The sequence below is a fragment of the Tetrao urogallus genome (genome assembly GCF_951394365.1).
Source record: "Tetrao urogallus genome assembly, chromosome: 8".
Classification (NCBI taxonomy): Eukaryota; Metazoa; Chordata; class Aves; order Galliformes; family Phasianidae; genus Tetrao; species Tetrao urogallus.
The window spans coordinates 18,435,526-18,507,614 of record NC_136821.1 but is presented as its reverse complement, the minus strand read 5'-3'; the positions used below and the strand labels follow the sequence as shown (position 1 = coordinate 18,507,614).

Sequence of the window (72,089 nt, the reverse complement as noted above, 5' to 3'; positions counted from 1 at the left end):
TTTGCGAAGTATAAGAAAATACAGCTTACAAATACGGTAATGTGAATTAATCATAATGTTTCATTATGTATAATGTTACTGCATAGGGCTGCAACAAGTCAGGAGGAAATTCTTTCCTCAGAGGACAGTGAGGCCCTGGCACAGCTGCCCAGAGGAGCTGTGGGTGCCCCATCCCTGGGGTGCTCAAGGCCAGGTTGGATGGGGCCGTGGGCAGCCTGCAGCAGGGCATGGGACTGGGTGGGCTGCAAGGTCCCTTCCAACCCCAGCCATTTTGTGATTGATCTGTATGTTCAGTACAGCGAAGCCGAACACCAGAGCTTCACTGTTGAACATCAGACCAACGTGGGGTTTTTTTGGACAGAGATGATGTTCCCCCCCTCAAAGTACATTATATAAAAATAGTACTGATGTGACCTTGGAACTTTACAAATATCCATTTACTTTGCTTGGAAGGTCTGACCCTTCTCCCTGCTCCTGGCGTTTCCCAACAGCCACGGGGCCGTAGGTAGCATGGCAGGGATGAGCAGAGCACAGGGGCTCCATGTGAGCAAGGAGTACCGTCTGTGGCTTCAGTTACTGAAACCTCGCGAAAATGCCAATTGAGGCCTTCTCAAACGATGCTCTGCGGATGTAAGGATGCCTTACAAGTTGCAGACAAGGATGATTCTTCCATTTCCTTACTTAATCACGTTTTTCTCTGAGTTCAGCACCCCGCCGTTTCACCGGCGCTCCCTTAAGCCAGCGCTGAGCCGACCGTAGGCCGCGGGGCCGCCCCAGCTCCCCTGCACCGCCCCGGCCGCTCGGCTCGGCGGGCCGCCCTTCGGAGGCGCCACGTCCCCGCCCTCGTCTCGGCCCCCCTGCACCGCCCCCGCGGCTCTTCGGCGGCGGCAGCCGTACGTGCGGGTTGGCGGCGCCGGGCCGGGCTCCGCGCGTGGGAGGGCTGGGGGCGGCCTTCCCTCGGGCCCCGGGTAGAGGGAGGCGCCGCGGGGCTCAGGCCGATGCTGGGAGTCGGGCTTGGAGCTTCCCGCTGCCCTCCTTCCCCTTACACGCGGCCGCGGCCGAGGGAGCGCTGGGCTGCGGCTGCGCGGGGCCGCTCTCCGTGTTGCCGCACTATCGGCGTGTGTCCCAGTCTTCCTTGGTGAGCGGAGGGTTTCTGGGCTTTCTGTGGTTTGTAATGCAGTTTTGAGAATGCTTATTGAATTTCCACCTATATTAAATATCTTCTTGTGCTTTTAGTTTATATTCTGCACAGTAAACAGAAGACAGAAGTGGTTGTTGAGGGAGGTATACATTTCCCGGTTTGAATCTGTGTGTTTCTAATTTTCAAAACACTTGGCATTTTTCTTGGGTTTCTTTCTATAAGACGTTAAAACAAGTTACAGCTTAAGATCGTGTAGATTTGTGACAAATCCCTTGCATCTGCTGAATGCTTTCCAGAAAGAGTGCTGGGAACCGGCCTGCAGGTTGTTCTGCATTGCTGTCCCTACTCCCAGCTGCTAGCGCAGGGGAAGAAGACCATTCACTCATTCTGACAGCTCTGTATTGTAGCCTCTGTTTAAAAGCCATTGGTACAACCACTGATGATTGCTGCTTTTGGCTATCATCACTGGGCATGTTTGGTTCCGTGCATATGCATCTATGCAGCATTTGTTAATAACTTGAGAAATGTGGAGGATTGGCAAACAGTCTTGTAACAGTGACCAGCTTAGGACTTAAGATTTTATTGAAGATTGCTCAGTTGTGATTTAACAGTGGATTGATCGTCCTTTGGCCTGTGTTTCACTTTGTTTAATCCACTTTATGAAATCTTATAAGAGGTCCTCCCTACTTCTCACAGCGTGTATCTGTGTCATTAGGTGGAAAGATCAAACTTCTTATGGACACTGCATGGAATAAATAGCACCACATAAATTTTCCCGCATAAATTTGTTTCTAAGCACAAGGAGTGAAGCAGGCAGAAGCAATAAAAGCACTAAAAGAGGGAGTATGAAGCAAATTCATTATTAAAAAATTACTTACTGTGTAATAGCTGGAAAAATGTGTACTTTTTTGCATGCTTTCATTTTGCATAGGGAAGAAAGTCATGTTATGAGACATCATAAGTTAAAATTGTTCAGAGCTCAGGAGCTTGTGCTCACTCACTTCCTTTTATCACTAACAGTTGCATTTCCTTTGAGCCCCCTATTGGCATCATGGAGCAGCTTCCGTATGAAGGCAAGTCTCTGTGACTTGTGCTCTCCTTGCACATGAAAAAGCCCATCTTTGCCTTCTCAGTATTAGCATGGCAGCAGGTGCATTTTTGGGGTAGCTTTTTAAATATGGAAGTATTTTTTGAATTTATTTACTATTTCTTAACACTTCTGGGTGTTTTGATATTCTTTGTTCACTCTCAGAAGAATTCAAAGCATGGATTTTTCTTTTAAGCTTACATTAACTACTACATTAAAAGGCAGATACATCAATTTTTAGCTAGGATTTATGACTGTGTCTAACTGCTTTAATTCTGTCTCACTACAGGTACCTCAGAACTGAGTTACCAGTATAGTGACCATACAGGATGAAAAGAAAAGAAGTGCCCATTTTTCAGATGCCGAAGTTTGTTCTGTGAAACAGTATTTTGCTGTGAAAAATGAAAGAATCTTTCTAGACACTGTTAAAGGTAGCTGATGGAGTTAGAAAAATGCTTCGTTTGAGGCAAGTTTGCTTGTCTGCACTGAGACATTACCAAGCCCGAACTCTGAGCAACGATCTGCTTCTGAGCCAGATAAATAACTGTACCCATGAAGATGAAGTGTTCAGCCTTGTTGGCAAGAACGAGGCCAGGCTTTCTGAAAAGCATGTGGGAATTGCATTGAATGTGTTATGGCAGTTGCAGAAGAAGAAACCACTTCTCTTACGGACTTCTGACTATGTAAGAAATCACTCCCAGTTTCTAACTCTTTGCTTTTTAGCAGAAAACAAAGTAGAACACATGGATAATGAGGCAATAGTGGACGCTCTGTATAGTATACTGAGGTAAGCAGTATTATGTTGATATCCACATCTATACATTGTGCATCTGGTAATAAGAAGAGGGTGTTTTTGGAGTAACAGCTCAGCTGTAAGGAAATCTAACTTCCTGTGCCAGATCTGAGTTTTGTACTCCTGATAAATAGAATTATGATTATGAATGCATAAATGTTTATGATGTGTTTTTGGGTACATTTGTTTGATTGGAAGGAGCAATAGAAATGTAAAGCATGATAAATAATGGGAAGACATTTTTCTCTTTGATGTATTTCTTTTACTCTCTTAAGCAATCTTTCAAACTGCTGTGACATTTTTGACTTTTCTGAAGGCTCAGTGTGGAAAGCCATGATTCCTTGGCAGGAGCGCTCGTTACAGAGGCGTGGAAAAGATTGGAAAGGCAAGTACTGAACTAGTATGCTTTGTGAAAAGTGTAAGTTGTAGCTGTGGTTTGCTTCACACAGGGCTACCCTGGCTTCTAAAAGAGTATTGACTTCTGGATTGCGTAGGGTTTCGTACACACAATACGCTTCCTTATAAAATACCTGAGCATTTTGTCTGAGTTCAGGATATCACCGTGTCACAGGAAATGTGTAAATATTTTGTTCCCATTTTGTAATTTGAATGTTACTTACAATTTATACAGTTGTTGAATTAGATTTTTGCCTTCAGTTATTTACCTTTTATTTCTAGTGAATATTCTGTCTTTGTTTGATGTCTTCACAGCCTTAGTTTACCAGCTTTGTCTAAATTTGCACTGTGTTTACACAAGCAGCGCAGACATTTTAGTCCCCTAACTGGCAAAATAGCACATCTTGTGGACACGAAACTGGATTACGTACAGGATATAAGGTAAGTGTCAAAGAGAAACTGAGTAGTGTGGGAAACAATGTGTCACAATTACTGTTTTGGGTGAGGGTTTTTTTGGGTTTTTTTTTTTTGGTTAAACATTTTCAGTTTTTTTCAACTGAAGGTTAATTCAGTTTGGGGTTTGTGGAAAAGATGTGATTTGTGCATTGGTTTTCACTAGAAAGTCTACTCAGGTTAAAACAATATCCCAATTATTTTTTGAAGAATTTATTTGTGACCAATCTAAGTGCCTAACTAAAACTAATGTTTCACTTGAAGTGGAATAAAAGATATTCCTTCAATCTGATTCTAAATTTCTTCTGAACTTTTCTGAGAATATACAGGTCATTTCACCAGATGTCTGTTTTCCTTGAGGTTAGTAGTTTCTCTGTTATGACATGATGAATAGTGATGAGGAATCTTAAAACAAATCTATTTTTATTTATCTTCAGAGCATTTTTTATCAAGGTGAATCAATCAGTTCTTTTGGTAATGTGTCTGTTACATTATCCTGATGCTAAAATTGAGTTGAATTGTAGAATCACAAAGGTTGGAAAAGACCTCTAAGACCATCCAGTCCAACCATCCACCTACCACCAATATTTCCCCACTAGAACCATGTCTCTTAGTACAAAAGAAGAACCGTAGGCAAAAAGAAGTCCAAGCTTATTTTTCTTGCCTCTCTTCTCCCTGGGCCGTTACAGCAAATGCTGCTCTTTTTTCCCCCTGCCTTTTCCAGCACCATCAGTCTCCATTTATTTATTTATTTTTGGACACACAGAGCCAGCTTATGAAATTAATTGAATGAGTGAGACCGCATTTCTTTACAGAACTGACTCTTGTTTGTCTGAAGTTATCCTGTTAGGAAGGGATTTTTTTCTTTAGGATTGATGGTGACTCTTCTCCCTGTTCTGTCTTCTGGCAATTGTTTGGATTTCTTTAATTTTTCACCGAAGATTAAAGATCTTTTTGCAAATTTAAATGAGACATCACAGGAGTTTGCCTTAGTCAAGCGGTTTTACACAAACAACTTTGTAAGAGTTGAAAAATCCCAATCGTTTCAGTAATTCTCTAAAAGCACAATTTTTAAGTTATTTGAACAAATGCTTTTTGCTGAGCTATTTTTTGTAGATTAGATTCTGAACTCCTCGTGGCGCCGAAGCCAGCAACATCCTAACTAACATTCCTTTATTTGGCTAGTTTATTTGAGAAGTCTAAAATGTGTTGCTTAACTGTGTTCAATGTATAAGCTTAAAGTCTTTTGAATTTTTTAGGATCTTGTCAGTTTTGATGATCAGTGTATCTGGTGTCATCTCACGGAGTTTTCAGGACCGATTACTACAGAAGGTGGAACAACTACTGGGAGAAGAAGTCCATTTCAACTATGCCAAAAGAATTGTACAGTTTCTTCAACTGAGTAAACTGGCATATCCTTCTTTGCTAGAAAAATGCAACAAGGTTTTCTTAAAAAGCACCTCTCATCTTGATTTAGACAATATTAGTCTTATTTTTGGACTGTATGAGCAGCTGGGTTTTGACAGTGCGGAGTTCCGCCTCATTGCTAAACAGCTGCTGTCTGAATCAATAGATGATTACCATGATCCTGAATCTTTTGCAAAATTATTTTTTGTTCTTGGGCCTATGGCTGGGTCCGAGGTAAGAGAAAGGTAAGATTCTTAACAGGCGTTATTTTTACATAGTCTTTCATGGAAATTGAAAATCTGTTGGTGTTTTGGGGAATTTCTGAGCATATCTATGACATCTGATGATTAGGTTTTCTATTCCTAACTTTATAGCAATGAACTGTTTCATTACAGAAAGCAATTTGTTTTGAAACAGTTGTGTAGGAAGTTGTATCTAGTAACTAAGGTGCATGGGAATACTGTTACTCAAGACCATCTTGTTACTCTGTCTCCTATTATTTCCTTGCACTGTGGGTAGTGGTAACAAACTTTTTGCCTTTTTCCTGAGAAATATATGCAATAGTGTGTATTACATTTTTTCCTTTTAAGATCTGCAGTAGCTGAAACTACAAGATTGGAGTCTTGTCCTATCCCAGTGTGGTGTACAAAATCACAGAATTGTAGAGGTTGGAAGGGATCCCTAAGGTCATTGAGCCCAAACCCCAGATCACTGAGTCCAGCCCCTAAGCCCACCATATCCAGTATGAAAGGGTGGCAGCAGGGACTCCTCCAGCATTAATGTAGCGATTGGAGCCCTGTATTACATTGCAGATCTTGGTCTGCCTGCATTTTTGTGCCACAAAATCCTGGTATTGTTCATGGCTCTCTTGAAGTCTTAGGCAGAATTTATTGTATTAGTTATGATTAGCAATGTTTTCAGACTTTACTTCAGTAGCATTTCCTTCTCTTCAAATCTCTGGGTATTCTTTACCATAGCTTACACAATAAATTATTTTCCTTACAATAAGTTTAGCCAGTTTAACTGGCCAAAACCTTTTCCTAGATCTTTTTATCGTTTTCATGAAAGTGAAAATGAGGCAGCACAAGTTATTAGCCTTATTTGCTATTTAATTCATATTTGATTTTGCGATTTGTCGCTTGCTGGTTGGCGGTGAATTTTTATTTTTGACTACTTTCAGAAGTGTTGGACTCAGTATCCTGATTTAATACATTTGCATCTTTGTGTGTGCCATGCTGTTCAGAAGAATGGTTCACAGCATAGAACTGTCTAGTTGGGGAGAATCTGTTTTCCTGTATTTCCTGATGTAGTCTGTTGTTCTTTCCCTCTTTCAGACAAAGAATATTGTTATAATCTTTGCTGTGACTTTTCAGCAGGTTTTCTTTGGGAAATAAATTCTTTCTTCTCATTAGGTTGCTAACAACTGCAGCACTCATTGCAGAAGGATTTAGCAGTCATCAAGCATTAGTGATACTGAAGACAATGCTGAAAATGAAATGTAGACATTCTCACCTGCTTGAAAAGTAATTTTTTAAAGACTACAAAGTAATTGTGTTCTATAGTTATAGATGAACGTATTAAGAAAAAATATGTGGTATCCTTTGGGAGTGGAGACTGTGTCAGATACAAACACGTGCAGTCTGTGCATGTTACCTGTTACAGACTTTAGAATATCACAGGTTGACCCTGAAGTGATTGAGTAATTCAGGAATTTCACAGAAGGGCATTTCATTTCTAGCAAATTAGTGGAATATAGCTTTTAGCTTTTTTACTATTATGTGATCTCTTTTGTGTGAACTTAGCCTGTGAGAATCACTGTAAACTGCTGAGACAAATGAGAATATAGTAAGTTGCAGAGAGTGAACCCTGTCTAGCTGTCCTGTTACTAATGTGAGTTGTTTCTTCAAAAGTTATTGTGCCCTAACTTGAACTACTAAGTCTTTAAGAACTTAAGCCAGATACTCTGCAATTGTAAACTGAACAACAAAACTGAGGTGGAGAAGAGTGCAGATGTATATAATCGTCTGTTTAGTTACTGTGCAACATGGGGAACCCCTTCTTCATTTGAGGTGTTGTGTTCTGCAGTATCTTTTGCATTAGCATAATACCATGTCATCTTTTTCTGTTTGTATTCAGAATGGTTTCTGTTCTGCACAGACACTTGGATGGCTATCACGTATTGCAGTTGGTAAAGTTAACACAGTGCTTGGTGTTGTTGCATTGCCATGATCAGGAGTTGTTTGCCAAGCTGAAAATGTTGTTATTTGGGTAAGTGTTTGTTTTTGAGAATTCGGTTTCTTATTTAATTGAAGTATTACACAGTAGTCTAGTTAATATGTTAAATGACAAGCTAAAATGTTTTCCTCAAATATGATAAAGTAACAAGCTATTACAATGATTTAATTTGATTAAATACATAAATCAAAGGATATGAAATGGGTTTTATCTTGGCTGTAGATCTAGTAGTATCTACTAATAAAAGTGTTACCTTTTAAAACACTATTTTTCCCCCTCCATTGGCTACTGCAACACAGAGACATTGAATAGGAAATTTTGGCTGATATGATGTAGGAAGGGCATGTATTAATCTCTTTTTTTGATACTTGAAGATACTTGAAGCAGTCAATGAAAAGTAACTAAGGATGTCATGGTTGGAACAAGTGAAAGTACAAAGCAGAAATACTATTCTACAGAACAAAAACTTTCTAGTTAGTTCTCATTGTTGTGAAGAGATCTGCCACCACTGCTTTCACTTTTTGTGGAAATTATCCTTGACCTAGGAACCTACAAACTCAGTTAACAAAGAGCAGAACTTCCTTAGTAAGTGCTTCTGTGCTCTCAGTAACACTTCAAGCCTCACCAGCTAAGATGCTCACTGTCATCTTCCTCTTTTCGATTTGAATGTTAAAAGGAAGAAATTAATGTTGAAATGAAAAAAAACCACTTAAATAGTCACTGTCTGTGTGAATTTTGTGCCCCTGATTTTGTGTTTCTTTCATTCTTGAAACAATGTACTACTATTGCCTTTTCAAATAGAACTTAGATGCAACCCTGCCTGTGGCAGGGGCTTTGGAACTCGATGATCCTTGAGGTCCCTTCCCGCCCAGGCCATTCTATGGTTTTACGAGTTCATTTGCTGTCTGAAAAAAAAAAAAAAAAAAAAAAAAAAAAAAAAAAAAAAAAAAAAAGCAAATGTTTGCACTCTGTTGATATCAATGGTCTATTTTTCTTTTTGTCTCTTTTCAGTTTTCTAAAATCTAGTGTCATACCTGCTGATACTGCTGCAATAATTCGCACACTGGCCATGCTTCCATCCTCTCAAGTGGAGGAAATCATTATAAACAAAGCAACAGCAGTTCTACCTCAGTGCAGACTCCAGAACCTCAGTTGCATTGCTACAGCTCTTGTCAAATGGAATCATTATGACAAGTTGCAGTGGCAAAACACTTCTGAGCTACATGCAAAGCTTCTGCAAAAACTGAATGACTGTGGATTTCAGAGACTTCAGGAAGCCAGGAACTTAAATCTCCTGTTGGAAGAAATTACATATGTGAATGGAGAGTGGTTGCAGGAGGTCGTCAGTGAGGAGGCTGTGGCTGCATGTCGACGTTTGATAGATCAAGTAACATGGGCAAATGTGTTACAGTTGTCTGTTTTTCTCATAAAAACAAACCATCGCTGTCCTTCGTTACTTGACAGAATAGCATCTGTGACTGTTCAAAATATAAACAAGGTATTATAGTTTTTCTTTTGATCTACTGTATAAGTTCTTCATTTAGAAAAGGACAGGTTAGTAGCAAATAGGATAGAATTCAAGCCTGGAAATCTAGACTTTTATGATTTTACCTAATTGTTTGTTTCTCTTGAATTTTGATTAAACATACAACTTTTTTTTAAGTGAGTTTACACAATTCATCTTTTCGGTTCACTTGCAGCAGTTTTACATACAGCAGTTTTTTATTGGTGGAATGAAATTGCAATTACGCAGATTTGGGCTTGGCCACTGCTTTGGGAGTAGATGTTTAAATTACTGTAGCTGTCTCATCCTTTTCCATGATGCACACAGCTTGTAATGGCTCTTCCGTTGGACCAGAGGTCATTCTAGCTCGGAATCCAGGCTTTGACAAACGTGAGAATATTTGGTTTTGTAGCAAAGACAAATGAAGGTTTTGAGATCATCTCCCTGGAACAACCATTCACAGATGCTGAGATTTTCCAGGATAAAGATAATTTTCTTTAATAGCTGATTTTGGATCTGTCACATGCTTTTTTTTTTCTGGCATTTTTAGGGATTTTGAATCTCCTAATTTTTCAAGCTTTCAAAAAACAGTGCACTGTTAGTGTTTTTATTTATTTATTTATTTGTTTTATAATGTAAGAATGATTGTTTAAACACATTTCCTTTCATTCCTTAAAACTGTTTCCTGAAATTTTCACTACATGTCAATTTATATTAAGAACTGTGTTCAGCATCTCCATGGATATGTGCTAAAAACGGTTTGGTGTGGCTCTGCACAGAAAGGTACATTCCTAGAACTTTTTCTTGTTCTGCATCCTTCTTGAGTTGGCGGACTTGAATAGCGCAGTGCTAGGAGCACTGAGCACTTCTCCTGGGCATTGATTAATGTTTTTCAGAGAAAAATTCACAGTGCCTCAAAGATTTTTTTCACTCTAACTCTTTCAGCACTTGTCTTTCTCTTTGTCCACTGAAAGCTGTTTAATTTCCACATGTTACTTTGCACTTTCTTCTCTTTACTTTTCCTTTCTTACGTTCCTGTTCAGTCAGCATTAGGTCAACTGTAATCCTTTGTGTTCGGGTTTTCATTTGATCATATTAAACGTTCCTTTTACCTCTTTACAGTATAGTCACATCGCATGGCAAATATGTTTTTTGTTAACCGTTCTTGTGTGGATCTCCTCGATAATCCGTGTTTTGGGTCACAGTCACTGTTTCTCAATGTGTTGCCCTCCTTCTCCTCCCTCCCTCCCCCAAATTAGGAACTGATGTAAAAGACATTCTGTTTTGTCTTGCGACAGTGTAGTTTACAAAACAAACAAAAAGAAACCATTGGATGGGAAACCTTTTAAAAATCTTAAAGTCTAAGCACAGAGTAACACTTGGATCATCTTCATCTAATAGCTTTTGATTTTTAGCCATAGTTGCAATTTTAATGACTTGTGCATTTTATTATTTTTATGTTTTTGTCTACCCGAAAAAGTACTTCATCATTAGGTTTCCATATTCTAAATAATTTATAAAATCCTTTTTACTACAAAACAATTTTAGAATACTTTTCAACAGCTCAACTTAGGATCTGTTTTTTCCCCAGATCCACCCACTGGAAATGTATTTCATTCTCTATCTTTTCTCTGTTCTGAACTATGATCCTCCTGCCAATGAAGAGTTCTTTCAGAGTTGTATCCAACATCTGACTTCTAACATGAGTAAGTATATTAGAGGAACATGGGCTGAGTGCTGCTGAAACATTTTGTTTGTACTGGACAAAACTGTGTGTGTGATGGCATTTTTTAAGCCAAGTGAAAAAAACGTGTCTGTGTGCTCTGTGACATTAAAAGTATATTTCTGTGGGGTTTTCTGGCTTCATTTCACTCTTTACAAAGTGCTGTTTGTACAGGACCAGCAAACTATCTTGAGCATAGTATAACGAAGCTGAAAGGTCTGATTAATGTTCTGTGATGTTGTTGAAAATAATTGCTTTGGCATTCCCCAGAGAATCATTACTTGGGAGCAGGACATATTCTAGAGCTCACCAAAAATGCCTAAGTTGTAGGGAAAAATGTGTAGATCTAATTGTGGAGTTAGCTTTTTTTTTTTTTTTTTTTTTTTTTTTAATGTTAAGATAGACTTGGGAAGCAGAAAAGCATTACAAAAGTCCTTTCAATGCCCGTTAGTGTTAATATGGATTTCTGTTTCATTTCTAAAGGTTGTTTTGAAACTCATCACTTGGTGCTGCTGGGTTACATTTTGGCAGTGGCTGGGTATTTTCCTCCAGCTCTCATAAAGACAGTATTTGATGTTTCTTTCCTAAGCAGATTGGATGCTCAACTTGAAGGTAAATATCTAGCTCTGATGAATTATGTGACATTCGGTATAAAATGGAATTGTGGTCGTATGTAACTTGAGAAGTAGGCTGTACATCATTTGGTCTTCTGGAAAGACTGCTCTGTATGATCTAATTAGTATTTGAATGCTAAAAGGGAAGGAATAAACAAAATCTATGTGTTAGAAGTGCTAGCATATATTACAGATGATGTTGCCAGATAAGACAAGTTCACTCTAAAAAAAATTACAGTCAATTTATTGCACTTGGTATATTTAATTTTAATGGAAATAAAATTACCTGAATATAGTATTATTATAAGAAATTGTTGCAGTCCAAAGCTCAAGAAATAATGTGGAATTCTGGTCTGCAAAAAATGTGCGCCACCGGACTCTACTTCCAAAATAAGAGATCGAATGCTTGTTTGACTGTTCCTTGTCCTTTTTTGCTACTGATGTGCCGTTGCCATTTTGCCATCAAAAGATAAATGCTGAGAATTTAAATCACTGCTTTCTTTTGTCATGCTATTGCTCTTAATATTGAGCAATTTTTTTTTTTTTTCTGTAGGGGATTCAGTGAAGCCTTCTAAAATTGTGTAGCATGAATTTTATAAGTGCCATAGTATAAGGCTACTGTATTTTTAGTAAATGATTCAGAAGTATCCATCTACTTCATTATAATGGGTTTTTCACTTTACAGTTCACACTTTTTTCTATGTTGTTTAATTTAGTCCTGTCTGATACCTTGAGGCAGAGGGTCCGATCACGGCTTATGAAACTGAACAGAGCAGTCTGTCTGGAATGTCCGGAGTTTCACATCCCTTGGTTTCATGAGCACTATTTCCAGCGTGTCTTGGGTAAAGGTAAATCGTTGAGGAGAGCTGCCCTTGTTATTGTAATAGTCTGTTTTCAGCAGTCTGCTAGGCACTTGTTCTAAAACTGCTGGGCTGACACTAGCACACAATAGAAGCCCAGAAAAGCCATTATACACTGAAACGATGTTCTTCGAAAGTGTGAACACTTACTAGGTGTAAAACAGCAAGGCAGTTCTTCCCAGGAGAACCGATATACTGGAGAGGAGGTATTTATATGTAAGAAATATGATCTAAACAAAATACAGCTGGTGTATATGACATGGAGGATGGTGTAAGAATTGAGATAATCGAGATTGTCTACTGGAGGAGATGCTGTGTTTTCAGAATGGAACACTTTGATGACTTAGCCATTAGGAAGCTAAACTGCTGTCATCTTCAAAAGAGTTAAGGTTCATCAAGGATGTGAGATGGAGCGGTCAGGTGTTCAGCCTCATAGATATAGCAGCTGAGAACTTTCAGGACAGCAGTGATCTCAGGAAGTCTAGCTGATGCAAACAGAATGTCTCCTCCGTTAATTCTTATGGTATTAATTCTGCTTTGCTATCTGTCAGACTAATCTGCTTTCTAATCTGTGAGAATGAAGATTTTTAATGGAGCAAGGTATTAAGCAATCTGCAACGTGTGGAGAAATAACAACAGACTATGCCTGCAATGGATGCAAAATTATTAAATACTTATTTAACAGTCTAATCATAATTAAAAACAAAATTGAATTGATTAAACTTGCAACCAAAGTGCTTGTGGGAAAACAGGGATAGAAATTCTGGATTTGCAGTTTGTGCTTAGTAGGTACTGATCACTCTCTACCCAAAAGACGAAGATGTGACCTCTGAATTGTGATGGAATAATACCAACGATCACTGCTTTAATTCAGTAGGCTGGCTATCAAAAGTGCAATGTCACAAGGTACTGAAGTTTCAGAACTTCAGCTGTTGTATATTTTGACTTATTAATTCTTTATTTTGTCTTCGTAGGCATTAGCCAAATAAATCCACTGCGACAGCATGTTCACAGAATGCTGGCAGAGATCTTAGGAGGGAGCCATTATGCAAGAGTATCTGTTCTCACTCCATACTACTATGAAATAGGTGAGAAGTTCCACTTTCAAGGATTGTTTTGGAGACTGCTGATAGCACTGTTATCACCAAGGCTGGCAAGCCCCTGGGGGCTGTCTATTTGCAGGCCACAAGATACCACAAATAAGAAATACCTGTTTTGGCAGTTTGTGTAGAATACACTTTCTAACAGTTTTGCATAATTCAGGTACAAATGTTGGATACCTCTAATGATGGTTGTCACTTAGTTTTGTCTAGAAGCAAACACTATGCTGAACAAATTATTTTCCCTTTTTATGTCTGTTTTCATCTGTTATGTTTTCTCACAGATTTTGAATGCATTCTGGATAAAAATAAAAAGCCTCTTTCTTACATGGCTCAGAATATACTTCTGGATGATTTGAGGGGAATACACTTGAGACGTGACATCGAGGATGAAGAGAGAAAGGCATTGCCACAAGGGGCTCAGAGGTTAGTACATGGAATTCTTACACTCTTCAAGCTTTAGATGAAATTTAGACCAAATTTTTTTGTTTTTTATGTCTTAAATAGTGGATAGAACACTTGGGCTATTTATTTTTCTGTTCCTTTTTCTAGAAACTTTATTAGATTTAGCCTTTCTGTGTGTAGTGGTTTGACCCTAGCCAGCAGCTAAGCTTCCATCAACAGAATCTGGAGGGAAAAAAGAGAGGGGAAAAAGAAATATCTCTTAGGTTGAGATACAGACAGTTTGATTAGTGAAGAAGGTTTGTTTGTTTGTTAAATAAAAGAAAAATGAAGTGATGGAGATGCAACCACTTATCACCATCAGACCAAGTGCAGCCAGCTGCCAGACAATGACTAATTTGGAAAAAAAAAGCCCAGTTTATTGAGGAGCATGATGTTACACGGTATGGAATAGTGCTTTGGCCAGTTGAGGTCAGCTGTCTCAGCTGGTCCCTTCCTAACCTCTTGCCAAACCCAGCCTACATTCTGTGGGGGCAGAGTGAGACACAGAAGGTCTTGATTGCTGTGTAAGCAGCATGTAGGAACAGACAAAACACAGGTATGTTATCAACACTCTTTTGGTTACCCATCTAAAACGTAGCACCGTGTTAGATGTTACGAAGAAAATTAAATCCACCTCAACCAAATTCAGTACAATAGAGCAGATAGAGATTCTTGAAATATGTATTTTATTACACTGGAATACTCTGACCTCTTCTAACGTAACCTTTGGAAATGGTGGTTGCTACTTTTGCCATTTGAACAGAGCAGAAGAAAGAAAGAAGTGCTCTTCCTAAAGTTCAAGTATCTCCAAATAAATGTAAGAAAAACATTTTGTCTACTTTCAGGGAGTTGTTTAACTTTCTTCTGCTATGAACTGTTAGATTTATCTAGCAGAAGTCTTCCTGCAACTGTCAATGCTGAGCTAGAAATTTTACTTTATCTGAAAGTAAATAAATTTTTCTGTTGGTTTGTTTGCAGAATTGCTTTGGAATTTCTCGATTCGAAAGCTTTTAGTAAAGATTCACGCCACCTGAAAGGAGAACCTGCCTTGAAAAAACGACACCTGGAAATTCTGGGGTATCGGGTCATTCAGGTGAGTAGCCAACAATATTTTATGTCTTCTGTTGAGTTGTGTTGATAGTGCAGATTGATGGATTTTCCTTCCAACATCTTTAAAGACAGTTTTCATCTGATAGCTAAAAGCACCTACTGAGTGAGAGCAATTTTTGAATTTTGAGGAGTAATTTCTAGCAATTTGTAGACTTAGTAGAACTTAACATCTCTGACAGCAGCTGCAGAAAAACTGGAGTCGAGAAGTCTTAGTGTTACCTCAGTGCAGGCAAACTAGCAATCTGAACATAGCCTGAGTAAATGAGAAAATATGAAACAAGAGTTTCAGTTCAATTCAGCAAAGATTTTCATATGAGAAAAAATTGAATGCACACTCATTGCACACTCAGAGCCAGTTATGGCAGCTTAAAGAGGGTGGTGGAGGCTGGCTGGTTGTGGAGTGACAGTACTGTGACTGCAAAGCTAGTGACCAGTGTAAATTCCCACTCAGAAGCACAGACATATTAGGGGGCTCGTGATGAATACTGATTCTCCAGTATAGATATATCAATATTTATATCACCTACTCTGATTTTAACTGGGAGTCTTCTATAAGCTTAAGCTTTTTTTTAATTTGGGTTTTGTTTTTTGTTTGTTTGTTTTTTTATCCCAGAAAAAATAAACATCTTTTCTTGTGTTGCCCTGAGATTAAATGTTGGGCTACTGACACACCATTTCAGTTTGATACTTCAGCACTGCAAACTGTTGACCTTGGGTTTTTCTTTCTTAACGGGTTTCAAAATACCTCAGGTGAAAGATGGGGTAATGGAGTTGTCATAGCCTGTATTGTATGGGTATCTGCTTTTCATCTCTGCAACTACTACTTTGTGGAAGCAAACTGACAGAAGGGCATGTGTGATAAAATATTTTAATGTGGAGAACAGTAGATCCTTTCTGTGCTGTAAGACTGTTTGTGACTTGTGTCAGGCAACATTAGCACTAAGTTTGTGTGACTTTGTTCTACAGATTCCTCACTTTGAATGGAATTCTATGGCTCTGTCCACAAAACCTGAGCAGCTTGAGTATCTGAGAAAACGTCTGTACGAAGCTCAGTGATACCAAAGATGTAATTACAAGTAAATTTCTTTAATATACTTTGTATAATGTTAAACTTCTTGTAACCCAGGAATACATGCCAAAATTTCTCTGTGAGTTAGCTGGACTAAGTCTTGCCATAGGGTAGTGGCTGTCATGAGACTGGATCCTACATTTGTTAGGGGTTGTAAAAGGCTGGTCACAATATGCTACGAAGAAATGATTGAGATGCATAAAAGCTCCCATTTCTGGAAGCTATTATTTAAGTATATGGGTCCGTGACAGTTTTGCCATACAACTGCATTATTACCTACTGAGATTTGACCAGATATTAAACTGTCCAAAGAAAGAGTTGGAAATACTGACTACAGAAGAGGAGGTAGCAAATAGAGTGGAAACTATGTCTGTCCTCCAGCATGTGACAAAATGAGCAATAGGGATCAAACACAGTCTCTCTGTACTGTGAAACTAACAAAGTGAAATGTAGATTTACTAAGAATAGGACTGCTATTACAGCCATTCTGTTTTCATCTTCTAGAGCACAGAGAACGTGGGTGACAATGTCAGGGGAGGGTGTGGTCCAGTGAGGAACCTCCAGCTGCTTGCTTTTTCTACCCTGTGATACAGCATATACAAAAGAAGGCTTGAATCCTTTGGAATGCCTTCACAAACCTGAAAGGTAAAGTAGCTCGAGAGGTCTGGCAGTCACCCATTAACAGCTGCAGTCCAGTTCAACTTGGAAGGGATAACTGAGGGATGAGGAGGAAGTACTGTTTGTGTCAGACACAAGTACCTATCAGTGACTGGATAATTTGTGAAAATGTTTGTAATTATCAGTTGGACCACTCCTTTCTAATAGTAATAAAACAAAATTAATCTATGTAAGCTGCCCGTCCTGTAAATAAGAGTGCACAAAACAGCAAAATAAGGCAGAAAACTGAAACCAGAAATTGAGACTAAGAAAAGTTTTCAGAGAGTCATAAATACTACCTTGGTTACCAGTGGTGAAATTGCTTTATTTGTGGTGTTTCAAAACTATCAGCCAGTTACATTACCAGCTCCCTATGATCACGTGGAACTAGGGTTTTGTTGAGAGCTAGAAGATACCGGAACGTGGAAGGAAAAAGTGGAATAGCCAGGAGAACGTTAATTGCAAAGTAATAAACTGTAGGGTGGTTATACTATTGCAGATCAGCCTATTTTCAGAAGCAGCCATGTTTGGCTATAGTTCCTACTACCTCACAATGACTGCAAGTTATGCCCCTGTTTCACATATACAACACACCTGCATTTCTTGTATTTTTAGAGGAGCAATAAACATTCTTTTTACTATGTGCTTTGAAGCTTGGGCGAAGCAAGCATCTACATTTCTGAATTGACCATTGTGCATCTTGCTTTGTTTTTTTTTGGTTGAAAAACCTTGGTAAGAAGAGTATATTTTTTATTGTCTGAATCCAAATGAATGCAGTGATGAAAAGCCAGAAAAATAGAACTGACCAAAGCTGCACTGTTCTGCTGAGGCAATCCTCCTATGTGGAATGACTGAGAGCACCACTAGATTGCTTGTCTGCTTATGGTGATGGTGCTTCTGATCAAACTGAAAAGGGCTGTCGTAGAAGAGTGCTTGGGGGAAGTGCCACTGAATGCATAGTATATAGAAGGACTGTATGCACATGATATTTTGTGTAAAATGGAGAAGATAATTATACAAGTTAGGATAGTAGAAGGTGACCTCCAAGTCAGAGTGCTGTTCTGTGACCTTGCTTCTGTACAGGAGGGCATTGTGTAGCAGCTGAAGAATGTAAACGTGACAGTGGCTGTAGCTGAAGTGATCATGCAGGGATGGCCATGGGCTTGAGATGGACTTTGCAGTTCAGGTAGATTCAAGTTATGTATGGATAAAGTTATGGGTACTCACAATGTGGAGAGGATTAAAACTGACTAAAAGTGGATTCAGAAAGTGTATCTACACAAAATATGAGACACCATCATGTGATATTTTAACAGCATTAGAAACGAAGTTTAATCATTACTAGTTAGGAGTTTAAACATTAAAACGCATCAATCATTTCTTAGGTAGGTGCTTACTCGTGCAGTTGTTCTAGCATTTTTCCATGAATGCTTGTTAATGGCCTCAGATCTCTGAGAAAACTTACCATTAAATATTTGCTTTGGAAATAAATACAAAAGCATAAAAAAAAAAAAAGGAAATCCTTGTCATGAGAAACCAAAACATAATAGGCAAAGCTATTACCCCTATAAAATTCTCTTTTTTTCCCTCACAGCTGCCTACTCTGGCTAAGTGCTTCTGTTTTCAATATGCACTTCAATTCCAGGCTAAATTAATTACTTTTTAGAAGGCTCCACTGAAAACATTTTCAAAATGACTAAAGAATGCAGGAGTTGCTTACACTGTTGAAGGGAGAAATCAGACTGTACAAACAGCTGGTTAGAATAAAATCAGCACCTAGCAGTTGTATTTAACTTAATCCATTCATTTTTGAGCACTGTTTTCAGATCAACAGATTCAGATTTCTGGACTGAGAGTAAGGATATTTAACCAGTTCTATTTTCCATGGAGTAGAAGTCTTCATTTATTCTAATCAACATTAATTAGAATTCTTCAGGATTTTAAAGGTTAGCAAAAATTCGCTTCTTATTGATTAGCTGGTAAATACCTTAAGACTTGGATAGACAGATGAACTGTTTAACAGTTAACAGTATAACTAGTATGCCGCTACAAAACTCTGAACAATCTGGAGACGTTTTCATGCAACAAATTCAGAAGAGCCTATGAAAACTCCTGCATCATATCAAATTTTTCAGCATTTTGTTTACAGCTTCGACAGCTTGAAGAGATTTAAACGTGTAGCCAAGCAGGAAGCTCCAGTCGCATATCGGATCTCTTTCAGTATGCCAATCCATTCCTTCTTTTCATCATCATACCTGCATTTAAGAAAATAAGGTCAAAATGTAGCTTTGTCTAAGAAAAGGAGAATAATCCACAGGTTCCAAAGGCTTGTAGCAACCTTGTGCTGAGCATTGCTATGAAAAGCTGCTTTTGTTCTCTAGAACTGAAGAGAAAGACATTCTTGTCTAGGTGGGTTGACTTTTTCCTGAACCCTAAATCTCATTGTGGCCTGTTTCAAACTTCACTTCTCCTATAGAAGTCTCCCACTCCTGCAGATCCCTTCTAGATTTTTTTTCAAGTTTTACATATGGAAGTGGTTTTTATGGGCATTCTGTCTATGGTTTTGCCATTTAATACTCTTCAGTCTACCACAGTAATGGAAGAGTCACAGTAGAGACACAATGTTTCATCACTTCTACTGTGACATAAATAAATAAGTCTACAAGACTTCTGACTTTTCTCAGAACAATTACTCATCTGGCTTATTAATACATATGTACAAACCTTTCTGTACATGTAGACTTTATTGCATAAAAATGTCATAAACCAGAATGTTTTTATGGCACACCTAAAAGGCTAAACCTGCCAACACAGACAGCCACTTACTCTTTTACCATGCCACAGAATTGTTTAGTTGGAAGGGACCCTTAAAGGCCACCTAGCCCAACTCTTCTCCAATGAATAGGGACACCTACAGCTGTTGAGAGCTCCATCCAGCATGACCTTGAAGATCTGTAAAGATGGGGCTTCCACATATCTGGGCCACCTGTTACAATGCCCTTGCCAACATCATTGTTAAAAAAACTTCTAATGTCCAAGCTAAATGTCTGTCTCCATTCTCTCTCTCTCTTTTTTTTTTTTTTTTTTTTTTTTTTTTTTTTTTGTACAGCCCCTGCTTTAGATACTGAAAGGCTGCTCTCAGGTCTCCTCAGACTTCTCTTCTCCAGGCTGAACATTAGTAGATTGAAATAGTCATTATATCCAAATCTTGCATGTGTCACTTTCCGACAAACATTTTTATTTGTTAACAAGTCTTTCCAATCTGTGTTACAGTTCATTTCTGAAGGTAAACGTACTATTACTGTTACTCCCTATTGTCTACAAACATCACTGTTCAATAGAGCTTTCTATTAGGAAGTTATGATTAAAGTTAAGCTTACTTCCATATGTCAGTGACTTCACTGGGTGCAAATTCTTTAGATTCGAGCTGAATCATTGCAAAACCTCCAATAGCATACAAAGATCCGCTTAAGTTGACTAAACTGATAGAACTTCTCTCCTGGGGAAATTCAGGCACAATCTCCCACCTGAAGATGGATAAAAAGAAAAACATACATGTCAAATACAAGTGAAATTTACTAAATGGTTAGCACCAAAATACAGCTCCGGGTAACATAAATGATGTTTTTGAGGACTGCCTGAATGAAACTGATTAGTAAAAGGAAAAACTGCTGAGATCAGTCATCAGCGAGTTTGTTTCTCCATCCTTGCAGGAACTTCATGCAGGAATGCAAGTCTTGGTACGATGGAATTATATCTATCTCCATCCAGAGAGCAGTTCTTACAGGTCTCCTCTTCCCACCATCACTGATAAGCTTTGTGTAGTTGTTATGTCTCTTCCCCTATCGCTCATTTTTCACCCTGTAGTTTCCAAAATGAATTTTCATCTCAAGTGGCAGTAATTTGAGTAATAAGTGAATAAATTAATAGAGCTCGTTAAGATAATTTCAAATATTCTTCCAAGTCACAGATAGGAACATACAAAACATACAGAAATCTCACTTTGAGACAATGTTAACATCAAAACTAGTGAGCTGATTTGCTTCTTACACTCATGTGATTTGTCTATAACAGAACAGTAAACGAGGACAATAGCCTGCAGATGTTTTCTGACCACAGGTTGCACCTGTCTCAACAATGGAAGAGTGAGAACGCACCAAACATAATGATAACAAAATTACCTTTACTTTCAGTTGATTTCTATACAATATATAGAGTCCAAAGTTAACTTAAAGAATTACTTGCACAATTCATTTTTCTATTGTCAAATGCTGTTAGTAGGTTTTTTTGGTCTTTTTAAAGTAGGTCTTGAAATTTAGTTTGTGTTGTGAGGTTGATGTATGCAATGCCACGCATCACTGTAGATATCACAGCCAACTGTGTTTATTTACTACTTAAGTACTTACATTAATAAGTACATTGAGGACCTCTGAAAAGTTAAAAGGTATCATAATGAAGTTTTGATAATTTTATTCTAATATCAGCTTCTGAACACCTTTGTGACCATCTCAAGATTTTTAATGATGATTTTAGATGATAAAACATTTGCTTAGAAACAGCTTGCGCATTGTACTCACTTATTTGTGGTCAGATCAAAAGCTTCAACAGATGAAGTAAGGCCTTCTTCAGTGACACCACCGGCAATGAAAATCTTGCCTTTATGGATGGCTGTTCCAAACATTGAGCGAGCCACTTTCATTGGAGCCAGGTCTCTCCAGTCTCCTTTCTTTGGATTGTATACAAATACTCTATTAGTACATTTCCTGGGGAGAAAAAGGAAAACTGTAATCTTTTTAATGAACTTTGGCTTCTTCCAAGTGAGACCTAGTTGAGGCAGTTTGTGCGTGCTTATGTTTTGTGCCTCTCTTCCTCTCCCTGAGGTCCTCTCTCATATCCGACCTGGGGATAGACAGGACAGGTCTAAAAAGCACTTGTCACATCATGTTCTACTTAAAATATTCACTTTCTCGAAGAAAATAACCACCACACCCTGAGTAGCAGTAAAAGCATTGTTTTTTTTGTTTTGTTTTTGTCACACACATTTAGGTATAAAAGGCACTACAGATGAGGAAAAAAAAACCCAAGAGCTGATAGAGTAGTTCTTTGGTATTTAAGCATTTCTATCTGGAAGGAAATATAAAGAGGATTCTCATAACCGTGATGAAGATGTTTGCTATTTCCCTTGGAAGTAACTAAAATGGCTAAAACAACTATTTGAGATTACAACTTACATGCAGTTTTACCTTACTGAGAAAAAGCCTGTAGACTATAACGTGCTGCCTTCTGCCAAACTGCTGGTAAATTTAATGTGGAGATGTAAAAGTGGACAGTCTAATTTCTGAGTGGGGACATAAAATCTATAAAGGACCAACCAAATAATGTTCTAAATAATCATGAAAAGACTTATAGGCTTACTTATCATCAGTTTTTCCACCAAGACAATATATCAATCCATTGTTTGAGATGGTAGCATGGCCATATACTTTGATGGGTAGTTTTTTGATCTCACCCCATTTCATTGCCCTGGAACAAAGAATACTGCTGTTAGGCTCCTTCAGCTAACAATGGGCTGCATATATGTCCTCGTTGGGCAGAATTAAATTTTAAACATACACAGGGTCATAGCACAAAACTGAATCTAGAGACTCCTCATTGCGAAGGTCCTTGCCTGCAATTACATAGATCTTGTCATCTGACTCTCCCAGCCCGAAGAGGCACCTGGCTGACGGCAGTGGAGGAAGGGCAACCCACTCTCCAGCAACGCTATCCAGCTGAAACAGCACCACAACAGAAGTGTTATCAGAGGCAAGTAGTAAAAATTCACATGACAAAACTGTTCCACATATCTCACTCGGTATCTCAACAGCTCGGCTGCTCACCTGAACAAGCTATCCCTCCCTTGGTGCAGCTATTGAATGGTAATTTTTACCCACCCATGCATCATGACACTAGCACCCAGTAAATGCTACACAGCCCTCTTTGCACCTGCTCACCCTCATTCCTCACAGAGTTTCTTCGCTTTTTTAAGTTCTTCTTTGTTTAAAGTTCCACACTCTGTGTTGGAAAGAATGTTTAATTCTTCCTCTCTGAAGGAAGCAAACGCCTCTGCCATTCCACAACTCCACACTGAGCAGGTTGTGCTAATTACTACAGTGAGAGATGCCAGACATTATTAACAATCTCAAAGCATTATGCAGCAAATGGTACAGATGTTTCTTGTGCAATCCCCAGAGCAAAAGAGGTGATGTTTCATCACAGATAGCTGCAAAAGTTCCTGAGACATCTTGATAAGCATTGTCACTACTGAAATACTTCTAAGATATATTGAGATGAAAACACCAAAAGAAAAGCCGCAGGAGGGAAAAAGAAAAGAAAACAAAACAGCAGAACATTATTTTCATAGAACTGGAGTACTTTTTTTTTTTAATATCTAAGAATATTTTTTAATATTATTTTTAATATCTAAGAATTTAACATTCAACCTGAATGTTCCCTAGCATGTGGTATTTTTTCTTTTCTACTGCATATAGATTTGGTTGATAATGCACAGGCAGGAAAGGTAAAATCTGAGTTGGCATGAGTGTAAGTGCATTTGATGTAAAGTGAGAAAAAGTTCAGTCAAAGCAATCAGATCTGGCTTTAGCTCAGTGACATTCTTTTTCTAGAAGTGTGTTCCACAGTCAATATAAAATGCATCTCCCAGATTTGATGGACCAGTCCTATTGAACTAGTTCTGCCCCAGGAGCTAGATTCGGGTGAAGAGGTCAAAACATGCAGGTCATGCAGGCTGCAGATGGCAGCCTGCTTTCTGTATCAGTCTTGAAGATAACATCTGCACAGATGATAGAGCAATGAACAATTAGTCCTGCATTTTTGAGCCATTGGCAGCCTGGTTTTGTCCTAGGTTACCAGCTACAAAAACAAATGGTAACAGGTTGTAGTAACAGAGTAACAGGTGCATTACTAGCAGAGAAAGGACCATTAGGAAGTCAATGTGGTATGGCACCATATTAACATTTTTCAGGGAGCAGCCAGATGAGTAACGCAGAAAAGTATTTTAACTATATGCAGTAATGGCAATGAGGAACCTGGAAGATGACAAGTGAGGAAGCAGGATTTCAGGCTATTAATTTAGACATATAAAGTAGCATTCTGAACATTTAATCAATTTTTAGTATCCCTCTTGAAGTTTAGTTTTTCAGAGGCCCCTATCTAGTAGCCTCATTATTCAGCTCTGGATTACATACAAAAATACATCAATGTGGTATAGCTACTGGAAGAATATAGCTGCAACAAGTTCTGCACTTCACTGATTAGCATTTTCATAAAGGAACATGAAATAGTGCTAATCCCCCTCTAGCGAAATGACTTTCCTCTCACAGCTATAAGAAATTTTTGGAACAAGCTCTTTCATGGTCTGCGAAATCAGTAACCATAGTGCTATAAACACTCGGTATTTTCATTTTTAGATATCTGAAGGCTTTAGAATCCTATTACTATTGCTCTGTTTTGCTTCATATTGTCAGAGGATCTACTTCTACATTCAGGTCAATGTGCCTAAAAACAGATCATGGCCAGTAGCACGCTGTATAAGATCATTTAAACATTAAAAGACAGCATGTAGACAGATAACTAAATATACAACAGAATTCGTTTCCAATGTATGCATGCCAAATTGCTATTTTGCTGCTTTTCTGAAATATGGCATGGAATTTAGTTTGTATTAAGTGGCTTTAAATTTATAAAGATTTATACACATTAAAACTTTGCACTCAGTTGAAACATGGTAGTTAGTATACTGAGATTGACAGTTTGCCAGGAGAATAACCTTCTACCAATAAATTATGTTTTAGAATGCCCTTAGATTTTCAGATCTAAATGTGACAAAAGGACTTGTGAAATTTTAGTGAAAAAGTGACTTTTAAAATAAAGATATTAATGTGTCATAAAGATATTTCATACACAAGACAAACATTATATCTATATACAAGTTACTCTTTCTTGAGATCTCACCCTGGGTTTGATCTTGTAAGAGAAGATACAAGTCCCTTTGTTTAATTTATCTCTATGAGACAGGAAGAACTATTGGAACTATTCTCCACTGACCATACAGAGACTTGACAACTCGCACAGATTCTAATAACCTTAATAATAACTCTTATAAAGCACTTACCACACCAATAATTACAAAGCTTATACCTGGAAGAAGTAGGATTGGAAAGGCTGATCTTTGTTCTCCTCTTCCACATACAGTCCTCCAACAACGTAGACCTGATTTTGTTTGGTGACTATACTGGAATGGTTTCTGGGAATCTGTTCTGCCAGGGCTGCCAGATAGCATTCATTTTCGAGAGGATCATAAGCTACCGCAGCAGTGTCATTAACCAGAAGAATTAGGTCTTTGACAAACATGCCGTGCCTGGGAAGGTCATTTAGGTAGCCCGGCAGTAAATCTTCATCTCCCACATCACCATTTACTTCCCCTTTGTTTGACTTTTCTTTATTTGTGCTAGAGTCAGGCAGTTTTCCAGCAAAAGCATCCTTAATAATCTTTACTTTTTTCTGAATATCTGAGTTGCTTTTAATTATATCGTCCTTCTCAACATGTTCTTTGAAATATTTTTCTGGCATAAGACGAAAACGTATGCAGTCAAAAACTTCTCCTAGGCTCTTTACTCTGTTCTCCTTGTCTGACCGAACCCATCTCATTACTGCTTCAAATACCAGTTCTTCCTTCTCTACGTTTAAGCTGTCAGGTGAAATAACTGAGATAAGTTCATTTGGTGCAAGCTGCAGGAAGTCCTCTTCTTTGCAGATCTGCACAAAATGATCTGAGACAAAATCACGGGCAGAAAATGCAAGTCTTGGGCAATCAAGCAAAACACCTAATCGAAGGATAGCCAGACAGTTACCGACAGCAAGCCTCTTCTGAAGATAGGAGACACACACGGTGAATACAGAAGGGATCTGGAAGCGACTGGCCAAGGCAAAAATATCTTGCACGTTAGAATCATTAAGATCAATAGTTGCTGAATAAAGGTATTTGACAATCATATCCAGGATATTGGGATCTACATTATCTAGAACTACCTCCTTCTTTTTCTCTTCATTTTGCTCAGATAAGAAATACTCACGAAAATAAGGGCTACATGCTGACAGAATCAATCTGTGGCAAGGCAGACTTCTGTCACCAGCTTTTAGGGAGCAATCTACAAATTTTTTCTCTTCCAGGAGTTCTTTGAGACCATCCTGAAGAAGGGTGGATTGGTAGAGTCTGAGTTCTTCAGTGAGTTCTCTTTGGGAATCCATTTTGCAAATACTTGGGGAAGGGAGGGAGCAGAAAGCTTTAGCTGTTGTCTGCCCAAATGTCTGTCTGTAAAAAAGACAGACCAATGTGCTTTGCCCTGCCTGAAGCCTCTGCAACTTAATCTCAGTAGCTAAATATAGGTACCTAGTCTTACAGGTTGGAATTTAGGATGCATGGTTTGGAAAAAAATAAAGAGTTGTTCTCACAGCTGTCAAAGACTGAAAGAAGCAACTGTTGCTTTTAGTCACTATGGTCAGGTTTTGCCATCACTCTCCATATTTAATCAGAGAGATTACTTGCAATGTAAGAAATTACATGACATGAGCAAGGATGGCAGAATCTGACTCTCAGTAAGACAGCTATGAGCAAGATCATAAACATACACTTTATCAGTATTCCCAAATACAAGTATTGCTAATCAACTTGTCAGATGCAATTACTGTTTTCATTGTCAGAAAGCTGCTTAATACATGGCCTTGCTACAGATTTTTAATGAGGTATTAGTCACAGAAATATTAAAAAACTCCTGACGTTACTATGTAAATTATCCCTATTCCAAAATAATTTTTATTACATACCTCACATCAGCATTTTTTAAGACATAGATTTAAAAAAAATGAATTCTGAGCTGCTTCTTAGCACTGATTTGGTTGTATTTATTTAGAAATAAACAATTCTTAAAGAATAAGTTATTCAGGTAAAGTACAGTTTTTAACAATAATTTAAAATTAGGTCTACCTCCCACTTCCAAACAATCATTCTGCATTTCAGATAATCTATAAACATCACCAATCGCTTCACATCTGATTATTTTACAAACCATTAACTGCTGTAAAACTAAACTGAAAACAGTACCTAATAAGGAAAACAGACAAGAAAAAAAAAACCAAACATAATACAGCACACGTACATTATTTAATAGATCTTAACAAAAACAAATTTTTAAATCTCAATTTAAGGTAAAATATCCAAATTAATCAAGTAGTTTAAGAACCATGAACTTAGAAAAATTATGCATATAGTGAAAATTCAAAGTGTAGACTGGGAGCATATATGGTGGTAATACAAAGGAAATTTGAAGCTATTTAATGCACCTTGATGAAAGACTGTACTTTGCTCAGAGTATACTTTTTACCCATACAGTACATATTTTTCTTTGAATGACAGACAACTATTTGAATGAAAGTCAACCATTTGAATGCAAGATATGCACCCAATTACAACATCACTCAAGTTTATTAAAATCATGGTTTATTTTCAACCATAGGTAGTGTTTCCTTGAAATATATATCTTGAAAGATTTACTACAATCAGCACAATTATATTTTATGCCTTACTATAACAGTCAGCTGCTGAACAACAGCTGAATGACAGCTCATTTGACTTTTTCCACTTACAGAAAATACTACAGAGGTCTTATCTCCCTAGAAAACATAACAGCTGCATCTTCCTTTCAACAATAAATGACTCATTTCTAACACATAACACCATAAAGGTCTAATGACTCAGACACAGAATCTATTTATGCGCGTGCGTTATCGTCCCTTAAAAAAAAAAAAAAAAAAAAAAAAAAAGGGCACTGACAAAAAAAAAAAAAGAAAAAGAGAGAGAGAGGAAAGATAGCCAGATTACAATAAAGTACCTGGAATGGTAAGTGAAAAACTTCATAAATGATGAGACATGAAAACTAGTATTTGATATTGCTTTTTGTCCAAAAGCTGTCAGTAACATAACACTGGCTCAGTGACACAACCAACACAAATACAGAGGGTTGTACATTTTGTACATCCATGCTGCTCAGAATGAAACAAATTATGGAAATTTGAATCAATTATATTGGGAAAGTACTTCACTGTGTAAAAATATGTGAATACTTTAAGTTGAGCATAAAACTGCTATTTACTGCATTATCAAAATGATAGAGGTTTTCTTTTCTGACATGCTTCTAGGTAAAACAACGTGGTGGGGCTGTTCCTGGCAGCTGGTCACAGGGCAGTGTGTAGGCATGTGGGGCACAAAATTGCAGCTAACTGATAGAAACTGATGGCTGAAACAAGAGGACGGACCCTGTGCTTTTACAGGAAGAGGCTCACTGCTCTGGTTCCAAAAAAAAAAAAAAAAAAAAAAATCATAAAACCATGACACATGCTAAGAACCACCTGGGGTGTTGGTGTGCCAGCAGCAGCCAGGCAATCACAAAGCAGAACTAAAACATGTACTGCACAGCATTTTAGCATAGTAGTGGTTGTGAGCCATAAAATGGTAGCTGAAATAAAATGGCAGCCATCATTCCTGTAGTAACTTTTATACCTTCATGCGTTTTGAATGATCTTTCTCCTATGACATACCCTTAGTTCATATTCTATAACATTTGCCTGTTTGGTTTTGTTTTTTTAAACTTTGGCATGATCTTTTGCTGCCACTCTTGTATTGTTCAATAATCCACAGATCTCACTGAATCAGTAAAGAGTCTTTCATTGGATGGGAAACAAGATGTAACCATCTAAATTAGGTCATTACTTCCCAGAGCCCTTGAAGTGTGAATCCATCCTTTAGCTTCTCTACTGCAAGTCCTAGTTCTTCTGAAAACACAGGCTCCCGATCATGTTGCTTTTGAATGTGCAAGACATTAAACAGAAAAGTAAAAGAGTATACTTTTAATTATCCAATTTGTAACAACACAAATCTAACAGTATGGAAAAAAAAAAAAAGATGTTCTTACCTTGTTTTCATCAGCAAAGTAAGCCTATAAAAAAAAAAAAAAAGAAACAACTCACAACCTTGAGAAAAACAACAAAATTTAAATACAAGTTTGCTAGTAATTCTTTGGGTGAAAATTGGTAAGTTTTCTTGAAGAAAACAGATTATATGTTTTTTATTTTTGTTTTATAAACAAGATCAAAGTAATTCCTATGTTCAAATCAATTACAAAAGAGTTACAACAGAATTTAGGGACTGTTTTCTTTAAATAACATCAATCTCTGAATTTTCCAACATAATAAACAAAGATTTTATAATCAAAGTTTTCACATTGCATTTGTTACGCTAACAAATACTTTGGAGGGGATAAAATTTTAGTCAGCAAGCAAGCTAACAGCAATTTAATATTTTCTGCTTCATATGCATCAGCATTATTCAATTTTTTAAAAAAATGAGACATAAAATGTGTAAATAGTATTAAAATGCAATCAACATCACCTCAGTATAAGAACTGGACGCAGAGTAACTGCACAGTTTATCAGTTTTCTACTCTTTCACGTAGGCCTGTGAAAATTATACTGTCTTTCCAATTCTGTGTGGAAAAATTAAGATTCTAACTCTGAAAATACCTGCAGTTCTGTAAGTCGTTGGACCAGCACACTACAGATTTTTGCATTTGTGAAGAAGAACCTGAGCTTTAATTCAGGTGACAAAGCCATCAAGAAAACAAGCAAAATCTTCCTTCAAGGAAAAGGTGTTCAACCACACTGAAGACACGGTTATGTTTAGCATGTGAACACCTTCTACCTGTGAAATCAAATGAATCAGGTCTTTCTGGGTTGCAAGTAAATTTGGAAATTCCCAGAAGGAAGATCATTAAGTTCCTGGACAGCCTAATACATTTAAATTTATTTTTATTGTATTCATTTCTGAAATAAAGTGAGGGGTACTAATATCATTTTCTAAGCTGGTAGAAACAGGTGTGCAACGCTTGGCAGGACTGGCTCAAAATTATTGTTGCTTTTCTAAAAATCTTCTGAATTTGAATCTCAGGTGAATGTACAGATGTCAACTCTTATTAATCTGTTCCAAAAGAAGAAAGACTTTTTTTATATGATGTATTTGATTGTACTGTGTGGCTAATCATCATCTTAATATGTGGAGAAACTACATACAAGTAGTACTACTACCTACTCCTGTTTGTTTCAAATAATAGTTTGTGCTAAGATTAAAAAAAAAAAACCACGCCCAAAATAAATGCACATAGCAATCAAGATTTTGATTAAAAAGCACGTAAGTGTGCTTAAGTACAGAAAGTTTAGTTGCAGCTAATTAAAACTGTATGCCACTTATATTTGAATACAAGCTTCTTTCCCACCCCTCCTCCCCCTCTGCGAAGAAGCTTACCACAAAAGCATCTGTCTGTTCACCAGGTTCTATTTCCACATCATCCTGAACCTGCTCCACTGTTAGGTCTTCAAGAGATTGAGGCTAAAAGTTAAAACGCTGAATAAATTCATATATCCAATACACATTTAATGTATTCTTGTTACTGCTTGCTAACACAATATTGCATCTAATTTACAACAGATGAGTAGACTACCTTTTCTTCCATTTCATAATCCACTCCAAATATAGGGTTAGCTGAATAAACTTTGTGAAGTGAATTAATTTCTTTCACTGCCTCCTGTAGTTTCTCCACAGGGTCTATTTTAAAGCCAAGTACATATCCTCCACTCTGCATAACAGAGAAAAAAAGACATTTATTATTCTTTTTATTTAAACAACTGCCTATCATTCCTCTCCCAATGAGGATTTGTAGTTTAATGACAGTAAATTTAATTCTGAAGATAAAAACATTACCTGTATTTTAGTATCTTAGCCTGCCACTTAAACCAGGAGTGAAACAAGAAACAATGATAACGTTTCTTTATGAGATAACTAAGCTTTAAACTGTTAGCCCATTAGATAATGGAAAACAAATATCTTATGTAGAGAAACAAGATCTAAGAAAGGTGGGAGAAGTTACAAAGTGATACAGTGATTTATTCCTAGCTACTCAGCAAATGTTTAATCCTTGAGATCATTACTAAGTAAGATGTTAAATTAACTTTATATACAAGCTTATCAATCTATTAAATCACCACTAAAAACATTTCTGATTGAAGTCAAATTGAAGAAAAGTGATTTTGTTTCTTAGAGCAAAGCATACGTAGTTGAGAAAGATTGAAAATAGTGGTCTTGCTTAATTACAGAATTAGGTTTCAAAGACAATCTGTCAGAAGACACAGTCTCTAACAGCTAAATACTTTAAAGTGTTCAGGCTGGTTTATTGTTGCTCTCCTTAGAGACACTGTAACTCACAACAGCCATATTTACCTGAACATACATTTTCAGAGGTGTGAATAATTGAATTTTTGAATTTTTTTAAAGCTGTCTTTTAATGGTCACACAGAAGGAAATCTATAAATGGCTTAAAAGTAGTACTGTAACATATTATATACACAGCTATCTAATTCTGAAAACTGCTATTTAAGGGCTATTAAAGCTTCTTACCTGCTGAGAACTCTCTATCACAAGAGCCAAGCCAAACTTTGAGTCTCTTACTTTTATTGAACGCTAGTGGTAAAGAGGTTAAACAAACAAACAAACAAACAACATTATAAACTGTTTTGGAAACACCTGACAACATTTAAAAAAAATATATATATATATATATTTTTATATATATATTTTTTATATTTATATATATATATTTATATATATATATTTATATATATAATATATATTATATATATATTATTATATATTATATATTTTTTTATTTTTTATATATTTTTATTAAAATATATATATATATGTATATATATATATATATATTTTTTTTTTTTTTTAAACACTGTTGTAATTACTGTTATACCTCTTGGAACCTTGGCTACTAGCATTCTCTCTATTTCAATTCTGAAACAGTAAAGCCTCAGGAAAAGTGTTTTATCAAAAATATTAATAGTTCACTCCCGAACATTAGATTTGCAGCTCAGGGCATGCAGCTGACACGGAGCACAAGAGTAAATAGTTTGGAAATTAAAAATAACAAGTCATTCCTCAACATCAATGGAAGCTTCCAATTCATCTGGACAGAAAAGAAATCCACCTTGTAGTTAATGCTGGCAAGACCAGATTTCTCCTTGACGTGGGGACATGAAATACTAAGTCAGTGTGAGATGGGAGCGTTAACTGAATACCAGAAGTTATCCCATTTCATTTTGAAAATGGCTGCTTTAAAATACTTACAATTTGTAGATACGGTATGCTGACATTAAAGCTGTCATTCATATTTGCATGCCAAACTATTCTCACATTAGTAATAAAAAATGTTCCCAGATTTCCCTATTAAAGAAAAGGTATACGTTAGAGCTGCTTTGAAATACTGAGCCTTTCCCCCCCTTGACATTACGATTACTGATACCTGTTTATCACTAGTAGGGTATAGCTTTTCAATTAATTCAATAAAGGCGTGATCCTTTCCCACAGAAACCAGTGGAAATGGTATTAATGTCTGTTAGGAAGCAAGATCCAATCTTTAAAGGATACAACACCCAAGTTGAAAATCACTTGAGAGTTCCTATGGCTGCAGCAAAGCAGTATCAAATCACAGCACAGCAGACCTGGTGAGAGTGCATGGAGTGTCTGAGAGTGTGCTTAACTGTACAGATCTGGAATTGGCATACAGAGTAAGTATAATGGCATGTGGGTTAAACTTAGGCAATTGTGTAGATGTGTGCCAAGGAAACGAAGGGGAAAGAACTTTTTAACTTGTCAGGATAAATCCCGTTTCCATTCTGGACTAAAGCTACACAGACAAAAATAACAGCTCCCATTTTGTTTCCCAGCTCTGGATAATACTTGTAAGTAGTTCCATGTGTAATAATGGAAATAGTTTCAGTTTTCTCCTTAAAGTCTTTATCAGTGCACATTTCAAGACCTAGATCCCCATTCCTATATTTTCAATTTCCAGTAATCTAAAGACAACATAGTCTTACAAAGTAGTCAAGACTGCAAGTAAACATACAAACATGCAGCAGAGCACTTTGTAAAGAGCAAGATTGTCTTTCAGGATGATACAGAGCTTCACACTCATAAATATCTTTTATTAACAGAAGCTGCGTATCTAGTTCCTTGCACATTAGCTGAGTCACGTAGACTTTGGTCTGCCAAGAAGAGAACTTCATTGTGCTGAATGGTAAATATATGAAGTCAGCTTTTCTGCATGCAATAGCTAATGAGCTGAACTAGGGATTGCCTCTGATTACAAAACTGTAGTACAGTTGTTACATGAAAGCCAAAACATTTTAACTTCGCTGCAGTCAAACACAGTCTCACTTTTAACTTTACCTGGTCACTTGATAAATTCCACACTCCGTTGATTTTATCATATATTTGTTCTTGAGGCAATAACCTCAGTTGCTTGTTCTGAATCAATGCACTTCTCAGCTTCAGATCGCGATACATTTTCGAAGTTTCATAAGCTCTGAAAAAGTAAAAAACACCATGTTAAAATTTCAGTATTTATTCTCTATTACCTTTCAGTGCTTCTTTTAGCCACAATGTGAAATGTTACATTTTCAACTTTTCTTGTTGTACAGAAACAAGAGTGCTATTAAATCATCAACGTAAACGGTTGTGTTTCAGTTCTCCTTAATCAAATTAAACTTAGAAGAGGTTTTTTTTGTTACTGTTTTGGTTTCTTGTATCATCCATTTGAACTCCTATATTGTTCATGTTAAGATATCTCTTTTCCTTAAGATTGTCATATCCAAGCCTGTACTGCAAAGCATAAATTGCTCTCATGTTATACATAGTATGGATACCAAAAATGGCATTGCTAGTTAAGTCAAAAACATCTAATTATATGTACTTACAACACCAACATCTAATAACATGTACTATTATCTGTACTTCATAGCTCTTCAATAGAAAGCAACACTAGTGTACTATGCAGACAGTCGTTCAGGTGGTTTACCTTTAGGTATGAAAGAAACATCCATCTCAAGTCAGAGTTTTAGTCAGAGTTAAATTACCTTTGAACTCCCATTTCCACTACATGGTCAACAATCACAGATATGGGTTATAGACATAAATGACCAATCAAAAATGCATGATTAGTTTTTGGGGTTTTTTTTGTAATTTAATTTATTCAATTGATATTCAAAGGGTGAATGCTTTAATCCATGACCACTACTGGCATACATTAATTCTCTTTATGTACAGTTATCTAGTAGAATCTGTGAGCATTCTCTCTCCTCTTTCTAAAGATTGTGTTGTCCTCTTTTGGAAAGGTTTTGTCAATGTTAAATATGGATAATCCACCAATAGTAGTAACCCCATGTATTTAATCCACTGAATTTCGTAAATGAACAAACACTATTTTAAGCATGATACCTGTGCACAGCAATAACTGAAGTGAAGAGTCTGGGACTCCCAGGAACAACATTGGTAAATATGAACTCAAATCGTGTATTATTACATTTAGTCAATATATACAGAGCTTCTGTCTGTCCCCGTAATTTCTGTAAGGAAAATTTGAAATTTAATATTTTGACAGCATTGTAGCTCACACATCCAGTGGTTTAATCCTGATTCTACCACTTACCTACTGCTGACTAGCGATTTACTGTTGTCTTTCATTCCTTTCTTTTGCCACCTCCACTGGGAGCTAGCATTTCCATCAGCAGAACTAATGAAGCCTGGCTGCCGTACATTTGTAGTATTTGCTTCTTATCATCCAGAGTCACCATCCTTCTTTTTGCTCCCAAAATGCCCTGGCTCTGCATGCAGTCTGTTACCTACCTCAGTAGCTGCGCCAGGGGAATGGGAGAGTTGTGCCAGCCAAGGGTGATGAGTGTGCTGAGCAGCTAAGCCATACACAGACCAGTTGGTGAGCTGGCATCTACCATGTGGCTGCCTGAGGAACCTACAAAATCTCCCTGCTACTTCTTTGCTGCTGCCCAACAAATGACTTCACAGTCACATGCAATCAGGCTACACATTTGAGAGCTTTCTTGCGCAAAGTTACTGTTTCTACATCTTTGTTAGTAGTAGACACAACAAGCCAACAGGCACTTCACTTATCAAGAACAGAGAAAAATCACCAGACAGTGTGATTACGTGAGTTTTACTACTTTGGGAACCAAGTATATAAATATGTAAAACTCTCCCAAACTAAATTTCTGTATTGCTTTTTCTGCAAGTAAACACACTGCAATAAATAAAAATAACTAATAACACCTTTTTTCAATATTTTAAAAAGTATTTTTTGAAACTTACTGAGTTGGCAGTTCTTGTAGTTATATTTATAATGCAGTTGTAACCAACAGCTAAATGGGAAGAAAAAAAATAGTTTTGAAAAAAAACGTAGTCAAAATTATGAAGCACAATACTGAATTTTGTAGCTTTGGGTGCTGTTCTCAAGAATTCCATACTGTGGTTAATCATCTGGGCTCTCATCATAAAGTCAAAGACCTCAGGAGGTCATCTGCTCCAATGCTCTTCTCAAAGCAGAACTAATTCCATCCGGATGCTCAAGGTAGTGTTCAGCTCAGTTTTGAGTATCTCCAAAGAAGTAAAGAGGTATTTCCAAATCTGAATATTTCCAGTCACTCTGGAAGCTTATACCACTGTCAGTCTGCCACTGTGGTGAATATTTTTCTCCCAATATCTAATCAGTTTCTCTTGTTTCAACTGTTTATTGCTGCCTCTCATCCTGTCAGTCATACGCTACAAGGCAGCCCATTTCATCATTAAGTCACACCCTTAAGTTTTACCCTTAGAAATAAACATTTAAATAAACAGCAATATAATACTTTGTGGGAAAAAAAAAAAAGAATTAAGGAGGTGACAAAGAAAAAACAGCAGCAAACTAGAAAGTGTAAGAGAATAAATAAGAAGAGAGAAAACAAGGTATAAATTTCATTTTGCATCTTCTACAGCAGTGTTCTGATACAAAACAGGAATAAAGAACTCATCCTTGACATTCAACATAAAATTGAAGCCATAAAGTGGTGCTGGGCTAAATCTATAGATACCAATTATTACAATTTACCACAAATTTGCCCAGCCAGATTCTGAAAAAAAAGAGAGAAAGAAACGGGATTTGCTTCTGCAAGATTTTGCATCTCTAAAAGCTCAGTTCTGGCAGCATGTTTGTGCGCACTTGTACATGTGCACATCTATGAGAGAGCACATACAGAAGAACAAGCAGTCAGAGCCATAATTCGCACTGCTTAGGAGCAGAACAGATTTCATTACTGACTGGCTTTCAGGAACTGAGCCCTGGAAATGATCTGGGTACTGAGTAAGGGCATCTTGGCCCTACTTCAGCAAACTAAATTCCAGTAAACTAGCTGGCTACTCACACAGTTAAAATTAGAAGCTTATTCACATCTCACAATAGTAGATTTGGAAAGGTAGGTACTTCTGGGGAATAAAAACTGTATGTGAATTAAACAGGCGGCGATGTGAGGTTTAAGTGATGCAAATGATGAATAAATTCAAACTTATGTTTCTTTTTAGGAAAAAAAAAGTTACAGACAGGTTAAACAAAAGATACGTCTAAAATACTCTTCAATTTCTGTCCTTATAAATTGCCATTGAATATTAACATTTCGCTATGAATTAGAGTAACGGTTTCCATACTACAGATTCATCATAACAGTTTATTTCAGACTGTATAGAAACAGCAGGCCAAGCTTTTACTACTCTGTAGTGCAATCTATGGTAATGTGAACACGTAGCATGCCGCTACAAAGGAAACAGCGTATTTTCAATCGTTTAATAGAAAATAATACTTACAGAGATTAACTCTGGGCAGTGACAATGAGCGCCAAATAATCCTCAAATTTGTCACGAGCAGCCTACCTGGAAATAAAGGGTGTAAATAGTTTTAATCTGAATAGCTACCATTAGAGTAAACATTCAATTCTGTGGTAAATATTTACCTCTAGTTTTGCAACACCATAATATTCCTTCCTCTTGACAGGAAGAAGAAAAAGAGGATATATCCCTGCAGGACAATCTCTATTTGTCTTCCTTCCACTGCCCTAATTTTTTTTAATACCAGGAGAAGAAATCCAGCAAGAAGGAACAAATGAAAGAACCTCTATGTATACCAGCATTCCTCACAACCAAACACCAAACAGTAATTGATTCCATATCCACCTGACTGGTAAAAAAGCAGAGACACAATTAGCACACAGCTGCTCTGGGAGGGGAGACAGTGCATTAAGAGCCCAGCTGACTTCATGAATAACCTTGCCTCTTTATGTCACATGCAAACTTCTTCAATTCAGCAGCACATCCAGCCACTGGAAGGGTCGCTGAGCACGGTGGCAGCCCTACACACTTACACCCCCCGTAACCGAACAAGATACTATTTGAAAATACTCCCAGCAGAAACAGACCTGTGAAACAGGAGGGTTCATTTTCTGAAACAGATGTAGATTAACTATCAGGAAGGTTACAGTTTCTCTGAGCAAGTAGGTACCTCTGTCTCCATTGTTTCCTTTGGTATCTTCAATGGACTCCAGGCAGTCTATAAGGACTTCTCCAGATCTCATTTTCATTTGCCTAAAAAAGGAAAGTAAAAATTAAAAAAAAACATGCACAAAAAACAAAAACACAAAAAACAAAAACAAAACCTAATGAAAGACTGCATTTATCCTCCCAGGGAGGGCCATTTATATTTCCTCACTCACTTCCCTTACAGCAAATGCACACCTACACACACACACAAATCAACCACATATACCTGAAGTCGTCATTGCCACATAGAACACGTGGAAAATACCAATGTCTTTATTCTTAAATTGTAACAGTAAATAACTGTGTAGGAAGCATGATAAGCAAACTGCACCCAAACACTAGGAGGAGGCACGTGAGGACAAGGCAGAAAAGCTAAGAACTCTCGTGGATCTCAATGTCTCCTTCCGTACCTTTGGCCCCACCACACAGACGTTGCAAAAAAACAAAAGCATTCCCGGGACGTGAATTCCCTTTTTATTTTGACTTCCCAACTCCAGAAAACAAACTCCCCCTCCCCCCCCCCCATAGCTGCATTTGGGGGTGTGTGTGTGTGTGTGTTTTAAACAGACAATAGCGCCACCTAGCGACGCCTCAGCGGCACGGCACAGCCCACCCCGCCGCCTCTTCCTGCCCCTCCGCGTCACGTGACAGGGCAGCCATCACGGCGAGGGCGTCCCGGCACGCACCGCGCCGCTCAGAGCGGCCTCAACCCAGTTCACCGACAGGCAGCGATAACTGCGACCGTCCGGTCGAGTCCCCACAGCCCCGCTGTAAGGGCGGGGCAGGCAAGCAGGCAGGCACTCACTGCGGGGAGATGTCGAAGCGGACATCTCTGTCCTCCCACAGCACGTCAAGCACGGCGCTCATGGCTGTCCGCTGCTTCGCTTCCCTCCGGCAAGACCTCGCGCCGCCCTGGCAACGGGGGTGCTACCGCGCGCTCCCTCAGCGCTTGGGATTGGCTGCCGCCCTGGGGGGGGCGGTGCCCGTTCTCCCGCCCCGCCCCGAGCCCCGTGAGGCGGCGTCCGGAAGTGCGCACGGGCTTTTTGGCGGGAACGGCGCGCGTGGGCGATGTGTGAAGGACGGCCGGGCCCCTTGGGTCGCTGGGTGTGGCTTTTCCTCGTGCCTTAGATGTGTCTGATACAAGGTAACGGTCACACTGTGAATGAACGTTAGATCAAGCAGAAAGGACCCTGTGAAGCTGGTAGATGTAAAATGTACTTCTAATTTAGAATATCTCAAAAAAGCGTACCCGGATGATTGTACTTCAGTTGTATGAGGGTACTTCTTACCATTCACTCCTCCCCCTCACAAATAAATAAACTGCTTCCAAAACCATGTTGTGCATCAGGGCTGGCCTGCCAAATGGCAGCTCTGTGGAGAAGGACCTGGGGCTGGTCCTGTGCTATGGCCTTCTGCTCCTGTGTGTGAAGGAGACCCGGAGCTCCTGGAGCACAGCCAGCAGAGGGCTAAAAATGATAAAGGGACCTGAGCACCTCTTCTGTGGGGAAAGTGGGAGAGCCAGGCCTGTTCAGCCTGCAGAAGAGAAGGCCCAGGAGGGAATGTGATCAGTGTGTGTATGTTGGAAGGGACAGCATTAAGAGAATGGGGCAACGGTGCCATATGAGAGGCAGTAGGCACAAATTGTGTAAACGATGTTTGACTGTGGTGAACACAAGAAAAAACTTTTTTATTGCAAGTGCTGGCTCAGGTTGCCCAGAGAGGTTGTAGAGTCAAAAGCAATCCAGACTCAGTCCTGGGCAATGTGGGTTAGGGGACCCTAAATGTGCTTTAGGGGTTGGAGATATAGCCATTTCTTGGATGTGCCTTAAAATTTTTATGGAAGTTTTTGAGCAACTAGATGTCATTCTTGAGGCCTAATTCAAATTTGCAATTTCTGTTAGTTCAGGAAAAGAAAAAAAAACATTATGGCTTCATATGCAGGAGTGCCTAATCCATGGCAATTCCATAACAAGACTGTGGTAGAAATCCAGATGTATAATCAGGAACACATCTAGCTGTAACTCAGTAGTGAGATCAGTTTTCAGTTCTGTAAAGGTACTGCTTATCCACACTCTATTCTAGCAGTAAAACCAGATACAGTTTATTAAAAACAAGCTTTTAAGTATACAATTCAAATAAAAAGAGACAGATCAAGTAAAAAGCCATAGGGCAGTGACAGGCAACAAAGAATAAACTCTGCTTAGTCTGATGTTTCAAGATAAGTTAAAGGGTTTTTAAGAAACAGTAAAATAATAAAATGCATTTAAAAGTCAGGGCTTTTAGAATAGAAACATATGACAAGAACCATTTTAGGCATGAATTAGCCTAACTTGTTGATGTCAGCTACTGGTGTAGTCACTTATATGCATTTGTGGAAGTGTTTAATTTCATTTGTCATGTACCTTGATAGTTATTGGAAACTGAGGAGAGCTGCTAGATTAAAGGTCTGCATCTAAGAAGGATGTCATTGAGAGAGGTGCGTAGCTCAGCTACCTCCCTGTCTTGTGACCTGGATAGCATGTAGGGAACAAGCTGTTGCATTTGCTGTGTTTATCTGGTAACCCCTGAATAGCAGTTGCATGCAATTCGGAAGTTGATATTCTGTGCTTGAAATATTAAAGTAGGATTTGTGGGAACACTTTTCCTTAAAGGAAATGAAGACTTCATCACAGAATCTATGACAACTGTCAGGTTTCTGTAACAGAGAGGAAAGAAGTTATGTGACTTTTATGACCAAAGATTGCTTTCCAAAGCTGTATGTATAATTTAAAATGAAGTCAGTGATTGTGTAACAGTATTATTTAGAAGAAACTATGATTGCTACAAGAGCTATGCTGGTCTTTATGGAAGGAAGTTATGAATTCCTGATACTGCTAGAAATGTGTTGCTTTGTTACATAGGGACTAAATCATAAAATATGCACAAAAGAAATTAAAGCATGCTTGCACAGGTAGATGTTTTTAAAATTAATGAATGTATGACTTCACAATGTTAACGTTCTTTAAGTGGGTTCAGTTTTACATACCATACTTGATACTTCATGACTAACCTGAACAAGCAAGATCTTCATCTTGCTAGTTATTTATGTAGAGATAGATGCGAATTCTTACCTCCAGAAGAAAATACACAAGTCTCTCTACATTCCTCTTCATTCTCAAAACGATTTGCATTTCCATCACAGCCACCATACCAAAACTGAGCACATGCATTGGCTTGTTGATCATAATACCATTTTATGATATAAACACGGCACGGCCCTTGATCCAGCCTTAACTTGCATCGGAGGTCCAGAACACTTCCTTAAACACACACACAAAAAAAAAAACAAAAAGAAAAAGGAGTGGACGCAATTATGTGCAAAAATCAATCATGACATGCTAGTTTCACTAACTCTAATGATACGGTAAGATAGAAAATACTTTCTCTTAAAGTTTAACATTGTGACATCGATATTCTACATGTATCATTGGCAACTAGTAATTGGAAACTTAACATAATAGAGTATTAGGCAGCTATCTTAGTCATGTCCATGTTCCCAGGAGGCATGCTCTTTATATGTTGTTGTTCCATCACAGTTTGTTGCTACTGGAATCCACGAGTGTGAAATTATGAAAAGAACACATTCAGATTTTTCATATGAAAAGAATGAATCGTTTCAACAGTCAGCTTATTACAATACTTTCCTTCAAATGACTAAACACTTTTCTCCTGTTTCTCTTCTGAAGGAGAAGTCTGTCCAATTTCTGAAATCACTACGTATTCTCCTCTCCTTAATGAGGTCTCCCATCTCCTGATGGGAGACTGACCCTTTCTGGCCAAAGAATTCTCTGCTCACTGCCCACCTCACCTGGCACTGCATTCTCTCTTTGGTGCCATTTATCAGCTCTGCCTCAAGTTATAGCTGACCTTGTTCTGCTCTGAGATGAGCAGTGGGATTTGGAACTTGCAAAGAAAATAACTGGTTAATAGTCTGGCCAAGAAGTAGATTTATCAGGTAGATTTTATAAAATCCTGAAATGTTGTCTTTCCCACAGCATGGGCTCATGAAATCTTCAGAAATGGATGGATTCAACAGATTGACTCTGATTTAAAGCATTATAAAAGTCAGTATTAAGGCAAGAGAGAAGAAAATGACACCCTGGGTGTTATCTATTACCTGGCCTTGGTGTGAGCCTTACAGTTGAAAGCACTTTGTCTGAAGATGATAGTGGCAACGATGATGTCACAGCTGTGGGTAAAAACAACAGAATGAAGCAGTGATTTATTATCAGCCAAAAAAAACTAAAAGTTGAAAAAAATAATGGTGACAAAAATACCTCTAGTGTCCACTGTTACCAACGGTGACTGTTCCTTTTCCTCTAGATTATCTTCATAGGCTTCGTTAACTACCACAGTAGGTACATCAGTCTGAAATAAGCATTTTATTTTCTTTTCAAATATTGTTAAGTGTCTCAAACTGAACAAGCCTATTAACATTGACAGGTTTCCTAACACTTTTCCTTCCCATCTACCTTGACTGCATTGCTAACAATCAAGATTTTAACCTCACCAGATTAGTTTACCAGGAGGGTTGTCAATCCCAAACCCGCTGTATTAAACCCAGTATCAGTAACAGTATCAAGACTAAACTGTGGCCATTAAAGAATTGCATGCACGCAATACGTGAACTTTTATTCAGAACACCAGCACTGAGCATAGCAAATTAAAGGACCTATTGCAGTACCTGCCTGCAGAAATGAAGTTAGATGTTGCTTCAGGCAACAGGGAAGAAAATAGGTAAAAAACAACCTTCATTCATAAAACATGCTGAATTTTCATACCAGAACCAACGGCTGAGGAAGATCACCAAGATCCAGAGGACTTTCTATTGTAGATACCCCAGGTGTCTGTGCTGACAGTGCTTGCCCATTAATACTGTTGTTCTGAAGCATGCGATATGAAGGACTTGAAGATACTGAATGGAAAGATGGTCCACTTATGCTTGCAACATTTCCGTTACGATTGTAAATGAAAGTACCATGCTCATCTTCACAAAATTGGTTGACTAATTTGGACTCCAGAGCTGTTCAAAAGAAGTTAAAATTCATCATATTGAGAAATTCAATGGATTTTTCAAATTTGGATTATTTACACACATGAATAATACACACATAATCCAGTACGCCTTTAGAATATTTACACATATCTGAGATCATTCCAGGCTCTCTGAACTATTTTTTATCATCACAGATTTACCCGCCTATAGGTCCTCCAGATGATACACATTTCCACTCCAGCAGTTCTGCAGTGAGTGAGCACTCCCTCTGCTTAGGAAGCCAGTTTAAACGACTGCTTTCATAGCCTGTAGCTGACATCCTTGGTTGGCACAATGTGCTCTCTTTTGTGTCATGGCTTATACCACGACTCCTTAAAAGAAGGCAATTTTATCTCTAGGTTCTCAAAATTTCGCACCTTGTAGATAAACCTGATCATATCAAAACGTAATTTACACAAACATAATGCATTCTTTCCTCTATTCTGAGAATCATCAGATATAACACAGAATAAAACCGCAGCAAACGCACCTGGGAGAGTATTAAAGTCATCGATAAGATACATATGCTCTCTGTCTGGGTCCGAAGCGATCAGATTGAGTTCATGCACAAACTCAGCCTGCGCTGGATCGGAAGTATTTACGATTCCTATTGCATACATCTCGATGTTTGCTGCATGAGCCTCTCGAACGACAACATCCAGTTTCACCGCTTCTCTCTTGTCCGCTTGGCCATCGGTGAGCACAATGGCTACTTTGCGCACTCCTGCTCGAGCACCTAAAAACCCTTCCTGGGTTGCTTTACGGATAGCAGTTCCTGTGTAAGTGCCTTCTCCCATGTACTGCATTTTTCTAATTGCTCGTTTAACATCCTGTTGAGTTGTATGCTTGTTGAGACCAAATTCTAGCTGAACTTCTAGACTGTACAGTACAAGGCCAATTCTGGTAGCATTTCTGCCTACAGTTACTCTGTCTACTAATGCAGTTACAAAGTCTTTGATAATCTCAAAATTCTCCGGTCCCACGCTCTCAGAGCTGTCAATCACAAATACAAGCTCCATAGGAATTTCCTTGCATTTAATACCACAACCTGCAAAGGAAAAATGAAAAAAAAAAAAAAAAAAGAACCCAAACAGATCACAATGACTACTGGATGTTCTTTTGGAAAGGAGGAAAACACAAATTTTATGAAGAAAAGCAGAATCTGAAATAAAAAAAAAATCCTAAATACTTACCACATATCTCTTTGATTAATTTAATTATATCTTCTCTCTGGATATGAAAAAAATAAAAATATTTTACCATTTGTCTCTTTCAAATGATGTATAAACTTGACACTATCAAAGTTTTTGTTTAGTGACTGTAAAAGAAGATGTAGAAGAGGAATATGTCAAATCATCAGGAATTTTAAGTTCCTTGTCAGCATGAAATAGATGAGAATAAGCCTTTAAGGTTTCTTTCTATATTATTACTGCCAGAAAACTCTCTCCAGAATAACTTACATAGGATTTAAAATGATAGTACCTTGGATTTTGTTTATAATCACATTTTAATGAGTTTTAAATAATGGAACTTGCTTACTGTTAAGCCTTGCTCTCCCTTTGGTCCAGTTTTGCCCTGCAACAATGATCATTAATTAATCTATGCAATTAGTAACTCTGTAATTCAGAATATGACTTCATCAGTACCATTATTAAAATAATACTTAACTAATAAGAACTTTTGCTAGAAGAAATAGTTTTCCTGTGATACTAGCTTGTACCCACCATATCTGCAACTTTTTAAGGTGGCAAGGCTTGTACGGGTAGTGGATGACCTCAAGTCTCCTGCTGAATCACTGATTTTCAGTTTTCATGTACTGAATAGCAAGTCAATGCCAGAACAGAACAGTGCATTTTGTTTTCTAGCTTTTGGAAACCAGCAGGAATTACAAGTTTTCCTCCCTAAGTCATTCATTAGCATTGATGTTAAGTCTGATCTACCACTACTTGGCAGCCATGTAATAGGACTGCACAGCCCTATCTTCTTACAACCTGACTGTTGGCTTTCACTGCCCTGACAAGGACCCACATCTGTGTTTTGTAATTGAGGTACTTAACACAGAAATGTCTTCCTTTTAAATACCTTCATATTTTCAATTTCTTAAGCATTTCAGATTACGAGTAGTTAAATAGCAACAAAAACACACACCAGCTTTAGTGTTAAGCAGTGTAAAAAACCAGATGTGATAAAACTGAATTACTCACAGGTTCTCCAGATAAACCAGGATCACCCACATTGCCCTTTTCTCCTTTTTTCCCTTTTTCCCCTGTTGCTCCTCGATCTCCCTTTGTAGTTGCGTAGATAAGCAGACAGAAAGCATAAGTCAATTTTTATTTTTGACATTTGTTTCTAGCTGCCTTTGTTGAAATCATCTTCAGCTTCTGACAAGAGTTAGAAATGTTCATTAGAGATCATTTAAATGAATTAGTACCCGTGAATTTTTGTGAATAATTTGTACTATTAAGTATTTCTATGGAGAAAAACAGCTCAAGCAGTTTGAAAAATGAACTGTCCCAAACAAGTACGTGGAGACAGGGGTGTTTCTTAGGATACTGCATGATGGAAGTGAATGTGTTTGAGGAAAATAAGATAACAGTAGGGAAACTGAGAAGGGAGCGGGTGGATTTGGATTGGGTGATGGAAACGTTCTGAGAAACCTTTTGGCCTAGGAAAGGTATTCAGAATAGCAAACAAAGCAAGTAGTGCCTTCTGATTTGATTTCCATTAGGGTGTGGGAATTTGCATCTTCATTATGAACCGATGCGAGCGCATCCAGAAAACTGATTTCAACACACCTTTCTTTTAGTACTGATGTACTCCTGAAATTTTGCTTAACTGTGGGTAAATGAAAGGCAACAATGTTAAAAACAATATCTGTATTCCTTCTAACTGACTAGAAGATAAGCCTCGTGTGACACTAAAATATGCAATGCAGAGAGATGCTGCTGTAAAACATTAAGAGGACCATGCGAAAGGCTGAAGTTTTACTCAATCCTGATTCCCTTTTCAAAAAATTCACATCCTCAGTGAGAGCTGAGCAGACTGAGCATTTTCAGTATGTTGGCTTGGGTCTCAGGCATTCTGTCCAATTTCGATATCATACCTTCTGTCCCAAAAGCCCTTCTCCAGGGGGCCCTCGTGGTCCTGGCATTCCTTGAATTCCTGGTTCCCCCTAATGATAATCCAGGTAGTGATGTTAACCCTTTGTAGTCATTCATTATGCATTAATTTTGAATGGTTAAGCAAAGTGTTTCAGCTGTATTTTAACAACTGTCTTGATACACTTGAGGCACTGTAATGGCTTGCTTATATTTCTCAAATACTTCAGTAGTACATTTACTCTAAGATGATATTTGAAAACTGCTTTTTACCTAATTCTCCTGTTCTCTCTTAACAACCTACTTTGCTCCTTCTCATCCCTCCTTTCTTTCTTCCATCTCTTGCATCTCTTTAATATGTTTAATGTAGAAGTATAAAGTAAGGGGAAAATGGGGTATTACACCCGAGTCCAGGATAAAGAATATTCTTCTATCGTAAGTGGTAATTCATGTAACTATTTCAAGGTGTTTATATGGGCACGAGAGACTGAGAAAGAGGGAATGCTGTTTTCCATTTTGGCTCATTCTGGGAGTCTATCTTTCTCTGAAAATTCTTCCTCCCTCAGTCCATACACCCTTGGGCTTTTTGTTGTTAACAGCAGCAGACAGAGAACAATTTGTAGATGCTCATATTAAATTTCTCATTGTCCAGCCTCTGGCTCTCTTATCATAAGAGAACATTAAGAGCACATATCATAAGAAACAACAATGTGAGGTTTTTTTAATTCCTAAATACCGTGATGGTCAGGTTGAACACTCAGAGTCCTCTTACCTTAATTCCTTGAATGCCTTCACCAGGAGGTCCCAAAGGGCCAGGCAGCCCTGGGCGCCCTGCAGCTCCCTGGAAAGAAACCCAGCATGTGTTAAATTCACTTCTTGCAATGCAAATGCACAGCATATTGTTGTATGACTGCGTGATTTCCTGTCAGTCCTCTGCCACATTCAGTATCTTTTTGAAAGTAATGAGGATAAGATTTCTCTGGCTGACAACTTTTTATCCTTTATCATAATATTCAAATCCAGTTGATTCTTCGAAACAAGTCACTCAGGACTTTACAGCCGGTGACCTTAAATCACTTTGGTGACAGAGATGACTGTTGTCTGAAGGATGGATTGTGTTGGTGGGACATTGGACATTGAATTAAGATTTAAGAGAGGCTTATTATTTCCTAAATGCTATGCTATCCTTCATCACTGCTGAGCTTACACAGTAAGACTTGTAAAGACACACAAGAATGTGGCGCAGTAAATAATCCCTTGCTGCTAATGTACAAGCTGGTTTTTAAAAGAACTCTAGAGAAAATATAACAGTTTAAGTTTTCCATAAGAAGTAATCAAAACATAGACAGTACAATACTAATTTTATACCTATATTGCTATTCTAGTATCCTTGCGTGAAACTCTCAGTTCCTTCCATTCGTAAAGATCATTTGTATAGTGAAACAGGTGGGATTAGTGCTTCCCCACTGCTTAGCCATGCACCTAGCCACATGGGTGGGGAATAAAGTCACACTACATGTTTGATACATTATGATGTTGCAAAATCCTCACTTTCATCATGTTTTAGTTCTTTTATGTTAACGTTCACATTCAGAAACAGTACTTTTGTATTGATAGACTTCTGAAGTTGAGCTGTAGAAGCAAAAAAATTCCATTTTGTAAGGAAAATTGTTCATTTTCAGGTATTTTTCATGGTGTATATTCTGATTATGTTTACATTGGAATATTATTGATTTACTTTATTGAGTGGGGAAAAAAAAGGGGGTGGGAATTCCAGAATAGCTCAGCAGTTTGCCCGTGGCTTTAAAAATAGGATAGGCACTGATAAGTGCTTGCCAGACCAGTAATCCTAGGTCAGGACAAACGCTAGAAGAAGTGTTTGCTACCAAATTGGAGCTACACTGTCTGCAGGACCTAATGTTTTGTTGCTGATCTTTGTGCAAGATTATCACTCTGTAATTCCTCACCTGCTGTAGGAAAAATGCCATGGTTTAGGGCTGGTTAGCAGAAATGTTTCTGATCTTCTACAAAATGAAGACACTGTATTTCTCAGTTACCTGTCAGATTACTTGTTTCTAGTGTAGTGTGAAGACAAAACATACGTGTCTATATGCATGATCACACATTTTTATACTGTATTTTTCTTTTCTAGAAAATAGAAGATAAAAGATGTGTTTAAATGGCTTACTTTTGGTCCTGGCAGACCTTCTCCTGGGGGACCTGGGAGACCGACTAGTCCTCTACTACCAGGAACACCCTGAAAACAGATACTTTAAAAAATAAGTAGTGAATACAAAGTTTGATTTGTCTCTAGAATTTGCTGTACTCAAACAGGACAAGGCAAGGAAAATTGTTGAACAGATCATTGTAAATATAAACAGTGCTAAACCGTGAATAGTGCAGGCAGAATAAGGATATTAGGGTTTATCAGTGACTAGTGTTCTAAACATATCAAGACATGCACAGTCAGTTATGCAATAGTTAGAGAGGCATTACAATTCCCATATCACAAAATAAACTCCAGTTCCTGCAAGTCAACAAAAATCTTTTTGCTTTCCTGCCTGTCAGACTGTGTTCACACTGGCATATCTCTAGCATATTTTTCTTGTTAGTGCCTTCAGACAGTTAGCAGATTGATGAGAGTGAAAAAAAGATGCACATTCTTTTAAGAGACATTAGGTGTGCTTAAATAGCTGTAGTCAATCTATCAATTACTTGTATTCATGTAAGCCTGCAGTCAGCATCAAGATGAGTTCTGAACTGAAGCTTGAAGATCCTCTATGGAATCTACCTTTTATTTACTGACAAGTAAATTAAAGCTGTATGAAAAAGATAATCTGCCTGTGATCTATGGGTAGGAACTATATGTACATGGAGTATATGCATGCATTTACTTTTCTTGCAGTTAAGATCTGTACCTTAGGTCCCGGTAATCCAACTCCCTCAGGGCCTTGCTCACCAGGAAGCCCAGGAAGGCCTGGCAAGCCCTGAAAATTTGTGCAGAGATAGAATATTAATTTTATTTCAAGCTGTGTTGACTACATGCATTTGTTAACAATATGGCTCATAGCTTGAATATGTTGACTCTTTGTGAGGTCACTTGTGGTCTGTGGTTAAATTCTACTCAGATAAGCTAGAAGTTGTGTCAGTAGTGGTTGTATGGGTGTTCTACCTCAAGCAAGAGACCTGCATGTGTCAGGAGTCTGATCCAGAGTAGTTGGTACAAAAGCAGGTATAGGATTGGATTGCACCAAAATGTCAAGAAGTATTGTAAATGCTTCAGCTTCAAATTTCCTCTGTGATGTTCATTAATTTTTACTCCTAATGTTTGTATACATTTATATAGATGTCTTTTGCACAAATGAATGCTAGCATGTAACTAAAGTCCCCTGACTCCAGCCAGCATGACAAACCAGGACTGGTGGAACTGGCTATGTGGGGCCACTGCTGCATATGCATGCTCTCTTGAGGGGGAAACAGTGAGCATTTTCTCTTTGTATCCTTTTTTGCAGATGTTTTTTCTGTCTAGCAGTACTGATTTCTGGCTGTGAAGTAGGTCAGCCAGTTCCTCAGCAGCCCTATGAATAGAACTGCTCTTCTGACTCTGGACAGTAGTTGCTTTTTCAGTAGTTCTGGAAGATTAACAGGTCACCCAGAGTTCATACCTGTGTATGTGGACACAGCTGTTCAGCTGGGTTATGTTCCTCTGTTTGGGCTTAAAATTCTGTGTGGCTGGGCAGAAGACAGTAACCCACGTTAAGATTTTGAAGTAACTGACTGAAACCTCAGTACTACTGTAAAAAATTCTCCTACTGGAATATGTTGCATTGTGTAATAAGAGGAGTCAGGGACTTGTAAGGTCTTGCACTAATACAGAGGAAGATTTCTTTTCTCCTTCCATGCTAGAATGCATTACCACAGTTGAAGAGCCTAAAATACAAGCAAATCTTCCCTGGCATGTCAGCCATGGAGGCTAATCACTTTGTTTTACCTATTTGTTCCCATTTCACATTAAAAATAAACATCTGTAAACTTACAGGTGGACCGGGATAACCATCTCCTTTTGCCCCATAGGGCCCAGGGAGTCCTGGAAGGCCTCGGTCACCCTGACAAAAGCAGGAAAAAAAGATGAGATGACTGCCAATGCAATTGCTAGCAGGAAATATTCCATGAGCATGAAATTTCTTTATCAGAGATACTGTAAGTTGATTTTTATCTCTGCATGTATACTACTGTAAATTATTGTGGGTTATTACTAGACAATACCAGATTAAAACTGGAATACTTGATAGCACTGAGGATGTACAAGACCTTTCACTTCTAAGTCAGTAATCTGAATCTTTTTTAGAGCTCTGTCCACTGTTATTATGACTGACATTTAAGGAATGGCTTCAGTTGCATTATTTTCTTATCCTAATTACTATTATTCTAGTTCTGAACGCACAAACCCATCCTGACAAACAGCCGAAAGCTGCTCTGAATTGCACCTGAATGGATGATATAGGCAGATGACTGTGTTTGTCTCTGCAGCTGCCCAAAATACGGGCATGCATAGCAATGCCAAGAAAATGCCCATGCAGAAATTTTGTAAGAAAAATGAAACTGTAGAAGGTTTTACCCTGTACAGCTCAGCACAGATATCTGACAGTGAAGCAAAAGCACAAATACTGATAGCAAGCAAAACTTAGTAATGGAAAAATACTGAGAGCAGCTAAAATTCAGGATCTTTTCGGGCTTAAGATCAGTCAGAGGATAAGGGGCAGGATCAACACTCAAGAATATTGCCAAATTCACTTAGTTAAAGCCTGAGGAAAAGTTGAATCTAACTAACACTGAGACAGTACTATAGAAGTGCTAGAGAAAAGTCCTTCAAGATTAGCTACTCTTTCATGTTCTTTCACTACTTGAGGAATCTCTTCTCTGTATTGGCTCATGTCCTGACATCTGTTTGGAACTTATGTATTACTCTGTGCCATACTTAGAAATGAAGCTTCTTACCTAAAAACTGCTCAGAAAAAAACAGCTGTGTTTAACAGATATGCTGTTGTAAGCACATAAATCACGTGTTCTCACTGTATTCACTCACTGTGATTTAAAAACAAGGTGTTTTTTTTTTTTCCTGGTTCTCTGCCATCTGAAAGCTTATGATTCATGGAGTCTGAAAGATTGACTGTCCATGGTCATCTGACTCTACAAATCCTTATACTGTACCAATGCAGTACAATGTATACAGTAAGTGTTGTGTAACACCTTGCCACCCTCAGTGATCGGCTGTTGCTTCACCAACATCTTGCCTTATTTTACAGTTCTATCAGAAATTAGTTTATCAACTCAGGAGCTACCTTTGCTCCAGGAAGCCCAAAACCTGGTTCTCCAATTGGTCCAGCAAGACCAGGTAGGCCAATGTCACCCTGCAATGAAGAAAACATGTACCCTACTTGCATATATTATTAAACACCAACCAGTAATTGTTTTTTGTTAATTTTGCTATATATACAATATATATAAACGCAGGTATTTAAGATAAATGCTAAGAGCAGATGAAAGAAAAGTATTTTGATACTAAGGCTCTCAAAGACAAATACAAGAACATACATTGCCTACAGCTCAAGCTGGCAAATAGTTAATACCAGGCCATGGTGGTAACTAGAATGGATACAATCTATAGAACTCTATTGGTAGGAAATAAGTTTTATGTAACCTCTTATGGCTGAAATAATTTACATGAACAGTAGCATGGCCTACTTCGTAGTTCTCACACCATGTTTAGAAGTACTAGGAAGTACTAGGATTTAAAAATATTTGGAAGATGTTACCTTTGGTCCAGGCACAGCTCTTCCAGGAGGGCCTGGCATTCCAAGACGTCCTGGTACACCAGGCTCTCCCTGCAGTGAAGGAAGGAGAGGGAGAACAGTGCTTTTTTTTTTTTTCTCTGAAAGTAGCACGAGCATCTCTTGGAGAAAACATTTCCGCATATTTCAAAGTCTGTTAGAAGTTTTATTATTTTATTTATATTCTATTTTATTTAGATTAAACTTATATTAAGTGAAATCTAGCCATTTAAGAACTGATAATCAGTATAGTTTTGATTTCTCAAGGAAATGATATTCCTCTCAGTCCCTGAATAAATACGCATTCTGAAAAATCCTTTTCTTAGTATATTCTAGACTCAGTTCAGCACACCCAGTACTCAAAGCCTCCTGCCCAGCTGTGTAGCTATACAAGTGCATTTTTTCTGTCACAGCAGATTGGTTTTTTTCCCCAAATAGTCCTTTCAGTGTACTTTATTACCTCTTCTGATTTTTTTTTTTATCTTACGCTGAAATACTGTTGTATGAATTAATAGCAAAAGACTTCAGAAACTGGACGATAAACTCGGGGTAGCCTCTCTTTCACTTTCAGTGAGAATTCAAACTGCAAATCAGTAGAAGAATACCATCCATGAGTCTGATCAGTGCAAGGAAAAATAAAGTTGTGGTCCATGTGTGTATGCCACACACTGTATTGTCTTCCCAAATATTTCAGCATAGAACGCCACTATTATTATCCTCTAACTTTTTTCAAGTCAATTCTTCCCTTCTAAAGGAAGCAACACAGTGAATATGAAGTTTTTAAAGAATGTTTCTGGATGTTTATAATGATTGTGGTGTGTCTTGCTTAGGAAAACCCTAGCTGAACTTGGGGTTTTTTTGGTAGTTATTCTTTGAGAAGTTCATTTCACACAGGTTATTTCTGAAATCTAGGATAAAGCACAGTTCTGGAGGGCTGTTTTACACACAGTGTGATAATGAACATACTTTAGCTCCTGCAGGCCCAGGCACTCCTGTTGGTCCTGTTAATCCACGTATTCCTCTCTGACCTTGATCTCCCTAATGAAACAGAGAAGTCACACATACCAAAATATCAAGAGTGTGTTATCTGAAATTAATTGTGAATATCAGTGAAACATGATGAAGTTCTATATTGCAGCTGGTGCACATGGGTTCTTTCCATAGCTTTCATCAACAAGCCAGTTAATTCTGCTCAATAATTGTCCAGTTTGGGATTCTTGAAGTTAAAAACAAATAGATTCCAACTGAAATTAAATTAACTGAATTACTCATGAATATTACAAAAAAAAAAAAAAAAAAAAGAAAACCCAAAAGTCTTAAAGATCATATATAGCCTTGCAGCTGAAAAATCGAGTAATTATGTGGAAAAAAAATATTGTTCAAGAGAACTAATCAAAACAGAAGAACAGACTGACTTTTTTACATTAAAAAAAAAATAAGGCCATTCTGCCCTCTCTAACTTATCAGCTTACGGTTTCAGGCAGAAAAAGCCAAGAATACATAATTTGTTAAGTGATAAATGGCTTTAATCTTTATTAAGCTATAATAGTTATACCAAAAATGAGTTCAGTCACCCTGAAATGTTCAAACACAGTTAATAATTTTGTTGATAGATGTACTTATTGGTACATGACATCTGCATGTGTTCCCTAAGTATTCTGAAAACAGATGTCTTGATTTTTCTTTTTCCTCCCGAGCTGTTTTTCAGCTTTTTTTTTTTTATTATTTCTGGCTCTTTACAATTGTAATACTATGTTTATTTTCCTTCTGTGATATTTATTCTGTCTAGTGTTTTGGACAATGACGATATTTCTCAGGATAAAGATGCTGACGTGAGAAACCAGGATTACTTCTCCATTTATTGATGAGCACAGAAGACCAGTACAAGAAGCAAAACCCAGAGAGTCTCGCCAGTTATTCTTACTAAGAAAAGCAGTAGACCCAACAAAGGTAAACCTACCTCTTTGTAAGACTTCTTGTACCAAGCATTGTAATAGGTACTGAGCCACTGAACTGTTTTACTATTATTAAAAAAAATTATGAAAATGGTGTTCTGGACAGTATTTTATTAACTTCACTATTTTAAAAGTTGTTGTTTCAGGCTGAAACAAACTTTACAGCTAGCTACTTCTACAAACAATTATTAATCTATTTCTTGACATTTATTTTTTAATTACTTACATTGGACCGTAGAAGAAAAGACCTAGACAAACCTACTCCTAGAGCTTTAGAATGCTTCCTTTCAGAGTGATTCCTTTAGTAAAATGTTCTTACCTTCTCCCCCTGTATTCCAATACCTGGGGCACCTTCAGGACCTCTAAGACCAGGTAATCCTGGTTCACCCTAGAATGAAAAAATCAAAGCACTATTTCAGAGAACTACACAGACAATAGTGCAAGATCAACCCTATAATTACTTGAATAACCTCATTAAAATCATAGACTTCTTAAAGTCATTGGGACAATTCTTGCTGATGCAGTAGGCTCAGGATTTTCTTCCCATATTCAGAAGCAACTATTGTAAAACTCTGGGTGGAAATACATAAAGTAGCATATTTCCTAATCAATGATGGAACACTGAGTGCATAATGTAAAAATATATGGAGTTCTCCATTCATCATCAGAAAGCTACTAAATTTTGCCTGCAGCCATTTTAATGGTCTTCCTTCTAAGCAGGGAATTTGATGGGTTGAAAAAAGCCAGCTGTAAATAAGATAACACAACTACCAACACCCCTAAAATTGAAGAAGTTTCCCTGGAAAACATTTTTGAGGTTTTTCTTTTTAATGTGCTACTTTTCCCCTTGTCCATGAAGATCCTCTCTTTTAGGTTTGAATATCAGCACAGAGTAAACAGCAAGAACGCATGAAGGGAAGCAGGTGGGCTGCAGAGAGAAATAAACCAACCTTTTGTCCAGGGGCTCCATCTTCTCCTGGAAGGCCAGGCAGACCTGCCAGTCCTGAAAGGCCTGGCTCACCCTGACATCAATAAAAGTAAGTCTTACTATTAAATTCAGACTCCAAATCAAATAAATCTATTTTTAAAAGACTAGTAAACTGTATGCACATTTATAGAAAACATTTATGCATATGAACCCAAGTCTTGTAGTTCTTTATAATGACAACTCCCATGTATCACAAAAAAAGGAAAGTAGCGTCTAATTGTTTAACAGTCTGTTTCTAGAGTTATTCTTACATGCCTACAGAAAGAACACACAAGAAGCACAAATTTTCAAATCCAAATTAATAAATAAATGAATTCATCTATTAATAATATACCTTAGAACCAGGCTCTCCAATACCTCTTTCTCCTGGCACTCCAGTCTCTCCTGGCAAGCCTTGTTCACCCTTAAGTAGAAATTAAGAGGTTTGTAATGGAAAAATACAAAGCAAATTCTTTGTTTATTATATTTACAGAAAAGAATAGTGTGATGTTAAATGCTTGGTCACAAAGATTAAGAATCTCAAGATTCCTGGGCACCTTTTGAGCTGTCACCAAAAAGTTGCTGGTGGAAATGATTAATGATGTAAATCTGTAATTATGCATGGCCATTAATGTTTCCTACCAACAGTTCAGCAGTATATCTGAGCTCCTCAAGCAGTTTACCTTCTCTTTCTTTGTACCAGTAGTAAAACACGTTCCTGTGTAATCACTTCAGATGAAAGTTACTGATGCAATTTACCTGGACTTGAGCAAGGCCTCTGACACAGTCCCACACCACCTCCTTGTCTCCAAATTGGAGGGATGTGGATTTGATGGGTGGACCACTGGATGGACAAGAAACTGGTCAAAAGGCAGCAGACAGAGGGTGGTCATCAATGGCTCTATGTCCAGGTGGAGGCTGGTAACAAGCCGCATCCCCCAGGGGTCTGCCTTCTGACCGGTGCTCTTTAACATCTTTCTCAGTGACATCGATGATAGAATCGAATGCACCCTCAGCAAGTTTGCTGACGACACCAAGCTGAGTGATGCGGTTGACACGGTTGAAGCAAGGGATGCCATTCAGAGGGACCTCGACAGGCTAGAAAGGTGGGCTCGGGTGAACCTGATGAGGTCCAACACGGCAAAGTGCAGAGTTTTGCACTTGGGCTGGAGGAATCCCAGACATCCATACAGACTGGAAGGAGCGGTCCTTGAGAGCAGCCCTGTGGAGAAGGACCTGGGGGTCTTGATGGATGAAAAGCTTAACATGAGCCAGCAGTGTGCTCTTGTGGCTCGGAAGACAAATGGTATCCTGGGCTCCATCAAAAGAGGGGTGGCCAGCAGGGACAGGGAGGTGATTGACCACCTCTACTCTGCTCTTGTGAGGCCCCATCTGGAATACTGCGTCCAAGTGTGGACCCCCAATACAAAAAAGACAGGGAGCTGTTGGGGAGGGTCCAGAGGAGGGCCATGAAGATGATCAGAAGACTGGAGCACCTCCCCTATGAAGACAGGCTGAGGGAGCTGGGCTTGTTCAGCCTGGAGAAAAGAAGGCTGCAGGGGGGCCTCATTGCAGCCTTTCAATACCTAAAGAGAGCCTACAAAGAGGAGGGGAATCAACTCTTTGAAAGGGTTGATAACTGCAGGATGAGGGGAAATGGTTTTAAGTTGAGGGAGGGGAGATTTAGGTTGGATGTCAGGGGGAAATTCTTTACAGAGAGAGTGGTGAGGTGCTGGAACAGGCTGCCCAGAGAGGTTGTGGATGCCCCGTCCCTGGAGGTGTTCAAGGTCAGATTGGATGGGGCCCTGGTCTGCTGGTCTAGTATTAAATGGGGAGGTTGATGGCCCTGCAGTGGCAGGGGGGTTGGAGATTCATGATCCTTGAGTTCCCTTTCAACCCTGTGATTCTGTGAAAGAGGCAATGCTCTCTGATGCTCCAAATGCTTTACCTGGTGTGGATCTTAGACCCACTTTGCACCTTCAGTTCTTTATACTATTCTTAAATAGCCTGCAGGCATTCAGAACTTTATCTTATGCTTCTTTTCAGAAAATCACTCTGAATCTCCATTCCAAACACTTTAAGGTTGAACTCTTCTATTAACAGTTCTGGATTACGCAAATTAGTCAAGGCTAGATTACTGTGACAATTTTCCTTCATCAGTTGTGATCTTCATCTAATCTTGGACCATTCTTAACTCCTAGATATAGTAAATTCACAAAATCAGGTGAGAAAACAGGCAGCAGAATTAACAAGGCAGCTAATATCTAAGCTATATATATATTTTTTTTTTTCTCCTGGAAAATAAACACTGCACTGAGAATAAAAGATTCTTGAAATGTTGATATTCTTTTATGTCTAGTGCATAACTTTTTGGAATTGATTTACTGCACCTGCCTACAACATGATGAAATTGCAAGACCAGATAAGACCTCTCTTGCTGTGGAAAAATACCAGAAAAAAGTAGTTTACTGGCTGATATTTGGTACCTCAAAAGATTTTGTGGCAAGCTAGACAAAACAGAGTAATTTCATAGGTTCATTAGGGCTTTTCAGTGGAGTGGGAACTGCTGTACAGTTTAATAATGTTAATAAAGGAAGTAATTTCCTGCAACTAAGTTAGATGTTGAGCCCTTCAACAAGCATATAGATAGAGACAGACCACTTCTTATTCAGAGAACACAAGAAAGGCTTTTTACTTCATAAAATTCTCTAACCTTTGGTCCAGGTAGTCCCTGTCCTGGTAACCCTCTAGAGCCCGGAGGTCCTTTGGGGCCTTCCACTCCCTGAAAAATATTATCTAATTACTTCCTAAAAATAAACAATATTCTGTTATTAGACATTTAGCTGTGGAGTGAGGGGAAAGAGAAGACCATACCTTCTCTCCTTGGATTCCAATTCCAGGTAATCCTATTGGTCCAGGTAAACCAGGTGGACCAAATTCACCCTGGCAAAGTGCAGTTGATTAGTTGCGTAAAGATACAGAAACAATCTGAGACAGTTCCCATGATACTCATGTTGACTTAACTCCTTAAATCAGCAAAGCTGAGGACGTGACCTTATATCTTACATATATACACTTATTCCCTCCTGATTCTGTGGCTGCTACCAACTGATAGTCATTTTTTCCCATTCTAAACCTTAACTTTTGAAGAGAGTCAGTTTTTCGTTAACATTTCTATTTTAATACAAAGACACATTCAAAAAAAGTCAGGAGAACTTACTGAGCATAAGTTTGTTGTATAGGGCCTTTTTTGAGTGACTTGCCTCCCTGCACTGTTCATAGTGAATATCAAGGCTGTATTGTGTAGATGTATTGGCACTTTGCAAATCCCTTTGTGTATGTACTACTCACCTTTTCACCTTTTATGCTGATTCCTGGAAGTCCACGAGGGCCTTTTGGTCCATCAAAACCACGGTCTCCCTACATGAAAAAATAATATGTTAGCTATAGAAAAACACAGCTGTTCTCTCTCAAATAACTACTGTTAATAACACTGTTCGCTGTGTCATCTCAAAAGTCAAAATGAAAAGGACCAGAAAGTAGTTTCTGGATTTGTTTTCTAGGATACCAAAGAGATCATCTTTTCAAATAAGCTTGCTCTGCTGTTTGAAATTTTTGATGAAAGAGCTGAACAAACTTTTTTTAAAAAAAAAATTTTTTTTTTTTAAATCTTTTTACTCACTTTGATTGTTCTGAGTCCTGTTCTGCTTCCCTTCAAATCAATGGCAAAGCCACAGGTGATTTGAATGTCAGCAGGACTGAGTTCTGAGTCTAAACTGATTCCTCTAATTTCTCATGGATTATTCTCATTCAAGTGTGGCAGTGAGGATCTAGATCTAAGAATTTTTCCAGAATAAAGACCAGACCGAGTTGCATTATCATAGAAATGCATATATATAAATATACTTGTCCTTCTAAACATTCATTTATAGTACAGCAGTCTTCGGGAAAATGTAGATTAGTAAGGAAAAAAATACTGCAATTTCTTGTATTTCTGTTAATACAGCATGTAGAGACAGATCATTAGGTTGTGCAAATAGCTTCAGAATCACCCAAGGCAATGAACCTATGCCCCAGATGGGCTTTTTCTCCCCCTTTCAACCAGTTTCAACCTTTTTACTTTTGACTGAAAAACATCACGTGAACTTTTGCTTAAAAGAACATTCCTTAACCTGATGGTTTGGAACACTTGCTTATATTTCTCATTTCACTGAACTGTGTTGTGAGTTTCTAGCAAAAACATTCTGCTGAAAGCAACTGTACAATTTGCTTTAAATTAAGAAATTGCCTGCTTAAAAAGCATTTTAAACTGTAGGTCTGACTTGGCAGCCATAAATAGAATTAGAGATACATGTATAGACTCTGTTTATACATGCTTGTCTTCAGGTCAGATTTGGCAGTCAAAACTGTGCTTTTTTTTTTTTTCCAAATCAAGTGTTCCAGTAATACTGGCAGAACTCCCCTTTGGCTACTTTATTCTGCTTAACTCAAGTGCTCAATAGTTTCAGTAAGATTATGCATTATTCCATAATTGTTCCCGCTGCGCATTGTTGCTGTGCACCACTTGTTAGCTGCACTGTTTCTCCCCACATGAATTGATATTTCAGCAGCAATGCAGTGATTTCTAAATACACTTTCTTCAAATTAAGTTTTCATGGATAAGATCTGTTAAGTGAAAATAAGCCATCAACAATGAGGCTAGGCAATTGATATAATTCATCATAAAATAAGTACTGCATCATATTTTAAGAGATGCTAGCAGAAGTCAGATTTTAACCCAGCTGAGTACAGTATTGTGTGCAAAGCAAAAATGGTAAGATTCTTAGTAAAGGAACAATTGATGCCTGCATCTATGAAACATATTTGTTTCAAAACATATTTCAAAATGCTTCAAAACATTGTTTCAAAACATATTTGTTTTCCCAACCAAAACTGATTTGGTGGATGAATAAAAATGACCCTATAGCACAGATGTACAGGAGAAAGGAACTCCTTGCTTTGCAGGGTTGGGGCTGTATCTCATAAAAGTTAAAACTATATTTAAATGTAAGAACTCACCACCACGTTAGTATTAACAAGCCCACCAGAAGGCTTTTGTACAATGTAGTGAAGTTTACTACTTCAGAATCTTTCTTTTTTCCACTATAATAAACACTCAACTAGTGCATTTCCCAGGGAAACAGTTAAGAAATGAGTTCCATTTGAAGTATTACTCAAGTCAAAACCACTTAAAAGGCCTTGAGAGTATCTGTTTCACAACAGCCCTGCCACTTGTAACCAAAAGTCAAAATGACAGCCAAGACTGAGAGCTGGTTTTCAGCAGACAGCAAAAGCAGCTCACAGTGTATCTAGTGTCCATCCATGTGCAAGTGCAACTACTATTGTCATTACCTTCCACTGTATCTGAAAAACAGCAACAGCAGTTTTGTTTTTTACCCACAAACTGAATCCAGCCATTCGCTAAAACACGTTAGCCAGTGGCTGAGGTATTTGAGCTTAGTAGCCCGTCATTAGTGAGAACAAGGGTCCCTGTATATAAGGATGTAGGAAAAAAAAAAAAAAAGCAACCAAAAAGTGAAATTTTCATCTAAGGAATCACTTTTATAATAATCCATGTAAAGTCACATACTAGAAGCTCTTTTACAACTATAGCTTCTTCCTAGGCTTAGGTTCTGCAAATAAAGTTTAAGGGGAATTAAATAGCCTCTTGGACCTCTAAGGGTGATATCTGTGCCTTGATATTTTGTTTAGACCAACTGAATTCTGAAATTTTAATTGAAGCCATATTTTATTATTTATTTAAAAGCTAATTTGTCAGGTTCTTTAGTCTGCTGTGAACTTGTTTTGGCATGTACTCATGTAGCAGTGATGCTCTGCTCCTAGAGTACTTCAACTGCAGTTACCTTTGCTCCTGGAAGCCCTTCTCCTGGTAAACCCCGTTCCCCTTGTACACCTTGTGGTCCTTGAGGCCCCTGTTAACGTAAGTATAAAATGGTCAAAATATGTTAATCAGGCAAATCAAGAGCAGCACATGCTATGTCATTGTAGGCTATAAGCATGTCTTTAGATGTTTGTATGTAGTTATAACCTGTTAAAAATAGAGTAATATAATATTCACGAGTCAGTGATGAGCATTTTGGCCTGCAGCAATGACAAGGCAGACAGTATTACTTTTCTAGTTACTTATTAATCACAGTATGTAGTAGTGATTTCTTTTTTTCTTTTTTTTTTCCTAAAGTTTTTACTCTCTAAACTTTAGTTTGCAAATTGTTAGTAATCTTTATTAATGTATCAGTATAATCACAAGAGGAGGGGAACCGCATTAAAGTCCACGCAGAATGAAACTGAGGAAAATGTATCCATACAGAGATTTAATGGCAGTTGGCGAAAAGAACAATAGCATGCTTTTTCTCTTTCTGAAAGCAGAGCTCATAGGAACACAAGGGGTAAGTAAGACAACCAAACTTCTTTATTAAATGCAGTTCAAAACCTGCACGTATTCCACCTACTTCACAATGCTTTCCTGAATCTGTTTTGCTTTTCTGTTTTACTCCTTGAGACTGCACATACATCACAGAATAGCAGTAAGTTAGTCTTAGCGTACTCTGTAGTAAATAGGCTTGAAAACAGTTCTGTATGCAGCTTCAGAATTATGTCTTGTTTTAAGGCAAAGCTAACTGCATGGCATAAATAGAACACTTTTGTGACAAGCATATTTGCAAGTAGATTTTTTTAAGTTCACATTTTTAAGAAAAACAGTTTTTCTTATCACATTAGTACAGGTGCCATGGCTAACAAAGGTGCACATCACAGGCTCCTGTTCTCCCACAGAGCAGCTCTTTCCTCTGTACTTTTATTGAAAAAGTCAGAAAAATGTAAGACACTGATTTTAATCTCTCGGGACAGATTTATTAAAGTATTTGTCTTGTTTTGCATAAGGTGCTATTTATCATAGTTTGGAGACTAAGACAATTAGAAAAGTCAAGGAATTTGAAACATTACAGTTTACTGAGGAAATTTAAAGTCAGACAAAATACTACGTATGATAGAGGGAGCTAGTTGAAGGAAGAAGAGTATCATTTAAAATACATATATCTCTTAAATTATGAAAGCACTGAGAAGTCTTCCTTTCTTTCCCACTTCCCCCTCTCCAAATGAGAAACAGACATACCAGAACTCCTGGCTCACCAACTCCAGGTGGGCCAACTGGGCCTGGTCTTCCTGTCAAACCAGTGTTGCCCTTCAAACAGATATATTTTGAAAATGCCTTATTTAGTTATTTGTACATGTGGCACATAAATACTCATCGCATATTCTGTGCTTGCAATATTTGGTGTAGCTGAATATAGGAGTGGCAGAGAACATCTGAGTATCCTCAGATTTGCACAGCCCAACAGACACTGAACTGGTGCATTTCACTGCATTAGAGGACAGTTTCATTCTACTTCTACAGTACTATGAAAAAAATCATTTGGGGGCTTGAAGTTTCTCATATACCATAAAGTATATTATCTCAGCTGTCTCAGTCTTTGTTCTTAGCCTATAATACAATTAATATGGAAGACACATGCTTGTACCTTTGGGCCTGGCAGTCCTATTCCAGTCTCCCCAGGCAAGCCAGGTGGTCCGGGAAGACCTCTTTCACCCTTCAAAAGAATGGAAAAATAAACAGTCCTGCATGAAAGTTAGAGTCTAAGGAAATTGGTTTAACTGTTTGTTGTAAAAGAACAGATTTTGAAATTTGTTTTTTGTATATCCTGAATTTCAACCAAATGGTATTATCTTACCTATTGTTTCATCTTCGCTCTTTCACTGTTCAAAATTCCCTTTATTAAGAGCATAGATGTTTTCTGTACAAAGCGATGCCAGCCAGAAATGGACAAATGTTTTGTTTCGTGTGTGATAAAATGGTTTTCATTCACATCTAGCTGGTATACGATTAACTGTAGGCCAGTAGGCACTCTAAACACGGTGCAAAAGGAGATAGCAAAAGAGATAAAGTAGAGGTAGAGCTAAGTAGCACAAAAATTGGTGCATTTTGCATTGTCAGGTAATGTGATATTTAATTTTAAAATCAAAGAACGGCATTCATTTTCCAGTTTTTCTCCACATTCTTCTTCAGTAGCTGGAGAATCCATCAGTCTTGACTGATTTATTTTTTTTCTGAGAAGCAAAGCATGTCTCTTATCTCTCTTAATGAAGTTAAAATGGATCCAGTAATTGTCTGTAATATCCTGTGATATCTGTGCTTTTTGTTAAACTAGAATAACAGATATCACATCATCACAGAATAACTGCATGAAAATTTTCAAGGAGGAAAAATAGGAAGTACACCAAGCAAATCTTAATGATTTAGTATATTTTTATAATATGGTTTTAAGACGAACAGAAAAAAGTTTTGTTGTTTACAGAGGGGACTAGATCTTGTAGTAAGCACTGGGTGATTTCTGCAGCCCACCTCCAGAAGGCCCACTACAAGACTATGTCCTGAGTCGTATTAATCCTACTGACTTTCAGATATCTTCTGCTGAATATCAGTAGACAGGACTAGTAATTGTCAACTACTAAATTATTTTTTGGGAGCGTGCAGTTTCAAGAACAGTTTGTATTGGAGATCCCAAACAGAATTCCTGCTTTGCGCTTATGGAAAAAATAGTTGTAAATTGAAAACTGAACAAATGTGATACTGCACTGCTACTACATTTTATTCTGTGGTGCTGCTGTATTTTGTCTGTTTGTGACAGAACAGAACTTGATTTGGATCTGAACACAATATAAAGAGCAAATACCTTCCTTAGTAACCTCTTAGAATGCAGAGTATATGCAACATCACATTCAACTGCATTCTCCACAAAAATGGTAGAGGTTGTATTGACCCATTTTTAATATCAATAAAGAGGAGAAATAAATACAATTCTTGCCTTTGATCCTGGCAGGCCTTCAGGCCCCTGATCTCCAGATTGTCCTTGTGGACCCTATTAAAACAGGTGCAGTTTTAATGAGATTTTTTAAGGTTTCAGAATGATGGAAGTTTGAAAAAGTCTCTAATTAGCTATAGCCTATGTGAAAATACAAGTTAGGAGCATTTCAGAGCAGAATTTGTGCTTTCTGGTGCACATATAGATTCAGCTACTTGAGGTGTTGGGGAGAAATCTTAGTTGTCCCTTTATTTCAATATAATAAAAGGTAATCTAGTCAAATCTACTGAAGTATCTATTACAGGCTAAATTTCTCAGCCTTCAGTCACAATATTGAGAGGAAAAGAGAATAAAGTGTTTCTACGTACCTCTGCAAGATAGTTTAATAGACACCATGAATGGGAAATGAGTGATTTTAATTTTAACAGAGCTACGTTCACTGTGATCTTTGAGATGAAACTTATTGTAGGAGTAATTTAGTTGTCTAGAGTGCTCCCCCAAATTCTTGTTTATGTTGCTTTTTAATACAATTTTGTATGCCTTGAACTCAAGTGGCTCAAGAATTCCAAGAAAGTTGTGTCATGGTATTATTTCGGAGCTTGGGACCCTAGGTAACAAGGCCATCTTGTTTTTATAGCTTCATAATCTTTTTTAATGTTTATCTATTTATTTTACCTGCAGTCCTCTTGCACCTTTGGGGCCAACTGGACCTTCAGGACCCTGAAAGAAAAGTGGGGGGGAAAAAAGGACACGTATATTTAAATTTAGTCAAAATCACTTATGCAACTTTATTAAGGTACCCAATTCAGATCTCATATCACTAAAACTAAAAAAAAAAAATCAGGAGAGGCTCAGTAGCCAGTAGCAAATAGAGACAAAGTATCTTTTAAATGGACTGCAAAAACGTTAATTCAGAGGAAGAATTACACACCAATATTAAAGAGTAATGGTGGAGTTACAAATCTTTGTTTCATTTTCACCTCTCATTGCCTCCAAATACTACTACTTCTCTGAATACTGACTTCTCCTACCCACTAAAGTCAATTAGAATTCTACTACTATTACAAGCAAGATCAGGGTTGGGCCTTAAGAGTCATCTCAGTGAAATACAGAAAGAAATGAGAAAGTTACTGGAAGTGGTATCCTTGCTCACTTCAGTTTTAAAAACTGAAATTTCTAAATTTCTTCAGCTTAAGAATTAACATTTGCCTTACTTCTATCATTATGGTTGTTCAGGGAATTGTAGCTTTTCTACATTTCAACTATTTCCAGGAAGCCTAACAATTTCACGGCTACTTACTCTGTCTCCTTTTATCCCTGGGATTCCGCATTCACCTCTTTCACCCTTAAAAAAACAGAGATAAATATTTATGATGCGTATTGAGCATATCATCCTGAACAGTCAACAAAGTACATTTGGATAGAGTACCATAGCGAGGTAGCAAAGGACCAAACAGAAAAAAAAGGCTCACCCATTCCCAAAATTCAGACTCACAATGAAAAGCTCCACAAAAGAGAAATCTCTAAAAAGAGATCCTTCCTTAGCAGCAGTCAGCCCTTAAATGGGTTCTTAGAGTGGTGGAGCCAGGTTCCACCCCTGCTGGTCACCACAGCTGAATTGCCTTCAGCTGTGCTCCCAAGGCTGATCCAGTCCTTGCCTCAGATGATCAATCAGTGGTTCAGGCCATGACTCAAAGTTCCATATGCACCCTTATTCATTCAGTACTTAAGGTGAAAATGGCCTGTTATTGCATAATGTATAATGCTATTATCTCCATGACATATGGTAGCAATTGTGCTGTAAGGGGAGGGAAACATACTCAGTAAGAGCTTGTGCAATACCTAGTAAGGAGATGTTGTGTAGGAACTGTTGATCGCAGCTGGAACCTCTGATTGACCACCTGAGGCAAGCAATGAGTCAGCCACAGGAGCACAGGTGAAGGCAATTCAGCTGTGCTACCGAAAGGGGTGGAGCCTGGCTGCATCTCTCCTAGATCCCATTTAAGGGCTGAGCCCCTCAGGGGAAAGATCACTTTCTGGATGTTGCTCCTTGTGAAGTTTGTTGTAAGCTTATGATATTGGTGAGTATCTTTCATTTATTATCTTTCCATTGCTGTAATCCTACTTAGCTTAATCTCTGTATGCTTATTGAGTGTATGGATGTCATTGTTCATCATTAGTATTTACTAGAACGGTAGCAATGAGCATAATTAATAGTAACCTCAAATTCTAATACATATTCAGAATTTTTTTTACTGAAAGTAAGTACCTTTTCTCCTTTGTACCCAGATTTTCCCTGGGAAAAGAAAAAAGTAAAGTAGTTTGTAAGGATACATGACCAAATGAGACTGTTAGTAGTTTGCAGCCTCTAGATATACAGCATCTCAGCTTCTAATGAATGAATACAGGAGCTTTAGTAAATATTACAACATGATTGTAAATACTGTACTTATTAGTCATGATAGATGCTTTTATATGCATGGACAAATCTGACAATATCACTTAAGTCTGTGATTTTGATTGTATAAAAGCAGATCAACTGGAGTTTATGCTTTCATCATAGTAAGCAGCATTCTAGATCAAGAAAACAAGAAAAAAGTCACAAAATAATAACTATATACTGATTAAACAAGAATGAACAAAGTAGAGTAATTCATGTGAATAAATTCAGAGTTAGGGATGTTATAACCTGTGTTTGCCAAATGCAAAAGTGAAACAGATCTGTAAAGGTGTAGGCAAAGGATTAATTTTTGTAATGTTCTTAGGTTATTATGTCAAAGATTTTCTCACTTTCTAGGATGTTTATTAGTATTATTAAATATTATTTTTCTAGTTTACTCTTATAGGAAGGCATATTCACTTCATTTTAGCAATCATAGTGTTTTCAGTTCTTCTAGTGTTAATGAATCATTAATGGTAAGGTAGAATTCTTTACTATTCTGAAAGTTTTTTTCATGTGTTATTTTTTGTCTTGAAGTAAATTAATACTGCTCACTGGACAAAAAGGAGATACTTTTTTTTTTACCTCTATTCCGTCTTGTCCTGGAATTCCACTAAGGCCTGGTTCCCCCTATGAATAATCCAAAATCAGGATCAGTGAAAACAGAAGAAATGTTTTCTGGGCAAGCTGAGTAGCTAGCACAGTGGAAGCATGCCAACTCCCTCTTCTAGAACTCTGGTGGTTATATGTTAGATATAAGATTTAATTGTTTTAAAGGATCTTAGTCATTACTATAGCAAAGAGGAGTATGCTGAGTTTTAAAGTCATAGATGGAAAATACATGAGCACTGTTAAGATAGTCTTTCTGTATTAATAGGGTAACAAATCTTTTTCCCAAATCTGAAAAATCAGACCACCTTTGCTCCTTTCAGGCCTGGAGATCCATCATCCCCAGTGCGACCCTTTTTTCCCTGAAAAGCAACAAAATAAAGTTCTTATTTTGTTGTCAAATAAAATTACATTAAGAATAATGACTTTTATTTGACAACATATAGACAATGTATTTTTCTATATTTATTTGCTTCCTGTGTATATATTTTTAAATATTTATATTGAATTTCTGAAAGTGTGAAGGCTGGCTCAATAGCCAATTTTCTCCTTTATCTTTGTTGTAAATGAAGCTTGATTCTCCTCTGAACACAGGTGATAACATGCTTTTCTAGCTACTTAGATTGTTAGGTGAATATATAGTTTTCCTCTGGCCTCTGCATGGATTTTTTGTAAAAAGAACTTGGATTCCCCAAGTAAAGACAAAATAATAACTAAATAAGACTACTGTTTGTGCGTTACTGACTATATTTTCAATTAAAGTGTGCTGTACAGTGGAGGATAAAACAAGTGTGTATTTATGCAGGTCAAAAGACAATGGACAGTTCTCCATTGTTCTGCTTCAAGCTCTCTCCCTGTCTCCATTTTAGGTAAGGAATGTGAATTGCTATGCCTTAGTTTAACATTGTGAATAATGTGGAACTGCCTTAGTTTAACATTAGGGATACCTTATCAGTCTGTCCAACTTAAAGGTAGCATTTGAAACATAAACCCTTTCGAAAGCAGTATTGTCTGTTTTACTCTCCTCATTAGTCTCAACTGGCTGTTCCTATTATTTGAGCCTCTTGGTCTCTCTTGCTTTCAGAGACTGTTTCTGTTACTAATGGTACTGAGTTGGGTCATTTAGCTCCACCAGATGTAGTTTTCTGATTGTAACAGGTGAATTATTGTTCTACTTGGGAAGGTTGCTCCTTCCTGCCTTTTAAACTTCTCTAATAGGAGGGTCTCACCAGATCACACTATACTTTTTTCAGAGGGAGCATTTCATGTCAATGGAATCTTTCTGTATGTTTCTGGCTGCTGTGACATTGCCATGCAGTGGATCTATGGATGACTGTGTACTGAAGCTTTAACTTTTATTTTTGTAGGATTTGGGTTCAAATACTTTCCTAAAAAATAACAACAATAAAATAAATCTTGATTTATATTGTACATCAGTTATTCAACAGTAGGAAAATGAGAAATGACAACTACTTACAGCAGGGCCAGGAAGGCCCCTCTCCCCCTTCTCACACTTACATATGGTAGCCTGGGGGCACTATGAAGGAAAATGGTAAATTCAGATCAGTGTGCTTTAGTAAAGAGAGAAAACATGTTAATTCCTGAGTTGCTACTGTGAACACACCAAAAATGATCAGAAAGTTGTTATATTTAAATGTTTTTCAGAAATCTTTCTGATGATGGTTTACAAATCAACTGTGGCCTCCATACTCCATCCCAAAATCTGTATCATTCTTACTTCTTAGATTGCATCTTGATAATGGCTTTACCCCCAGATGCCTCACAAGACCAGTTTATTTGCATGCTGAGTGTCTGTGATTAGTGATCTGTTTTGATTACTAGTCTGTGTAAATATAGCCTAGACAATGGAGTAAGGAAATATATACCATTTTTTTCTCTCTTGCTTTGCTGCACTCCTATATATGTAGGATAGATCATAGTCTAGCTTGATCTGTACACAAAAGACATTATTGCATATGCTTTCATTTACTTAAGTTTCTAATCTTCATTTTCTTTCATCTGTATAGTCATGTGTTCTAATCAGACATCACTGTGGTACACAGTTACAAGATTTTTTTTATCTTTCTGAGACTTCAAAATTATTACTTGATACAGAATTTGTACAACTCGTGGGCTTATTTTGGGAGGAATAGTGTTTTTATTTTTGGTTGTATTATTTATGAACCTCCACTCAGCTTGACAGCATCTGTAAATGAAATTCTTTAAGCATCATTCTTGTATGAATATCGCAATTATTAGTAATGTGTCCTCCAATGATAACACTTAATGGCTTGCTAATTCAGGATTTATTTTTTCAGAGAAAAATCAACACATCAGTAGAAATGAGTGAAAATTAGAATGTTTTAAGTTTTGCAAATGCTCAGAAATATTTAAGTTTCCTTGAACTACTCATCAGACTGGACTTTGCTTGAGATAACTGTACTTTAAGCGGGACTAAAATCTTTAGCAGGAAAGTTGGCCTCATTCACCACAAAATGGCCACACCTACCAATGCCTGCAGTCAGAGTAGCACAGTGTGGAGAAATGGAAAAGTGCAATGGCGGAACCTTGGTTTCTTCCTTTTCTTTGTCTCTTTGACACAGAAAGCTAGTTAAGGGATAGAACTGCAATGCATTCAACTTGGTGTCATATTTTCTTATCCACTAAGTCTGGATGTTTGGATGACTTTCTGAGATACATCAGCAAATTCTCACTAACCTCATGCACTGTTATTTTTCAAATACAAGAATAAGGAGAAAAAGCAAATGAAATTAGGATAGCAAAATAAAGCTTTGTTGTGATCATACAAAATCACTTATACTTGAGGACAATCCTGCTGGAGTTCATATTTTACCAATTATGCTATCAGTTTTGTTGAATCTTGTGTTCCCACACAACAGTAAAAGTCTATGGGAATATATTAAGCAGGAATGCTGTGTGGGAAAAACAACTTACTTGTTCCTCAGACAGATCTTTCTGCAAAAACAAATATTGGAAACAGCATTAGAAACTTAATGTCATAACCCACTCAAGAATATCAATAGATGTAAAAAATATTTCAGCAGTTATGTAAAAAATTAAGCAACTAACATATTAAAAAGAATTAAGCTTTAATGAGAAACGTATTAGCAATCTCTCCTTTCTAAAAACAAAAAAAGTAACTTCAATAATTTCGTTTGCTATTACAGATTGTTAACTGCACCCATCACTGACTGCCAGCCCAACTTGCTACAATTACAATGGTAAACATATCTAAACCAATGGAGTTAGCTAGGTAGATGGGACAACACACTTAGGGACTATACTGCTGTATTTTGAAGTGCTGAATAGCAGCAGCCCTCTACTATGAATGAAATGTATTCTGCACTTGAGAAAATCAGATGTCTTTCTGATGTGTGCCTAACAATAGGCATATAGAATGAGAACAGTAAGACCACCTTAGAAAAGATTTAACTTGGAGTTTATTTCTCTTTGGTAGTCATCATCAAACTAGCTCAGATAAAAATATCATTTGTAACAGGTCTTCTTGGGTCTAATTCAGTTGAGGCTTCAACATTTTGACTGACAAGACCTGAATGTTGTGGAGAAAAAAAGAAACCTGTGCTTTGGCACAGTGGTTTTATTAATAAGGGTACGTGAACCTGTATGTGGGCCTCTTTAAATTGTAAAAAAAGTACAGATTTCTTTAATATTGTGAGCATTCCAAATTATTGGGAATAAGACATTTTTTCACACTTCTCTAAATGTTTGCAGACATTTCTGTGTACGTACCATTTCTGTGAGAACTTTCTCCACAGTTCCTTTCTCCTGGAGGTTGGAAACAAATCTGGATGCTGGGACACTGGCCAGGAGCCGGAGCTTGGCAGCATTGCTAACCTCCTCAGCCACTCTGGTCATTCCCATTGTGAACAATACAATTCCTTGGTTTTTAGCATCAGCTGTAGCTGCGAAAATATCTGGGTTTCTTGGATGGTCAATTCCATCAGTGAAGAGTACAGCTAGTTTCAAACTACCTGGAGTCCCTTCTCTCATGTAGAGTTGTGTAAGGTTAGTAATAGCATAAGTTGTGTAGGTACCATGACCTATGTAGGTGATAGGAGCAATGTGGGATTTGAATGCTTCAGGACCTCTCCAGTCATGAAAAGTTTGCTCTGTGGAAACAGTGCTGCTGTACTGAAGTAAGGCCATCCTCCAGCTGAGGGTCCGTCCAGAACTAAGCTGCAGACCTTTCATTTGGTCTACCACTTCTAAAACAAATTTTTTTTGCTGTTCATGATTATAATGCTTAGCACTTTCAGAGCTGTCCAGTAAAAAAGCGATCTCCAGAATGCAGTCTTCATCTAGAATAAATAGGTAGGTAAGTGAGTGGCGGGTTTTAATAATAAATCTCATTCTATCCTTACCCTTATATGTATTTTTCAGCTTTGAAGTTGAGAGTTAAATTATGGAAATTGTGATCTCAGGAAAACACCTGAGATCACAAGTGTGAAACTCTTGTGAATATAGGACATAAAGAGGTTGATGAATTTGCTCCAGAGCAGACACCCCAGGAAATAAGAAACTAAAAGGAAGGATATGTCACAGAATGAGGAATGTTGCTGTGATATTTACACACATGTTCTGTCTTCATGCTAGTTACCAAAATGGGGGCTGGAAAGACGAGAGTCATTAATAGGAAAATAAGTGTTGCAGAATGAGACACTGGTATGTGATTTAATAGAGCTATGTTATGTCACTTAACTGACTCTTATGTCTAGTGACATAAAATTCTAAAAGCAGGCTCTGCACTGATGTACATTAGAGAGTAATAATTTTCTGAACTACTTCTATAAAAATATATAGACTACTATTTTTGAAGTGACAATAGCAGGCTACCAACCATATTAAAACACAACAAAATCAAAAAAGATACAAGTAATCTCCTTTTATAAAATAAAAAGGAGAGGAGAGAGAAAGGAGTAAAAAGATTGTAGTGCAAAAATACAGCACGCTAACATGTAGAACAAGGTGAACTATAAATAGTATCTTAGAGAGAAGCTAGCCATGTAGATCTGAGTAAAGGAATCAAGAAGAAAAAAAGTTTTAAAATAACAGTCACCTTGATCACTGGGGCTAGGATATTTTTCTACAGTGTTTGACAGAATGTGTTTAATTGTGGGTCTTCTCAGTCCATATCTTTTTTCTTCATTGAGATTTTCTGCTGAAAATTCATGTTGTTCAAGTATCCACAAAAGCCACCAGAATTTGAAGAACATAATTTATTTGGTTTCTGTTTCCTAAACAACACAAATAAGACAGTAATGTAGTACAGCAGTATAAGGACAATAAAATGTTCAGTTTTGCTTGACAAGTTGCTTAACAGGATGTATTTTCCAGTATAGTCCCTGAAAGTGAGCTGGCTTTTTTTTTTTTTTTTTTTAGGTAAGAGCTTCTCCAAAAAAATGTAATGAATAACAATCAGAAACATATTAGAGAGGTTTTCAGGTATAGTGCATATAGTTATTGCATTTCACATACTGGAGACAGGCATTCTACAAGCATACTTCATTTCTCTCTTGCTTCCTGGTAGTGCTTGTACAACCAGTACTCTTCAGAAACCTTAACATTGGCTGTGCCCATGTGGGTGTAGAATGAATACCAAGTGAAATTCACAGATGTTTTTAAAACCTGCTTTGTCCTGAGCTGGCACACAAATACAGAGTGAGACCAAGTTTTCCCCTATTCTCTCCAGTCAGGAACCCTCTATACTGAGGGTCACCTTGCTGAGACAATGCTCCTCTCTTTAGTTGTACTACAGAGCAACAGTCACCTCTGGCTCTGCTGTCCCAGCATGCACATACCTGCTGTGGGCACAGAGTGCTGTGCTACCTATAAACAGGGGGACTTGTTTGTCCTGGGTTCACAGGCACACCTAGGACTCACAGACTGCTTAGGGCTGATAAGTCAGTCCTGCCCTGCTGCCATCTCCCTGCAAGCTCTTCCCAGCACATAGCAAAAGGATAGCTCAGTGTCAAGAA

General features: G+C 37.7%; 4 protein-coding genes across 4 annotated transcripts; 1 reads left to right on the top strand and 3 right to left on the bottom strand.

Moving 5' to 3' along the window:
- Window positions 1–2,680: 2,680 nt before the first annotated feature.
- FASTKD1 (FAST kinase domains 1) lies at window positions 2,681–15,923 on the top strand (the record flags this gene model as incomplete). Its single annotated transcript, XM_079539245.1, has 14 exons — window positions 2,681–3,015; window positions 3,338–3,406; window positions 3,733–3,858; window positions 5,130–5,522; window positions 6,690–6,800; window positions 7,414–7,545; window positions 8,524–9,010; window positions 10,608–10,722; window positions 11,223–11,351; window positions 12,070–12,201; window positions 13,188–13,301; window positions 13,598–13,739; window positions 14,736–14,850; window positions 15,834–15,923. 14 exons carry the CDS (start codon window positions 2,681–2,683, stop codon window positions 15,921–15,923), a joined length of 2,490 nt encoding a protein of 829 aa, XP_079395371.1.
- Window positions 15,924–18,736: 2,813 nt separating this feature from the next.
- Window positions 18,737–25,902, bottom strand: KLHL41 (kelch like family member 41; the record flags this gene model as incomplete). Its single annotated transcript, XM_079539448.1, has 6 exons — window positions 18,737–18,848; window positions 19,974–20,120; window positions 21,171–21,356; window positions 22,009–22,116; window positions 22,207–22,364; window positions 24,793–25,902. The coding sequence occupies 6 exons, from the start codon at window positions 25,900–25,902 to the stop codon at window positions 18,737–18,739; spliced, it is 1,821 nt and encodes a 606-aa protein (XP_079395574.1).
- A 2,506-nt stretch (window positions 25,903–28,408) lies between these two features.
- Window positions 28,409–38,047, bottom strand: BBS5 (Bardet-Biedl syndrome 5; the record flags this gene model as incomplete). Its single annotated transcript, XM_079539362.1, has 12 exons — window positions 28,409–28,510; window positions 28,623–28,646; window positions 30,008–30,091; window positions 30,204–30,338; window positions 31,157–31,219; window positions 31,895–31,990; window positions 32,996–33,131; window positions 34,043–34,170; window positions 34,928–34,977; window positions 36,452–36,517; window positions 37,143–37,225; window positions 37,986–38,047. 12 exons carry the CDS (start codon window positions 38,045–38,047, stop codon window positions 28,409–28,411), a joined length of 1,029 nt encoding a protein of 342 aa, XP_079395488.1.
- A 1,007-nt stretch (window positions 38,048–39,054) lies between these two features.
- Window positions 39,055–71,327, bottom strand: LOC306949378 (uncharacterized protein; the record flags this gene model as incomplete). The annotated part of the gene is made up of 36 exons (XM_079539242.1): window positions 39,055–39,074; window positions 40,291–40,479; window positions 41,337–41,408; window positions 41,497–41,587; window positions 42,001–42,242; window positions 42,745–43,302; window positions 43,448–43,484; window positions 43,794–43,829; window positions 44,459–44,539; window positions 45,358–45,426; window positions 46,125–46,193; window positions 47,541–47,609; window positions 48,271–48,339; window positions 49,390–49,458; window positions 50,695–50,763; window positions 51,169–51,237; window positions 52,150–52,221; window positions 53,458–53,526; window positions 54,089–54,160; window positions 54,461–54,529; window positions 56,819–56,887; window positions 56,980–57,048; window positions 57,457–57,525; window positions 60,009–60,077; window positions 61,277–61,345; window positions 61,683–61,751; window positions 63,027–63,080; window positions 63,699–63,743; window positions 64,324–64,368; window positions 65,293–65,319; window positions 66,049–66,093; window positions 66,381–66,434; window positions 67,550–67,609; window positions 69,028–69,048; window positions 69,844–70,412; window positions 71,171–71,327. The coding sequence occupies 36 exons, from the start codon at window positions 71,325–71,327 to the stop codon at window positions 39,055–39,057; spliced, it is 3,582 nt and encodes a 1,193-aa protein (XP_079395368.1).
- Window positions 71,328–72,089: the final 762 nt, after the last annotated feature.